Here is a 71,922-nt window from a genome sequence, read left to right as displayed (position 1 = left end):
GGTGACTATTATTCTAAAGCAAAACTGTTTGGTGAAAAGCCAGTTTGTCAAGCTGCTAACTCACTAAAGGCCATTTCAGCAAAAATCAATTCACTGTGATCAACTGTTACATTACTGAGGGGGTTTTTGTTTTATTTTTTTAGCTTTTCCTCGGTGTCACAGCAGTCGCATCACCATGAATCTCTAAGTCCAGCTCAGTTGACTGTGAATCTCAAGTGTGTTTCCAGTTTCAGATACAGTGGGGAGACAGTGAGCCTTACTTCAGTGATACTTATTTTCTTCTCTATGTTTGAGGACTTATGTCCTATCCCAGTTCTTTCCCCTACAATTGCTTCTGTTTTCCCAGGCAAAACACGTGGTTAAGACCGTTATCTCTCAGCATTCGCTTGGTCAACTGGTTAGGTGATCATGCAGGTAATTGGCTTTTGGCAACTGGGTCATCCAGTGAAGTGCCCACTAATTAAACAGTCATCTAGGGAATTGAAGAGCACCAACTTCAATTCTGTCTCATCTTGAAGGTGATGTGTGCATGGGAGCTACCACCAAGAATAATTTAGAGAGTCCATGACATGCTCTGACCTGCACATTGATCATTCCCACACTGCTTACATTAATTTTTAGTCATTCTCATATCAACTTTATAATTTTTTTCAATATCCTCATAGTACCTATACTATTATTTATTTAATATTTATTTAAATGGACTCACTTTTTAATTTAATTCATTTAAAGAAACATTTTATACTATCTTACAGAGCATATATTTTTATAAATTCACTCATTTGACATGCCTTTATTTTAAATTTTTAAGTACACATAAAAATACATAACTCTGTGAATAAAAAATATTCATCTCTGAACTACCCAAGTTCATCTCACATATCATTATAGATATGTAATGGGGTTCAGGACAGGCCACCCCAAAATATGCCACAGTGCATATTGATTATTTCGAATTAAAGTAACTTAAAAAATAGCCAGTGAGAAAAGAACACTCTGACCCTCATCTGTTTCTCCTGAAAGTAGGAAATAAATCTCTCATACACTCCAGGAGATAAAGAGACATCCTTATGCCAGAGATAGGGAATTCAGGGCTGAGAAGACTATGTAAACAAACTCTGCTTAGGATCTTCACTAATTACATGTCCAAGCCTAAGTTTCTTTGTCTTATCAATTCCTCACACATTTATGGGGGGTTTTTTGGTCTAAAAAAAATAGAAAAGCTGCCTGTTTTGGCCACTTTTTAGTACCATATCTCTGAGACCTCCCTACATACAAAATTAAATTTTTTTTTTCTCCTGCTAATCTGTTTAGTGTGACTTTAATTCTTAAACCAGCCAGAAGAACCTGGAAAGGTAGCAGGAAAATTTCTTTCCTTCCCAACACATGAATACATACTTTGGAAAAAGTTTATATCTATATTTATAAAAGCCTAAGCTACCATTATGACTAGTTGACCGAATGACCATTTGACCAGTCACTATGATGTGTACTGACCACCAGGGGGCAAATGCTCAACGCAGGAGCTGGCCTCTGGTGCGCTCCCACAGCCAACCTTCTGCCGCTGGCCAACCTCCTGTGGCCCCTCCCCCCCAGCTGGCCGTCCCTGATCGGGACTGGGCAAGATGGCCCTGATTGGCCCCAATCACTGGCCAGGCTGAGGGACCCCACCTGTGCACGAATTCATGCACAGGGCCTCTAGTAAAGGAATAAAGAACATGATAACCTTGCATCCTGCTTAGCAGCTGCCTTCTCCACAGCAATATTCCACAGGACCAGTGGTTCTCAACCACTGCGCCCTGGCTCCACCCCAGGCCAAGTGATTAAGTATCCCCCAGTGGAGTGGGACCCAGGCATGACATTTTATTTGTTTGTTTATTTATTTTCTTTATTTTTATTGATTTCAGAGAGAGATAGAAACATCAATGATGAGAGAGAATCATTGATTGGCTGCCTCCTGCATGCCCCCTCCTGGGGATTGAGCCCACAACCTGGGCATGTGCCCTTGGACCGGAATTGAACCTGGGACCCTTTAGTAGGCAGGCGGACACTCTATCTACTGAGCCAAAACGACTGGCGTGGGGCATGACATTTTATAAAAGCTTCGAGTTGATTCTAAGTGCAGTCAGGATTGAGAACCATTGCACTGGCCCATATTCTCCTCGTTAATCCCATAAGCCAGTGGTTGGCAAACTCATTAGTCAACAGAGCCAAATATCAGCAGTACAACGATTGAAATTTCTTTTGGGAGCCAAATTTTTTAAACTTAAACTATATAGGTAGGTACATTGTTATTAACTTAATTAGGGTACTCCTAAACTGGCCTTTGCTAAAAACGTCCTCGATCTGATTGAGGTATGTTCACTGAGGTCGACCCTTTCCAACTCTCCCATCCACACTCGTCTTGTATACTTGTTTCGTCTATCTCAGTGGTCGGCAAACTCTTTAGTCAACAGAGCTAAATATCAACAGTACTTCTTCAAAATAGACTCGCCCAGGCCGAAAACCGACTTCTGCGCATGGGCCGTGAAGTTTCAATCGCACTGTATGTGCGCGCCCGCACGTGGAATTTTGTGGAAGAGCCACACTCAAGGGGCCAAAGAGCCACATGTGGCTCGCGAGCCGCAGTTTGCCGACTACTGCCATAAGGGAAGGAGTGGAGAGGAGTTCGTTCCACGCCACATCCCCTAACACTAGAACAATAGTTGCCCTGAGGCAGTCTTGAGTTACTATTCTAAAAAGGGTAGCTCGTACTGCCACTTGGGAAGCAAAAAGATCATTTTTAATTTTTTTGCAGTAGAGTAAACCACTAAGTCCAAGACTAAGAGACAATCCTTGAAGACTGTGTCCTGAATGATGAGATTAGGAATTCCCTTGAATTGTATCCTCTGGCTTTTGTTGTTCTGTTTTGTTTTTTCACATTACCTCTTAGCTACTCTTTGTTCTTGTGGTCCAAGCAGTATTTCTGAGACCTAATTTATCTCTGCTTCTGATTCCTTCCTTGTCCTTGAGTGGAGTCACTCAACTTTTAGCTGCCTCACTCTCCTCACTCTTAAAATAAAAATAAGAAGAATAAAATTCCTGAGCCAGTTAACAGGACTGCTAGCCTTCTATGCTGGAGCTATGTCCTACAAAAGTTCTGACGAATAATAATGGCTTGTTTTAAAAATGTCTTCAGTTATGATACATGTTTCTATGAAAGATTAAATAAGTAGCATTAATCATTTTAAACTTTCTCTTCCTTCCCTCCCAGGCTAAGCATACATGAGCAAATACAATATGAGCTTTCATTGTGTTGGCAAGGATATTTATAAATGAGTGTGTGTGTGTGTGTGTGTGTGTGTGTTTACACAAGCAATTTAAAAATAACCCAAGTGAACTAAGTAAAGTAAGAGTATGGCATGCTAACCAGGAATATTAGGAAGCAAAGGCCCTTCAATATCTGAATTAGCTCTGGCACAGTTTCAGGAAAGAACCGGCTCACATCTCTTGCATAAGACTTACGTAAGAGATTAGATGTGGTGCCTGAACTATTCCAGCAAGGGAAAAAGAAAAGTATGCTACATTGTCCTTACTTGCTTAGCTCTCCCAGTTTTAATGAATTATTTGCTTATAGAACTAAACCATCTCTAACTCTTTAAAAAATAAAAAGCTTAGTTTTTCTAGTGTTTGTCACACAAGAATAGGTGGATGTAAACCAAGAAAACAAAGCTATGGTACAGGCAGTAAGTAACTTAGAAACTGGGTAAAGATTTAAATAGATTCAGATATAAACAATAACAAAAGTAGCAGTTTTACTATTAAACTTAAAATGCCAAGGCCACATTTCACACATAGCTATTACATATCATTAAAGAAATAATTAGGTTTTCCCACATAACATAAATTAGCTCCTCAAAATTTTGAACTAAAAATTTATTGTCATAATCATTATACTCTGAAAAGGATTAGATCAAACCTGATTCCCAGATACTTTGACCAAAATAGAAATGAAAGTCAGACATAGGCTTCTCTGTAGTATAAGGTTTTGCTTGGTTCTCCTTTCTAACAAATATATATATATTCTCATGGAGCTGTGTGGTGTAGAGAAAAGAACTTGTCAGACCAGCCAGTTTAGGAATAGATGCACGTATCATCACTTACTTGTATGACCCAAGAAAATTGTTTAATTACTCTGAGCTTACTTTCCCAATTATAAAATGAGAATAAGATCTACCTCTTAGTGTTGTTGGGAGGATTTATTCTTTTTTTAAAAGTATATTTTTATTGATTTCAGAGAGGAAGGGAGAAGGAAAGAGAGCTAGAAACATTAATGACTAGAGGCTCGGTGCACAAAAATTCAGACACTCAGGGGGTCCCTCAGCCCAGCCTGTGCCCTCTTGCAGTTCGGGACCCCTCGGTGGATGCCCACCTGCTGGCTTAGGCCCGCTCCCTGGGGGATCAGGCCTAAGCTGACAGTCAGACATCCCTCTGGCAACCTAGGAGTCTTCGGGGGGACTCCGGGCGGGGGGGGGGGGGTATCCACCTGATGGCTTAGGCCCGCTCCCCTGAGCTCCCCTTCCCTCTGTGAGTACATTACCATTGGCCCACATACCTTACCCTATGCATCTCTTCCATTTGGCTGTTCCTGAGTTTTATCTTTTCATAATAAACAAGTAGTCTAGTAAGTAAACTGTTTTTCTGAGAGCTACTCTGGCAAATTAACCAAACCCAAGGAAGGAGTCATGGACACCTCTGATTTATAGCCAGTTAGCCCAAAGCATAGGTGACAACCTGGACTTGCAATTGGTGTCTTAAGTGGGCAGAGTGGGGGGACAGTCTTGTAGGCCTGAGGCCTTAACCTGTGGAACCTGCCACTAACTCCAGGTAGATAATATCAAAACTCAATTGCAGGACACCCAGCTAATAAAGCAGAACTGTAGTGTGGGGAGCCCCTCCCCACACTTGGTGACCAGAGTACAGAAGTGTAGAGTAAACATAGAGAGCAGAAGAGAAATACAGGAGTGCCTTTCCTAGACAGCTTACTATGTAACTGGCATGTTCTCAGCACTATACTTAGGAAACAAATTCATTTAATCCTCATAGTAATCCCATGAGGTAGGTATTATTATTACCCTTCCTTTCTTGATGAGCAAACCTAGCCCAAGTCACCCATCTTCTAAGTGGGTAACAGGATTATGTGAGGCTGTGTGACTTTAGAGCCTGCAAGTGGATGAGATAAATGAATACACTAGCACTTAGCAAACCACAGGGTTCATATGACATTCTCCTGCATGGTCATTACACCTACTTCTCCTCTTTCCAGAGAATAAATTTTGCAATGAGGTAATATATGTTCCATGAATCTGTAGTGCCCCTACTGAGCCAGGATGCCCTTTAGATGGCATTAGCACTCAGTTTGAGCTGCGTTTTTGAAACCCCAGCTGGGCCCTGACACTGAGCCTTACTACAGGCCTCACCGGGTCCCTGGGCCTGGCTTCAATGAGAAGATGGAGGTGCTAGGGCGTGGTTCGTCCATACACTGTATTTTGAAAAGCTCCAAGTAGAAGGAATTGAAAGCAGATTTAGTGATCTATTAAACACTGGAATAATGGAAACAAGCCTAAAATATCTGCATAGAGAAAACTTGGGCTTCGTCGTCGTTATCGGAGAAATGAAAGTCTGCACATGTGTTTGGCTTATGTACATGAAAACATCAAGTCATGATTGTTTTAAGATGAGGCACAGTCAGAGTCATAAAATGTCTTTAGAAACATTATGTAATGAGATGGATAATGTGCGCAAACTAACCACAGTGCCTATATATGGAGCAAACATGAGGTAATCTGCAATGGTTTTATTATATTCTGTTTTAGAGCCTATAAACTTTTCAGAACTTATGGTTGGAATGAGAAATGGGCCTTTCCCCAAGTATTCCTAGATGGGAGGTAGGTTTAAGGTAAACTGTACTGATTTCACTATCTTGCCCAAAATCTCAAATAAAAAGCTGCAGCCCTGGCTGGGTGGCTCAACTGGTTAGTGCATCATTCCATTATGTCAAGGTTGTGGGATTGCTCGCTGGTCAGGGCACACACAAGAATCAACCAATGCATGCATAAAGGAGTGAAACAACAAATCGATGTCTGTCTGTCTGTCTCTCTCTCCCTCTCCCCCTAAAATCAACTAAAAATAAAATAAAATAAAATGTAAAGCTGCTCAGGGCACCTGAAGTGTGATTGAGGATTGCCAGGGCAGCTGCCCAGCCTCCTGTGGTTCTCATGGCACTGGCTGCCCTGCACCCTTTTCTGGTGAGAAACACAATTTCAGGCTTCCATTGTTTCATGCATCAGCTACTTTGGTGGAACTGACTCACTTGGTCCTTATAAGCAGTTACCATGGCCATGTACCTTCCACATAAAAATTTGCCCAAGGATAGTGAACCATGTACAGTTCACAACTATTATCACCAAAACTATTATAGCTCTGCTTGAAGATTAGCAAAATCAATGTCACACAGCCCCATTGGGAAGTAGTTCTACCACCTTTCATTTCTTTAGATCCGAATGGCTTGAAAGTGACATTTATTATGCCTTCACTGCTCAGTTCAGTCTGGGTATATGAAGTATTTTTATATTTATCTCAGTATTAACTCTCTTCCAAAATGCCCAAACAAACAAATCAATTGATAATGCATTCCCCAACTTAACTGGGTCACACAAAACAGTCTGATATCCAAATAGACTGAAAGCCAAAGGCATGTGCCCACAAGTATATGGAGGCAACCCACTCCTCTCGGGTTCTTCCTGGGATCCAGTAGGCCACAAGTGGATGGCTGATGTGTAGCAGGAGGGACAGCAACAGTGTCAACCAGAATATTAAATATTAACAAAGGTCATTTCCTATCATGCTTTTATTTTATTTTTATTTTTATTTTTTTATTTTTTTATTTTTTAAATATATTTTATTGATTTTTTACAGAGAGGAAGGGAGAGAGATAGAGAGTTAGAAACATCGATGAGAGAGAAACATCAATTAGTTGCCTCCTGCACATCTCCTACTGGGGATATGCCCGCAACCCAGGTACATGCCCTTGACCGGAATCGAACCTGGGACCTTTCAGTCCGCAGGCCGACGCTCTATCCACTGAGCCAAACCGGTTTCGGCTATTTTATTTTTAAAATATAGTTTTGTAGTTATAAAATATATGTTTTATTTCAGAGAGGAAGGAAGAGGGAAAGATAGAAACATCAATCATGTGAGAGAGAAAAAAAATAATGAGAGAGAATAATTGATCAGGTGCTTCCTGCATGCCCCTCAATGGGGATCAAGCCCACAACCCAGGCATGTGCCCTGACCGGGAATTGAACCTCAACATCCTGGTTCATAGGTTGATGCTCAACCACTAAGCCATCGTGCTTCTACATGAAACAGAAATAGAAGTTCTCCAGTGAATATCCTCATGCACCCCTAGAGTGGTATGTACCCCCAATTTGGACACTAGCACTCCCTTAAAACATAATTAAAGAGTTAGAGTTAGAGAATGCTAGCCCAGTTGGTATGGCTCAGTGGTTGAGTGTTGACCTATGAACCAGGAGGTCACGGTGCAATTCCCAGTCAGGGCACATGCCCAGGTTGTAGGCTCGGTCCCCAGTAGGGGGTATGCAGGAAACAGCCGATCAATGATGTTTTCTCATCGTTGATGTTTCTATCTCTGTCTCCCCCTCCCTTCCTTTCTCTGAAGTCAATTAAAAATAATTTTTTTAAATGTTGTAGAATGCTAAAACTAGAGCTCCTTCAACCCCATCATTTAAGGATTGATGAGTATAAAGCAAGGGTCCTTGAACGTTTTTCAGAGTTGTTTTTCTCTGCCTTCCCACAAGCTCACCCTGGAAGTTACAATTTAATGCAAGATTGCTTTTCAGCTACTGCTCTCCTCCTGCACCGTTTGGTAGCTTTGCTGCACACGATTACAGAGCTGACTTATTCCATCTGAGAGTCTTGGCGTGCCCATGATGGATGGACCAATTCTAGTGTATAATAGGAATACATTTCAGTTTGCCAAATGCTGTCACTGAAGTGGACCTCCAGTCCCCAGGGAGCAGTGGGATGTGTGGCCACAAAAACAATGTCATTGTAGGTCAGATCTGTTTTTATACACAAAGACCAGTCATCTCATGTCATATGTAGATATGATCTGATGGTGATATTTAGATATGATGAAGATAATTTAAAATACATTTTGCAATGAGAATAGAAACATTCAAAATCACTGTCATGTTTATGCAAAAATTATTATTATTATTATTATTACTGTAAGAGCTTTTCATTGTATGGCTTTAAAAACAGTGGACATTTTCTCTGAAGATGAGCTATGAGAGATTTGTTGATCTGAGGACTGCACTAGAGTTATGCCAGAATTGATGAGTGGCGATCGTTCCTAACTGAAGAGAAGACCAGAACAACGATCCACGAATACAGGACATGATCGAATGTTAACTATTTCCTCAGATGTTTCTTGAGACAGATGTATATCAATAAGAATAGAGAATAAGGAGAAATTTGATTTATCCTGTTATATGGATAATGGCAACTCTAAGATGTTCAATCCTATGTGCAGCTGCATGTTGTATTTCTGGTTTCAGACTATCAATCTGATAGTTTTAAAAGTATAATTGTGGACTCGTGGGCTATTTATTCATTGGCTTACAATTACAATCATTGTTTTGAGCTTCAGAGAGTCTAAAATTTGGCCATTTGAAGGCCCTTCAAATTGTGCCCTTTTTAACTTGTTTTACTTTTTATTTTGAAATCATTTCAAACTTACAGAAAAGTTGCAACAATAACACAAAGAACGTTCTCATTCTGTGACCCAGTCATTAACATTTTACAGCATTCTCTCTCTCTCTCTCTCTCTCTCTCTCTGTGCTGTTTTTTTTCTGGAGCCATTTGAGTGAATCATAGTCATGATGCCCCATTAACTATAAACACTTGAGTGTGCATTTCCCAGAAACAAGGCCCTCTCTTACGTAACCAAAGGACGGCCACCCAATCCAGAAATCAACAACAATACGGTATTGCCACGATCCCCGAAATGTTTGTCAGCTCCTCACTCAGAAAGAAATGTAGTGCCCAGGTCTTGGCGGGGGAAAGGCAGTTTATAATGTTATAAAATGCAACCCAAAACTAAAATATCTGTTTGCTATGTAGAGCTTGCAATTCCAGTAACTATCTCTAGAACTGGAACATTATTTCACTGAATATCCTTGGGTGATGTATGGCCTTGTGGAGAAAGATAATTGAGAGAAATCGGCCATAAATCCAGTTCATTATTTTTGTCTTTCTCTGGCAAAATACATTCTTTTTCTATATAAGGACATAAGCATCTACACATAGGTACTCTCAAGGGCAAGAGTTAAAAAGAAGACCCCTGAGCATATGTAGGGCTTTGCTGACTTTAAAATCGCTTTACCTGTACTTACTGGTCTTTGAGGGGCAGACTCAGTTAGAACTTACAAGTTCTCAGATATTAGAAGTGAGCTCCGGGTCTTGGTCTGTGCGTAGCACAGCTGACTTCCCAAGACACTGGAAGCCTGGGGGTTAGAGGTCTTCAAAAAGTCTGGCGCTCTCAGGGATTTATGAAAATATAAATGTTGGTAAAATATAAATATTGGGGCTTGCTTTTCTCCTTTTCATGTTAATGGCATTTTTAAAAATATATATTTTATTGATTTTTTTACAGAGAGGAAGGGAGAGGGACAGAGATCAGAAACATCGATGAGAGAGAAACATCAATCAGCTGCCTCCTGCACACCCCCTACTGGGGATGCGCCCGCAACCAAGGTACATGCCCTTGACTGGAATCGAACCCGGGACCCTTCAGCCGGCAGGCCGATGCTCTATCCATTGAGCCAAACCAGTTAGGGCAATGGCATTTTTATTATTTTGTTTTCTACTTCCCAAATGCTACTAAAAAAAGGGGAGGGGGGGTTTATTTTCCGATATAAATACACACACACACACACACACTTTTATTGATTTCAGAGAGAAAGAGAGAGGGAGAGAGAGATAGAAACATCAATGATCAGAATCATGGAACGGGTGCCTCCTGCACGCCCCCTACTGGGGCTATTTTCTCTTTATCTGAGGTGTAAGATAAGCCAAACTGCTTTTCCTTTTACAAATACTTACAACTATTTTTTGGAACACACATACACACAAAGCAAACAATACCTTTAATATAGAGTACAAATATTTTCTCAACCTATATTTATATACATATTACCTTGCCATATAGTTTATTCACACTCCAGGATTGAGAAAGCCAGTTGAAGTCTGTTTACAAAGCCTTGTTAATCCCCTCCATGCCCCCCTCCCTCCCCCCCACACACACTGGAAATCCTATTCTTCGTAAGAGGAAACAGGGTCCCATGCAAACAGTCTATATAAGCCCAAACCAATGATCTCGAGTCATTGCTAGAGTGAAGTGACAGCTCACATCTCATGAAATGTATTTGTTTTGATAGGAGGCCCTTGGGTCATATCTGTTTACAATCCTTCATTAGATGGAGAAGAGGGTGACACACAAGCAATATGACCCAGGCAACCCAGAGGAGAGTCACTCTTTCCCACATGCATGAACATGTCCCAGCCGTGTGGGCTTGCACGTAGACTAGCTTGCCCTTCTCCACTTCCAGACTAACCAATGATTATTTTTACTTATTTATGGCAGCCTATCTCCAAAAAGAATTCGAGGCAGCTTGCAAAATTGATTAATAGCCATTAGCTAAACAGACTTCAGGGCCAAAGTCGGGTTTCCTCTGGAAGAAAGTTTCACCACACTAAACATAACAGTTGATCAATGCCAGGAGTCAGCTAAAAATTGCATGGGAACACTCATGCATGCTCACTATGTATTTTCTGTGCTCTGGAAATACAAATGCACTTCAAAAACTGCATAATATAGGTTACAGCGACCCAGACCACTAGCAATGATGGAAATGTTGTTGGCAGCTTCAAAAATAAGGGACATCTATGTAACAAACTATACAGAGCTTGTCTTTCAATAAGAGTGGCTCTTTGTTTACATAGGAAATACTTAAATTTGGTCCAGCTACAAACAAAATTTTCCTATGGAAAAACGGTGAGATTTTCTGATTTATTTATTTATTTATTTATTTATTTATTTATTTATTTATTTATTTTTGCCAACCTGAAGAACTACTATGCCAGGAAGAATTTTGTTTTTGAACATGTACACAAAGAGGCAAGGGTTCCCCCAAATAAGATCTAGAACTCTGGAATATTTTATTTCCCAATTTGGAATCTTTGATTACAGAGGCCCTGAGCTGTTTTGGATTTTTTTTCTTTTTCTGTTTTGTTCTGTTTTGGATTTTTCAAAAGAGCATACTATAAAATATTAGAGGCCCTATGCAGGAAATTCATGCAAGAGTAGGCCTTCACAGCCGCAGCTGCCTCGGCCCTCGAAGCCCCAGCTTTGTCTGGAAGGTCGACCGGAAGGTCGTCCAGACGGTTGTTCCACTGTTTGGCTGTTCAGTCAGTTTGCATATTATGCTTTTATTATTATAGACTAGAGGCCCAGTGCATGAAAATTCATGAACTTGATGGAGGGGATCCCTCAGCTCGGCCTGCCTTCCTCAGTCTGGGAGCTCTCAGGGGTGGAGGCAACCCAGCACTCAGGGTAAGGCAACACCCCCATCACACCTCTGCTGCTGCCACTGCCAGTAGCGCAAGCCTCAGCTGGCCCTGGTTACCTGAGCCTCAGGTGGCCCTGGGCGGCTGGGCAGCCGCCATCTGAGGCTTGCCTGTGCCTTGGGCCGGCTCTGGGTGGCTGGGGGGCTGAGGGGACTGGGAGACTCCAAAGGCAGTCATGTGGAGTCCTGTCACACACAGGCCAATTAGCACATTCCCTCCTTATTGGCTGTGGGCACCGCCATCTTTGCAACAGCGTGAGGGTCAATTAGCATATTTCCTCTTTATTAGATAGGATATCCCAAATCTGGATATCCCAGTCCAGTCCCCATTATTTCTTGTTTAGACTATTGTGGTAACCTTCCAATTGGTCTCTAATCCAAGCCCACTGAACTAAGGTCTATTCTCCACAAGGCAGCCTCTGAAAATGGAAAACAGATGATAAACTCCTCTCCTCAAACCCTTCAAAGGCTTCTCATCTTACTCAGGGATGTGATTTCATTATATCCCATGACCTCCTGCTCTTACCTGCTGCTCTGATCCCATCTCTTGATCCTCCCCTTTGCTCACTCTGTCCCATTTTTTAGTCTCTCTACTATACTTCCAACATACTGAGCCCACTCCTACCTCAGGTCCTTTGGACTTCTTTCTACATGGAATATTTTTACCCCCAGTTATCTTTGCCGTATCTGCTTCAAAACTGCCGGAGTTGCTCAGTTTTGCATGTCAACCTATGATCCAGGAGGTCACTATTCGATTCTCGGTCAGGGCACATGCCTGAGTTGCAGGCTCAATCCCTAGTGGGGGGCATGCAAGAGGCCGCCAATCAATGATTTTCTCTCATCACTGATGTTTCTATCTCTCTCCCTCTCCCTTCCTCTCTGAAATCAATATATATATCCTTCAGCACTGTACTCAAATGTTACCTTACCAAAGATAACTTTCTCTAACTGGTCACCTTATATGAACTAGCATACTGTTCTCTCTGTCAACCTTCATCCTTGCCTTATTTTTCTCCTAATACCTTATGTGACATTACATATACATATATATTAATTTGTTTACTCTCTCCCCAGCTGGAATGTAATCTCCATACAGGCAGGACTATGTCTCTAAGCTTTCATAGTCCCAGCATCTGAACATTGCCAGGAAAAGTGCTCACTGTGAAAGGCCGCCGCCCACCTCTCCGGGCAGTGTGGGGAGAGGAGTCTGGCCGCTGGGATCCCTCCGCGCCCGCCTCCCGGAGCGGGTCCAAGTGTCTGGACCGGCTGCATGGTGGCGGGTGGCGGGCCGAGGGGTGGGGCCTGGCGGCGACCGACCGCGGGGGAGGTCATGGGAGCGGAAGGCCTCACCGCCTCGCTCTTTCTTCCCTTCCCCGTGGTCGGCTCCCCGCTTGCCCGTGCTGGGGCCGGGGGTCCATGCGGCCCTCGGGGCCCGGTCAGGGGGACCGGGACCTGCGTGGGCCGACCACCGGGCCCCATGGGGGGGGCATTGGCTCCCCGGCCCACAGCGGGAGCCCGGCACGGGCTGCTCCCCGGACCGGGCCCAGTGCAGCAGCGGCGGCAGCGGAGTGGGGCGCGTGCCCTGGCTTGGGGAGGCCGCCATGCTGCAGTGCTCCGGCCCCATGGGCCGGGCCTGCTCCAAGTGGATGCCGCTCCTCCAGAGCTGGGCCACTCCACCGGCCGCACCCCATTTGCTGGGCCTGTGCCGCCCAGACACGCTGGAGTCCCAGTCTGCCCGCAGGCCAGCTGCGGGTGCTGTGCGGGAGGGCCATCCTGCCTTGTGGCGAGTTCGAGTGGCAGCAGCAGGAGCCGGGCAGGGACTGGGCCCTCCATCTTGCCTTGGGTCCTCCATTTTGGGATAGTGCCATGTGCTTCCTCACGGGAAGAAGCCGCTGCTAGCCACACCCAGGATTTCTCTGGACTAACCAATAATAATCAAGGGAAGTGCACGCCATCACTATGACCACATCCTGTACCGACTTTCGCCTGGCCAATTGGCGAGGCCCACAGTCCCCTCTCCTGCCCTCACTCCACCCCCCCTTTAAAACTCCCTGTCCCATCAGGCCTCTCTCTCTCTCTCTCTCTCTCTCTCTCTCTCTCTCTCTCTCTCGGCCACTGGAGCTTACCGTTGCATCGGTGAGTGTGGCAGGGGAGCCAAACCTAGGTTTGAAAATAAATGACTCTTTGCTTTTGCATCGGACTGACTGGCTCCCTGGAGGTCTTGGGAACTTTGAAATCTGGGCACAACAACTGTTGAATGAACAACTTCTACCCACAAGCTGAGACATAACTTTCATTTGCTTTTGACTAAAATTACAACTGAGTGCAATAATACTGATAAGATTATACAGATCAAAAGTTCTGATTGGAAGCCATTTATATGAGTGCATCATTACCTTTTTTTCCCCATCATCATCCCCCAAGGAGTTCTTATAGACATTTTTTTTCCTAATCCCACCCACCATGAAATTTAAAACCATAGATATATTGTATGTGTTTTACATACTGTATACGTCTGTGTGTGTGTGTGTGTGTGTGTGTGTGTCGCGAGCGATTTATAGCCAGCGGGTCAAAAGTTCAGGTGACTAAGCCCTTAACCTGTGGAGTCTAACACCATTTCTGAGTATTTAGTCAGAAGTGAATTATAGAACATCCAGCTGGTGTTCATGTTAGCACAAAGAAAAGGTCAGATCACTAATAACCCTGCTACACATTTTCCCTACAGTTTCCAGGGTTTCCCTCCCTCCCTCCATCCCTCTCTTTCTTGTTTATTTTGCATAGCTTATCGTGAAAACACCACTCGGATCACGGTTGCTCAATGTTTTTGAGATGATCACTAAAATCTATTAGGATAGAAAGGCCTTTCTTTTTCTTTGCTGTAGCCTTCCACAATTTATGAGAAGTACCTGGTAATTAAACCCCAAGATTGTTAGCTCCTCTGATTCAAACAGCCCCTCTGATCTGTGAAGCAAAAATAAAAATAAAAAAGGCCACAGGCTAACCTGACAAGCTCAGGGAAGGCCTGTATGGCAGTCTTGCAAACGTAAAGACCTAAAGTAACACAAAGGATGGTCTGAAATTAAAACTTTAACTAAAAGCAGTTATGGTGGGTAGTCATGTCCTCGTCTGGTATTTTCCCTGACAAGGTCAATTTTTACCTTAACTGAGCCTATTCTAATGTCCTCTTGCATCTAAGATAACATACCTATGAAATGTCAGGGTAATTTGTAACTTCCCTTTTTCCCCACCCCTGGGGCACAACCAATCCCTTCATTGTTATTGTTATCATGTTAATTGTTGATTGTTAACTATCCTGCACCCACCTGAGTAATGTATCTGCCATTTTACTTTTTATCCAATCCCAGAGGTTCTCCCTTTGCTTTTTCCCGCCTCCCTAATCCATCACCAATGGATTTCATGTAACCCACTTACATCTCCTCCTTTCAGTTAAGGTATAAAACAAGGTGAAAAACCACCATTCTTGGGAGCATTATCCCAATCTGTTGAGATTCTGCTTCCTGGAAATTGTTGACAGTTTGGTTCAAATAAACTCACAAAAGTTCTTTACAGGTTTGAATTTTTTACGTTAACAGTTCAAACTGCAAGACAAGGCAAGTGACTCTCAACACAGTGCCCTAGCATCCTGGATCTGTCTCTTTCGTGGAGGAACAGACCCAGGGACGCCCCTTCGGGTTTCCTACCACCTTCAGAACCACCTCAGCCACCCTCAGCCTCTGAGACCAGCCAACACCGTTTTGTGTTTTGTTTTTTAACCTTAACTTCCTGTTGCTGAACAGCCATGAGCTCCCAAATTCGTCAGAATTATTCCATCAATGTGGAGGCTGCAGTCACCCTTCTGGCCAACCTGCCTCTGCGGGCCTCCACACCTACCTCTCTCTGGGCTTCTATTTCGACCTGATGAACTGGCTTGTGAGGATGTGGCACTTCTTCCTCGAGTTGGCGGAGAAGAAGCTGAGGGTGCTGAGTATCTCCTAAGATGCAAAACCAGCGCGGTGGCCACATTCTCTTCCAGGATGTGCTGAAGCCCCCCCCAGGACGAGTGGGCAAAACTCAGGGCGCCATGGAGGCCGCCCTGGCCTTGGAGTGGAGCCTGACTCAGGCCCTTTGGGAGCTGCAGGCCCTGCTTCTACCCGTGCAGACCCTGGTCTCTGGGACTTCCTGCAGAACCACTTCCGGGGTGAGCAGGTGAAACTCATCAAGGAGATGGGCGACACCTGACTCACCTCCGCAGGCTGCCGGCCCAGGCTGAGCTGGGCGAGTCTCTCTTCAAAAGGCTCACCTCAGCCCAGCTGTGGCTCAGTGGTTGAGCTTCCACTTATGAACCAGGAGGTTACGGTTCGATTCCTGGTCAGGGCACATGCCCGGGTTGTAGGCTCGATCCCCAGTATGAGGAGACAGCCGATCAGTGATATTCTCTCTCTCTCTCTCTCTCTCTCTCTCTCTCTCTCTCTCTCTCTCTCCCCATCTCTGAAATCAATAAAATATATTTTAAAAAAAGAAAGGCTCATCTCAACCATGACTAGCAGCCTGTGGAGCCAGAGGCCTTGGAGAGGAACCCAAGCCTCTCCTTTGGGGGCCCCGCTGCATTGCCCTGGTGTCTGGCTTTTGCCTGAGCTTCTCCCCAAAACTACTAGCCGTTCTTTTAACCACTCCGAAGCCCTCTTTCTTTTTTGTTAATCCTCACTCGAGGGTATTTTTCCATTGATTTTTTTTTTTCGACAGTGGAAGGGAGGGAGAGAGACAGAGAGAGAAACATTGATGAACACATCAACCCGCACATGGCCCTACCAGGGCCAGGGATCAAGTCTGCAATTGAGGTACAAGGTCTGTGCCTTTGACCGCAGTGGAATCTGGGACCCTTCAGTCTGCAGGCCAACACTGTATCCACAGAGCAGACCCAGCGTGGGCCTCCCTGTGGTTCTAATTACTCTGGGGAAATCAGCGCCAGAGAGTTTCTAGTTAGTAGCAGGGCTCTACTCCATCCCTTTCATGCCCAAGCGCCCCTTTCGAACTCTTTGAAACTTTCGCTCTAAGACTGTTTTACAGGCTTGTGACGTTGCTGATAAAGACACCTCCCTACGACATCTGCCTGGACTGCCTCCTAAAAAGCAAACAAACTTTTCAAAGACATCACCCCTGATGTCTGCTCAATTTCTGCCCCAAATCCTCTCTTCCTTGTCACCTAGCAACAGCTGCCAAGGCTTTAAAAGGGGGAGCCGAATTTTGTTTCTTGCCTCCGTATTGATTAGCAACGCACTGACCCTTGCCCTTCAGGGAAGTAAAATAAACTTCCTCTCTGCGTCCTTTCTTTTAGTTGTGAATTCTTTCACAGCCCAAGTCACCGGCCAAAACCCTAACAAGATCTATGAGACTTCACATGAGAAATCTCAAGAAACTACAGTGGGGCCTTGACTTATGAGTGTCCCGACTAACGAGTTTTTCGAGATACAAGCCGTCTCTCGGCCGATTTTTTGCTTTGAGTTGAGAGCTAAAATTCAGGTTACGAGCCAGCTTCAGATACCCGACCGCTAGTTGGCACAGTAAACGTCACAGTGAATGCCACATCAGCCCAGCATCACGTGTCTCACTCTTCACTTTAAGATTTGACATACGAGTAATTTGAGTTACGAGCTTCGTCACGGAATGAATTAAACTCGTAAGTCAAGGCCCCACTGTATAGCTTTTTGCCCTTAAAGACACCTAATGGGGAAGCCTTCCCTGCTCTGGCACTCTTGCTCAAATATGGCCTGAGGCTTCTAGGGAAAAAGAAAACGGCTTTCCCTCCAACGTAGGACGTAGGACCTGACACACCAGAATGAGCCTTCCTGACAATGAAGGACCAGCTATGCTTTTAATAACTGATCGGTGCTACATTCTCATAATTGATCAGTGATGCTTTCAACAAAAGATCACAAAGAGGGAAATGTCATATATATATATATATATATATATATATATATATATATATATATATATATATATATTTATATATCCACTTTGAAATGGAGTCGGAGTTGCCGTCTCAGAGGGACTGCCTGGCACATCTTATGCCTCAAATCTTTGGAATTTTAAAACAAAGTAACCTTTGGACTGGGCCTAAAGCAACATTTAGTCCCAAAGAACTGTTTCTAAGGAAAAAGCACAAAGCAGATATTATGAAAATGCAAAGCATAGTTTAGAATTAGCGACACTATGTTAACTTATCTGAACCAATAAAAATGCCTTCCTTCTACTGATGTAATTGTTCCCTTTCCCGTCCTCAAAAATACCTTTTGCCCTTGTCTCCTAATCGGAACACTGGGTTTCCGCCAGAATCAGCACTTTCCAAATAGCTATTCCTTTTTAGCTCCAATAAATGCTTGTTGCCTTGCACTTTGGCTTTTTTATTTTTAGGTTGTCAATTTAAACTATCTTTAGCCTCTAAGATACAGTAAGATCTTTTATGAATGAATGCTCTTTTAGATGTTGAATTTCCTTCTAATATGGACTCTCAGAGGAATGTGTCACTACATGATTACAAGTAGCTGGAAGTGTTTCACTCTAAGGCAGTGGTTCTAAACCTTCCTAATGTCATGACCCTTTAATACAGTTCCTCATGTTGTGGTGACCCCCAATTTCATTGTTACAAATTGAACATAATTAAAGCATAGTGATTAATCACAAAAACAATATGTAATTATATGTGTGTTTCCCGATGGTCTTAGGCAACCCCTGTGAAAGGGTCGTTCGACCCCCAAAGTGGTTGTGACCCACAGGTTGAGAACCGCTGCTCTAAGGCAAGAAACTACCCAAGAAATGACTTGTATCTGGGAGGAGACATTTATGTTAGACTAGGGTCCCAGTGCACGAAATCGTGCACCTTTTTTTTTTTTTTTCATTTTTGTAAAGATTTTTACTAAGACAGAATAATCAAGCCTAATCAATTTCCAGTACACTGTACATATGGCCAGAATGATCTCTCATAAAAGATCTCTTTTTTTTTTTTGATTAGTTAAATCTTTATTGTTCAGATTATTACATTTGTTCCTCTTTTTTCCCCCCATAACTCCCTGCCACCCAGTTCCCACCCCACCCTCCTCCCTCACTCCTGACCCACTGTCCTCATCCATAGGTGCACGATTTTTGTCCAGTCTCTTCCCACATCCCCCACACCCCTTTCCCCCCCCAAGAATAGTCAGTCCATTCCCTTTCTATGCCCCTGATTCTATTATAATCACCAGTTCATTCTGTTCATCAGATTATTCACTTGATTTTCAGATTCACTTGTTGATAGATGTGTATTTGTTGTTCATAATTTGTATCTTTACCTTTTTCTTCTTCTTCCTCTTCTTAAAGGATACCTTTCAGCATTTCATATAATACTGGTTTGGTGGTGATGAACTCCTTTAGCTTTTCCTTATCTGTGAAGCTCTTTATCTGACCTTCAATTCTGAATGATAGCTTTGCTGGATAAAGTAATCTTGGTTGTAGATTCCTGGCATTCATCACTTTGAATATTTCTTGCCACTCCCTTCTGGCCTGCAAAGTTTCTGTTGAGAAATCAGCTGACAGTCGTATGGGTACTCCCTTGTAGGTAACTGACTTTCTTTCTCTTGCTGCTTTTAAGATTCTCTCTTTGTCTTTTGCTCTTGGCATTTTAATTATGATGTGTCTTGGTGTGGTCCTCTTTGGATTCCTTTTGTTTGGGGTTCTCTGTGCTTCCTGGACTTGTAAGTCTCTTTCTTTCACCAGGTAGGGGAAGTTGTCTGTCATTATTTCTTCAAGTAGGTTTTCAATATCTTGCTCTCTCTCTTCTTCTGGCACCCCTATAATTCGGATGTTGGAATGCTTGAAGCTGTCCCAGAGGCTCCTTACACTATCTTCGTATTTTTGGATTCTTTTTTCATTTTGCTTTTCCGGTTGGGTGTTTTTTGCTTCTTCGTATTTCAAATCTTTGACTTGATTCTTGCGATCCTCTGGTCTGCTGTTCGAACTCTGTATAATATTCTTTATTTCAGTCAGTGTATGCTTAATTTCTAGTTGGTCCTTTATCACAACCTCGAGGGTCTCATTAGATTTCTTATAGGTCTCATTAAGTTTATCAGCAGTTTCTAGAAAATTCTTGAAAAACCTTAAAAGTGTGGTTTTGAACTCTATATCCAGTAGTTTGCTTTCCTCCATTTCTGTCATTTGTGTCCTTTTTCTTTTTCTCCACATTTTTTATGCTTCCCTGTGTTGATAAAGTGGTTTTCTGTGCTCAGTGTCCACTAGGTCTTAGTGGACCTCCCCAATTACCTGAGGAGGACACTCTTGGTGCACCCCCTTGTTGTCTTTGTGCACAGTCTTGTTGTAGTTAAGCCTTGACTGTTGTTGGTATCACTGGGAGGAATTGACCTCCAAGCCAATTGTCTGTGAGGATCAGCTGTGTCTGCAGTGGGAGAACTTCTGTGCTGGAGACACCCCTCCAGGGAAAGATTTGCTTCAATGGGACTTTGGTGCTCACTGAGTCTGCCTCCTGAGTGTGTCTTTTATGGTTTCACAGAGCTGCAAACTGGATGGTCCCACTCTGACCTCTGGGTACACTGGCTCCTGGATCTCTAGGTAGGTGCTAATCTAGCCTCTGCCTTAGGCTATCCAGCAAAAGCCTCCCTGCAGGGCTTGGGAGGGGCAGGTCCCATGGGATCAACAGGGCGGGGCTAGAAGTTATGGCTGCTCTCAGAGGCTCTGCTTCTCAATGTCCTGGTAATTGCTGCAAGCCCCTCTGAGAGAAAGATGCCTCGAGTTCTGACCGATGCCAGACAGTCCCGCTTCTCCCATCTGAGTCTGGGTCCCCAGAGACTCACCCGGAACTGGAGCTCAGAGCCTGAGACTCCCTCCCAATTGAAAAGGACAACCGTGCCCTCAGCTGCCAGCCCGCTCCGCATGCACCTCCGCACCTTACTATTTTACTTCCACACTGCGCCTCCTCTGAGTCTCAGTATGCTTTTCTCTTTCCTTCTAGTTGTGGAATTTCCACTCAGCCAGCCTTCCTGTGGTTCTGGATGATGTCCGTTCCATCTTTTAGTTGTATTTTTGAAGTGGTTGCTCGAGGCAGCAAACTCTGGTGTTTACCTATGCCGCCATCTTGGTTTCTCCAAATCGTGCACCTTGAAAGGAACTGTGGGCTGCAAGGCTGCAGTGGGCACAAGGTCAGGTCTCGGCCCATCTTCCGTGCCCCCGCCCGGCCCCTCCCACCATGACCCCCCCAAATCCCCTGTCTGACAACCCACTGATGGTGGGAAGTGATTGGGGCCGGTGCCAGCAGAGGGTGTGAGTGGTGGCTGCTGCCCTGATTGCCCCTCAGGAGCAGGGGGAGGTGGAGAAGCCCTCAGGGGTGATCGAGCTGGCAGCTGCTGCTTCCACCCACTGTTAAGAACCTTGACTCTTGGTTTGAATTTAGGCTCCACCTCTAATTACCTGCACAACTTTGAATAAGGTAGTACATTTCCTCATTAGTAAAATGTGGATAGTAGTATCAATCTCAAAAATTTATTAAGTGAATTAAAGGAGATAATGTACTTGTGCATGGCACATGGTAGCTAATAAATGTCAGCTAGTTTGATAATCGAGCTAATAAATGGCAGCTGGTTTGATAATAGAACACCTAGTTGCACTTGATGATATGCCAACCAGGATTTATGGCCTTCAGGACAGCTCTCTGAAGGTACCGCCACACCCACCACCAGAGGCAGCCACTCAACCACAGTGTTGCTTCAGTGGGTCAAAGGCCTCTTCCCTGTGACTTGCTGGCCTCATTTTCCAGGTCTCCCTTTACAGAACAAGATTTTACACAGCCTGCCTGCACCTTTATTGCCCACCTCCTGGTGCTGGGAGGAGGAAATCATTCCTGGGGAGACGTTGTGTAGGGTCCCTGTGCCCCTGTTTGCCATGGGCAGTTGGGTGAGAACAGTGACTTGATGATACCTCCCCTCTCCTCCCTGCTTTCCCGCTTCCATCTTTCTTCCGGAGCCATAATGTCTGATGTCCTGCATGAACTTTGGGAGCTTAGCTCTTATCTTTGGTCCAGGAAACACAGATGTTAGTCAGGCTCCTAACCCACACATACATAAATTTGTGGAAGGCCTTGTTTCTTATATTTACCTCGTTTGCTTCCTGAGAAATGATGTTCCCCCCTTCTCCCAATATTGACTAATTTCGGGGCTTGCTGTGGCCATGATCAGCTGTGGCCATCTCAGATACTGTGCAACTAGCCAACCACTTATATTTTTATGGCCAGTCTATCACAAGTGTAACTGGGCAATCAATGGGTCCGTGCTGCCTGTCACTACTTGAGCCAATTAAGCAGAGACAGGGTTGAATCATATATGAGTGTTTATTCCAATACTGCTGGCAGTATGGGAGCAGCAGGTCATCCACAAAAATCTTCTCTGCAACCCCCATAAGCCAACTGCTTATACCCACATGGGGTAGGACAAAGATTCCATGGGGAAGTAGGATTACAGGCATGGGGAATTAGGAGGCTGGGGTGAGGCTCCATTGTTTGGGCAACAAGGTTGTTACTCTTTCCATGATGGTAGGAAGTTCTTGAATGGAATGGTTCCAAGGTTGATTCCCAGGTCCTGGGGGTGTACAACTCCCAGCCAGGTCAGAATGTCCTTTCTTTAACCAACACAAGACAATCATGGTTAACAGAGCATGATGAATATTTCCCATAACCATAGCTAGTCCCCAATATTCTATTTTTGCCCCTAACACAAGGAGAGGTTATGATAAAAAGAAAATATGCAAGTAGATAGTGTTTTCTGACCATCTTGGTATTGGTGAAAAACTACCTAATTTCTAATCTACACTAATAAAAGAGAAAAATGGTAATTGGCATACGACGCTACCCTTTTCATTGGCTAATCAGGGCTATATGCAAATTAACTGCCAACTAAGATTGGCAGTTAACTGCCAACAAGATGGCGGTTAATTTGCATATGTAGGCACAATGCAGGGAGGCGAAAGGGAAAGCAGGAAGAAGCCCCCTGCCACTGACAGTGATCGGAAACCCAGGGGGGAGCTAAGAGCTGGGGGGCAGGGCATGATTGGAGAATCAGGTGCCTTTGCCGCCCTGACCAGTGATAGCAGGAAGTAGGAGTGGAGCCAGCGATGGGAGCTGGGCACAGTCGAAGCTGGCAGTCCCAGGAGCTAGGGGTCCTTTGCCTGGGCCTAACGCGGAGCCCATGATTGCGGGGCCGCTGCAGCTGCGGGTCCCCGCTGCCCGGGCCGGACGCCTCAGCCAGAGGCGTCCTGCAGGGGCAGGGGCGGGGCCCGCGCGATCATGGCGCCCCCCGCTGCCACTGCAGGTCCCCACTGCCCGGGCCGGACGCCTAGGCCAGAGGTGTTAGGCCTGGGCAGGGGCGGAGCCTGCAACCGTGGGGAGCTGGGGGTCCCCTGCCCAGGCCTGATGCCTGGGCCAGAGGCATCAGGCCTGGGTGGGGGGCGGAGCCGGGGATTGGGGGGATATGATGGTCCCCTTGCCCATGCCTGAAGCCTGGGTCAGAGGCATCAGGCTTGGGCGGGGGGTGGAGCAAGCAATCAGAGGGAGATGGGGGTCCCCTGCCCAGGCATGATTCCTGGGCCAGAGGCCTCAGGCCTGGGCGGGGGTCAGAGCCAGTGATCAGGGGGAGATGGGGGTCCCCTGCCCAAGCCTAACACCTCTGGCGGAGGTGTCAGGCCTGGGCAAGGGGCCGATCAGGCGATCGGAGGGTGATGGGGGTCTACGCCTCTGGCCGAGGCATCAGGCCTGGGCAAGGGGCAGAGCCAGCAATAGGAGGGGTCTGGGGGTCCCCTGCCCAGGCCTGATGCCTGGGCCAGAGGCATCAGGCCTGGGCTGGGGGCAGAACTAGTGATGGGGGGAAATGAGGGTCCCCTGCCCAGGCCTGACGCCTCTGTCAGAGGCGTCAGGCCTGGGCAAGGGGCCGATCCTGCGATTGGAGGGTGATGGGGGTCAACGCCTGAGGGCTCCCAGTATGTGAGATGGGGCAGGCTTGGCTGAGGGACACTCCCCCCCACCCCCCACACACACACCCAGTGCATGAATTTCGTGCACCGGGCCCCTAGTGTCTTATAAAATCACACAAGCTTATTTTATTCAAACACATAGAAATTTATTTTATTTTAACAACTATTCTATTTCGGTGGATAAAACATGTTTTAACCACCTCCTATGCATCCCACTGACCAGGGAAGGATTCCTGCACTAAAGTTATGGGGATGGCACCCATGACAGATGAGATTCCCAGCAGTTAGTCACATACACTCACAACCCAGGGGAGGACAGTGCACGCCATGCAGGGCCACACAGGAATAGAGTGAACAAACATAGGCTGTGGGAGGCAGTCTTGGTAGTATCAGGAGAGTGAAGGGACATGTAGTTTCCCCGAAGGATGTGATTGGCTTGTTGGAGTAATTCCACGGCTGGCAGGGAACTGAAACTCCCTCCTCCAGGATAAGCAGGAACTGCCTGTGGTTTCCTTGATAAGGAGGGCTGTTTGGCTACAGACCTTATCCATAGGTGCAGGGTGGGGAGGGGCAATGCCATTAGGACATTCAGGGCCCTCCACTTGTCAAGGCACCAAATAATATTGGACCTTAATTTTAAAAAAAATATACTCCTTTGTGGTGGGGCTGAGGCTGGTGTTTCCATGGGGGAGGAGTTGTGTCCTAGTCCCCTGGAACTTTCTTCTTTTCTTCTCCCCTAGTGCTGGCAGGCTAAGGAGAAGGATAATGATCTTAGGGTTGACTTGTCCCCCCCAGCCCTATGATACTGGGTATGATTTCTGGTGGGAATTCTGTCCTTTTCCCGTCTCTCCTGGACTTCAGCCTTGGGTTGGGACATGCAGTAGCTTCTGTCACATTCACTGTGTACCTTCACTCTGCAAGGCTGAGCGAGAGTCCTATACCTATACCCGTTTCCACAGCAGGCTGGCTGGCTCTGCTCTCGCTATCACTACACACACAGTGCCCTCTGGGGAGGCAGCAGCAGCTCCTGCTGGGAGTATGCACCTGAGGCCAGCACTGGCTCCAACAGTGGGAAGACCTCTGAGGACACCAGAGAAGTACCTGCCATGGACCTGCTGGCTGTGTTCCTGCTGGCCCCTGAGGGCCACTCCTGCCGGTGCTGTATTTATGTGCCAAGTCTGTAGATTCGGTCGCCTCCGTGTCCACAGCACCTGCTGTTGTGCTGGTTATTGCCACTGCTGCCCCTTTATCAGGCACTGCAGGTATGTTCGGGGAGTGTGTTTCCATGAACACAGTTCGTACAGGAGGCGTGATCACATCCTCTGGGGAAACTAGATGTCACTTCACTCTCCTGATACTACAAAGACTGCCTCCCACAGCCCGTTTGCTCACTCTGTTCCCGTGTGGCCCTGCATGGCCTCTCCCTCAACATAATGCAAAGAGGTGCCCCAAACACCTCAGGGACCATGAGGAGGCTCTTAAAAAAAATATATATATATATCTCTCTCTCTATATATATATGTATATATATATATATATATATATATTAGAGAGGGAGAGAGATAGAAACATCAATGGTGAGAGAGAATCATTGATTGGCTGCCTTCTGCACACCCCCTACTAGGGATCAATCCCGCAACTGGGACATGTGCCCTGACCGGGAATCGAACTGTGACCTCCTGGTTCATAGGTCGACGCTCAATCTCTGAGCCACGCCAGCTGGGTCATGAGGAGGCTCTTAGATGCTGACTTGATGGTGATCCCCTTCTCCCTGTAGCTCCATGGCAACTGGGCTGTGCCTCAAACACAGGAATGTCTTTTGAGTGCTCATCTGGGATGGCCTGGGTACAGCTGTAAGCTTCCACCAGTGGTCCGGGAGCAGAGAGAGGAGGAGGAAAGGGGTGTAAAGAAGATTTTCCATGAGTAAAATGATCTCTTCCATCTGAAGGGGACACAGCTTTTCCGGTGGCAAGTTTTAGGTGGGACTATTGTTTCCCATGACTGTGGATGCCTATCTTTACAAACCAAGAGAAGCTGCCTGGTTAGCTCCAAGGTCTCTGTAGGCCTGCGGCCCTTCCTGGTGTCTCGGCCACAGCATGCAGCTGTTTGGGCCATGAGCATAGTATCAAGTATGGCGAGGCAGGAGCTGGTGGATACAAGGCGCAAGGTCACCATGGGCACACGATGTATATACATCAGCCACTTCCCTTTTGCTGATCTAGATAAAGTCATTCTCCGTGCCCTCTTGAATATAGCACACTTCCCTGTGCTGGCAGTGGCAAGAATGGCACCAGGTGTTAGACCAGTGGGGTCAGACTGGACCTGGGTTCACTAACCTTCATACTTGAGTTCTGGCTAGGAAGGAATTCAGAATCGAGACTCAAGCCATAAGAGAACATTTATTTGGAAAAATCACAGAGGTAAAATAACGTGGGCTTAGGAAATAAGTTATAGAGGTAAAGGAAGGGCTCTTGTAGCTTAGAAGTGAGGAAGGAAAAGGTGATGCCACTGAGGGGGTAGGGAGAGGGAGGGGGAAGGGAGGGGGGGGAGGGGGGAGCTCCAGGGAAGGAAAGCAGGCTTGGCTGGGTCCTCCTCCTAAGGGTTTTAAGGGCGGAGATTTTAGGGGAGGTCCCAGGGAAAGATCTCAATAAAATACTCACCCGTTTTCCAGGTGTATCCTTTCAGGATGGTGGTCTCCGCTGAGTGATTGGCCAGCGCCAGGGCAGGGGGTATTATTCAAAGCAATTGGTCCTGAGGTCAGCCTTGGTGTCGCTTACCTGGTTTTGCTGCTCTTCTGAGCCTGATACTGAAATACCAGGGAAGCCCAGATGTTACCTCTAGGGAGGAAAGGTCAGGGGGGCCAAACTGCAGGACCAGCAACGTGCTGGGGGAGAAAAGGTAACCCTAGCGGCCAGGTCCCACCTGTCCTTGTTCGTTGCTAGGCACCTGGGGCTTTCCCCCTGGTGACCTTCCGTACCTGGCGCATGTCCTTGCTCTGCCTACCACACCTGGACAGCTCTTGCTGGGCTCCCCAGGGAGGTCAACATGCTCCCCTCACCCCGCTTGCCCCTGGGAATAAGGTAACATAGATTGTGTAATAAGGTAACAGATTCGCGGCTCATGGCTGCCTTTTATGTCAGCTCTGGGAGGCTGCTCCACACCTGGCTCATCCACCTCGTCTGCCTCCCCAGGCCTCGCTGGCAGGTGGCTGAGCTTCCATCTTCGCAGCTTCCCCCGCGGCCCCCCCCCCCCCCCCCACCTCCTTCCAGTTCGCTCTAAAGTACTGGGGCAGAGACAGCTAGGAAGGGATCCGGCACCGATTACCCACCACTCAGCCCTGTGCAGCCCGCTGGGGACGAGCTTGGGGTGTGGATCCCGACTGCGCCCACAAGGCGGTCCATAGCACCCCCCCCCCGCACCCCCGCCCTCCACCTGGCTGAGATCCTCAGGTGCCTGCCTTCCCCTGAGCCTCCACCTAAGACACTTTTAACCCTCTACTGCCCATGGTGACCTAGCGCATCACTCCGCCCTTTGGCCCTGTCACCGACAGCCACCCACTCAGGGTAAGGACACCATTCAACTCGGCCCTCCCAACACCGCGACCCCACCCAGAGGAGCAGGATGTAGCGGAGGGGGGCGGGGTGGGGGTGATGGCTAGACACTGAAACCACGGGGAATGGCCCACCCAGGGGGTGGGGGTGGGGTGGGGTGGGGTGGGAAGCAGCGGGGGGTTAATTACAAAATTAAAGATTTCACTATGGGCCCTAACTGCTTGATTTTCCACTACAAAGTTAGCAAAAGGCAGGGATGTGTTTGTTCAGGAATTACAGCCTCTGTGAGCCGGAAGGGACTGTAGAAATTATATATTACAACCCCTTCATCATACAGAGCTGGCGATACTTGGCCCAGGAGTACAGAGAATCCAGGGGCTACCTCTGGGTACGACAGTTTGGGGCCTCATTGTAAGCAACCTCGTGTCCTTCAACTCACTCCATCCTGGCTGTGGCAACCTTTTCTTATGCATATAAGTGGCTCTACTTTTTCAGATAGACACAAAACAAGTCTGATTTACCCTACTAACAATTTCAAAATATTCTTTGAAGCAAGTTGTTTATGTAAACTGATACAGATAAAAGCTTAGTAAACTCAGCGATTGCTGTCTACATCAGAGCTATCTTGTTTTATTTGGAGCCAGATAACTTGGCTGCAGCAAGTTGGGGGGGGGGGGAGGGGAATGGGGCTGTTAAGTTACTTAAAATGCTTCTTCTGCTCAGAAAGGTTCGATCTAAATTTGGAGAAGCACTTTCTATGGGACAGGACTTCATTTCTTCAGGCCTGAGTTGATGTAATTGAGGAAAACGAGATGGTGGTACCTGGATTAAAAAATCTTCCATGGCCAAAGTTGCCCTGGGATAAATGGACACGTGGGAAGCTTTGGTTCCCTCGACACCGCATAAGAAGTACTAGTATTGTCACCTAAGAAAGGAGTCAGAGGCTCAGGTCCTGAATTTTCACAAAGACCAAGGTAGGAATCAGATTAAGTTAGTTTCCAGAATCCCGGAGATTCGTGTGAGCTAGTGAGCCAGCATTGAGAAGGGTCATCATAAACTGACACATGTATGTACTCCAGTATATCCCCAGGCTTCACATTCACTGAGAGTTCTTGTTGTCATCTCTCATTATAAGGCATTTCATTCAAAGTTCTTATGTGTTTGCAATTTGGTTTCACAGGAAGTTGGTTACCGGCGAGATGAGGAGACCTCGGTTCCTGTCTTCTTTTTTTAAAATATATATTTTTATTGATTTCAGAGAGGAAGGGAGAGGGAGAGAGAGAGATAGAAACATCAATGATGAGAATCATTGATTGGCTGTCTCCTGCACGCCTCCTACTGGGGATTGAGCCAAAAACCTGGGCATGTGTCCTTGACCAGAATCGAACCCGGGACCCTACAATCCGTAGGCCCAAAGCTCTATCCACTGAGGCAAACCGGCAAGGGCTGTTCTTGTCTTCCTGAGGGAAAGAGTTCAATCAAGAGACAAAGTGTAAAAAAGCAAGCAAGAATTTATTGACCGCAGCAAAAACATACTTAGTTCAGTGAGACAAGGACAGATGAATCCTGTCCCATAGCACGCACTTTCTCCCCTGGTTGCAAGTCTCATGGGGTCCCTTAAAGGCAGGGGGTAGGTGCCTGCGTGGGAAGGAGAGGGGGAAGGGAATGGCACGTCGTGCTCCCTGCGACCTTCATTTTCCAGGGTTTTAAAGGCTGGGAATTTATCTCCCCTCAATAGGGGCAGATTGATAGAATATTTATCAGCTTTATGCTGATATGCCAAAATGAGATTTATTCTCTCCATGTGTCTGTCCTTGGGTGTGGTTGGCAAATGGCACTAACTGGATTTCTGTTATCTGTCTCCCTGAGTTTGGTTATTTAAGCTATTTACCCCCTGAATGGGGAGGAGACTGCAAACCATTTACTCGTAAGTGTCCTTGGTTTAGGGAAGATAGGATTTACTAGGTGGCTGCAAGCTGTTGTTTAACTATCTCTAGTCTTAGTTTCCCTGTTCCGTTTGCCTAGGAATTTCCCTTGCCCCTTACTATGCTATAAGAAGCTGATGACATTAATTAAGTATGGGAACTAGCTTACTGGGTTAGACTCCTGGGCCATCCAACTCTGTGTTCTCTTATTGACAGAAATATCAAAGGCTGGGTGATGGGAAAGCATTGTTTTACTTGACTAAGTTCACTAGAGTTTGACTTTCCTTAGTAGTATTTTAGTGTCCATCCTTTTTATACTTGGTTAAAATGATGGGAAACTCAAAAAGTTAAAACATTTTAGCCCTGACCGGTTTGGTTCAGGGGGTAGAGTGTCAGCCCTCAGACGGAAGGGCCCCAGGTCCGATTCTGGTCAAGGGCATGTACCTCAGTTGCAGGCTCAATCCCCCGGCCCTGGTGCAGGAGGCAACCAATTGACGTATCTCTCTCACATCGATGTTTCTCTCTCTGTCTCTCCCCCTCCCTTCCAGTCTCTCTGAAAATCAATGGGAAAATATCCTCAGGTGAGGATTAACAAACAAACTAACTAACAAAGAAAAAACACAAAAACAAAACAAAAAAATGTTAAAAATTTTACCTTTAGACATATAGTTAATAGGCGTGGTAATTAATGCATGTAGAAAGCTATTGTTCCGGGCACTGGAGTGTATCACTGGACTTGCCCCAACTTCAGATTCACAAGCAATTTGACCTTTGTGCCCCAGGGACTGCAAGGGACCAAGGCAATCTCTGAGCCATTGTGCTCCAGGGAGAGAAGGACCGCATCCCAGGATGCAGATGAACACTCCCGGGTGAGCAGAGGAGGGGATGCTCAGAAAATCACCAGGCTGCAGCTTTCATCTGATTAACCTTTTCCCCTGAATTTCAAACCCCTTACCTACTTTCTTCTGAATCCCAAACCCTTTACCTATACTTTTCTTCTCATTATAAAAAGGGTCTGCTTGAGATGAGATGTAAGGTGTTCTTTTTTAGGGCACATTAACCTGATTGATCTGCTGATAACAGAATGAAGGGTGTAATGATAAAAACAGAGGCCCGTTTGAAGGCTAATGTGGTAATCCAGGTGAAAATGCTACTGGTGGCTTGGACCAGGGTGGTGCAGGGGAGAAGTGAGATGGGGTGAGATTCTGGATATATTCTGAGGTAGAACCAAAAGCATTTTCTGGCCTCACATATGTGAAGTGTGAAAGAAAGAGAGGAGTTGAGGATGACTCGAAGATTTTTTTACTCATATAGGCATCCCACCAAATCTTTTCAAATCTTCAAAGACTTTCTGATATTCTCAGGAGTTTAGTAAGCATTTCTATATGACAATTGTAATAATCATGTAGATTCTATCCAATTATCTATACTAATAAAAGGGTAATATGATAACTAGACGGGGTCAACTGGCCATCTTCCCGACGTCCGACTTCCTTCGGGACAAAGCCATGGTGGTGGGGGCTGAGGCAGAGGCAGTTAGGGATGATCAGCTGGCAGGGGAGGGCACGAATTCCGTGCATAGGGCCACTAGTTGCTTTATAATTTTCTTTTTTTAAATCCTCACCCTAGGATATTTTTTCCATTGATTTTTTATTTTTATGTTTTCCTCCATTGATTTTTAGAGAGAGTGGAAGGGAGAGGGAGAGCCAGAGAGAAACATCAATGTGAGAGAGACACATTGATTGGTTGCCTCCTGCACTCACCCCTACCAGTTTGGAGATCAATTCTGGCCCAAACCGGTTTGGCTCAGTGGATAGAGCGTCGTTCTACAGACTCAAGGGTCCCAGGTTCAATTCCGGTCAAGGGCATGTACCTTGGTTGCAGGCACATCCCCAGTAGGGAGTGTGCAGGAGGCAGCTGATCGATGTTTCTCTCTCATTGATGTTTCTAACTCTCTATCCCTCTCCGTAAAAAATCAATACAATATATTTTTTAAAAAAAATTCTGGAACCAAGGTACATGCCCTTGACCAGAATTGAACCCGAGACACTTCATTCCACAGGCTGAAGCTCTAACCACTGAGGAAACTGGCTAGGGCTGCTTTATAATTTTCAAAATATGAAAACTTTATTTGCTATGTTAAACAGTTATATTTCTTTTGTCTTGGTTTATATATACAGATGTACATACATGTATATTTTGCTAAATATAACTTTATATCTATTGCCAATTGCAAAATTACTTCTCTTACCTAAAGAATGTCAAAACCGGTTGTATTATTTTTTGAGGAGAGATGCTGGTGGCTTGGGCCAGGGTGATGATGGGTATGGAGAAAACAATGAGAAGGGGTCAGATTCTAGGGATATTCTGAAGGCAGAAAAACCTGAAGGATTTTCTAGTTGACCAGATGGGCAGTATGAGAGAAAGAGGGGAGAGATGAAGAAGATAAACTGTCCTAGTGTGTTAATGGTGATATATTTTTGTCACTAACAAGAATGAAGAATATCAGGTGATACCATTAATGTGTGTGACTCATTCAACAATTATCTAGTGTCTTCTCAGTGCCCTAGGTGCTAGAGACAGATCAGTGAACAAGATGGGAAGAAATCCCAGCTCTCAAGGAGCTTACATTATAGAGGGCAGAAAATGTATACACACACACACACACAAAGTCTGGTGGCAATAAGTGCTAAGGGTCGGGGCACAGGGAGGAGGATAGAGAATGCCAGGGCAATGCATATATAGTCAGTTCTCAGAATCCTTTATTCTGTGGGATTTATTCCTATGTCCATTTCTTTTTAGCAGCCTGATACTGAGAAATGCACTTATTTTTTTTCCATTTGACTACCAATAAAATACAATAGGGGTTCCATACTTAGTGTTTCTGGATTCTTCAGAGTATTAGAAAAGAAGAACTAAGCATGGTGCCCTGGGTAAGGGGAGTGCCCTTGAGCATTTTGACGGCGTTCCCCACAGGAATAACAGAGAATGTTTGAATAGTGAGTAGTAAACTGTACTTGGTTACATACACAATAGCCATTGCAGGCATTAGGGTTTAGACACCTACTCAGCATCACCTCTGTTTAACCTACTCAGGTTGTCCTCATTAGGGCTTTTCACTTAGAGCACCATTATAGCAATCATATACTGTATTTTTAGCATCTTATATAAACTTCCCCACAAATGCCCAAGTTATATAACACCCCCCCCCCCCCCCAAGGCTTTCTTCCAGCTTCTCACAGATTTACAGTGGGGGCAAGGAGGTGTGTGTGTGTGTGTGTGTGTGTGTGTGTGTGTGTTGGGGGAATCCCTGTCCAGTAACTGAACACGTTCATGTCTGAGAGATGGGTGCCCTCTCGTCTGGACAGGGCTGGATGTACACCAACACAGTGTGCTTCCTGATACCCTCCTCTTCTCTTCCCAGCCTTCACCTTCTGCTGTTACAGTCTCATCAGGGATCATGTTGCTGTGCTCCCGAGTCTGGGAGACTCTCTGCCTCCTCTCATTGTGTTCATACAAACCCCTAGGGCTTGGCTCCAGAGGCAGAGCACCTGAGAGTTCCAGTTCCCTCTTTTTTGCTCAGGTGACTTCCCCGCAGGTATAGAGGCAGAGACACATCAATCCCAAGTCCCTGGATTCCCTCTCCAGCAGGACTTCTATTATTAACCCAGCAGCCTCTCTGGGCTCCGTGTTCTCAGGTATAATATAAAGGAGGGGTGTGAGAGGTGGTCCCTAAAGCCCCTTCCATCTGCGCATGATGTATAGATATGCTACTGGATATGGACTGATTATATCACACTTGGGATCTTACTGTTTTCTGTGCAGACTAGAATTTTACCAAATTGAATCAGGAAGAGGACATTAATTATGCTTGGCTCTTTAAAGCTTAAATTCAGTCTTTAAATACACGTCTTCAGCTAGTCGGTGCTCAGGGAGAGCACTGTGCTACGTTACTCTTTCGTGGGAGTTTAACTCAGGAGAAGTCTCCTTCTGGCGTGGCAGTGGGGAGGGCAGGGCTACGCAGGCTGTGATGGTGATAAGCATTTTCCAAATTAGGAAACAGATATGCTTTTCTTCTTACTCTCTTACATAACTGATCTATTTTAGAAGACAACACTAAAATTAAAACTGCAATGAAATACAAATCCCATGATTTTACTACTTTGTGAGAAAAGAACAAGTCAGTCACGCTCAGAGGAAAACAGGGGAGAAAGAGCCCTCCCCCCCCCTCCTCCTGCCCTGGGGGCTGTTTCACAGGCTTCTCCCTTCTCCATGGCAGCCTGCTGGGTGACTCAGAGACCAAAGTCCGAATTTTAGAAAATGAACCGAGAGAGACTCCTTTTCCTCTCCTCTGAATTTAAACAGCAGTCGCATCGCAGTGCGTGTCCTCTTTGGCGGCACAGAATGACAGGAGAGTGAACTGCCATCGAACCAGTGATTGTTTTGCCCCAGACTTCCGGATTCAGGAGGGAAACTGCAGCACACACAGGCCACAGAGGCAGTACAGCCTCTTACATAAATAAGTTACATAAATGAGAACCAGTTATGTAAATGTATAAACCAGCAAACATGATTTATAACCATTCACAAGCACCAAGGAGAGCCCGGCAAGATTCCTCCTCTCGTCCCATTTCCCCCCTCTCCCATGATCATGATTTGTATTTGATACAATTTTATTTCACACCAGAATCAGATGTGATTGTCACATTTACTAGGGAAAGACACCCCAAAGGACACATTATTTTTTTTGAACCGTACCTTGGGAAATTCCTCAATAAAACCTGATGTGAACTATATTTTGATAAGATATGCATGTTCATCAGTTTATACTTCTGGTGTAATTTGCCATGAACACGCGGAGTATTTCCTGTTGCACATTTGGCAAGTTGCTGTTAAGGACAATAATGATGACAAAAGTCAATGTTTTTGTGCCTATGGAGACTTGTTGTGCCAGTTACGATTTCAAGTCTCAAAGGGGTATGCGGGCATCTGACTAAAGTCAGTCTTTCCCTTCTTGAAGCAAGGGGGTCATTTAGGGGGTTAGAATTAGACTCAAGCTTATGTTCATGAATTAATCCCACTACTCCCCACCTGAAATGAGGAGGAGTTGCTCCGGTGTCTTAGCTGTAATTTGCTTCGTGTGATGTGAGTCACAAACTTGTTTGCCTCTGCACCCTGTGGGAACCAGAGCCTCAGTTGTTCCTAGTTAGCTTTCCCGGTTCCTTTCGGGGAAATAGAGCTATACCCTCTCTGAAGTAAACACATATAACTCAGAGCAGTTTTGAGCACCAACAGCCTGTTCTGTATAGAGAGGGATGTGAAGCGTTAGCCAGTTTCAGACATAACACGCTCAGGCTAACATTCCATCTTAAGTAGCTTCTTTTGAAAATCTCATGAAAAATATTTCTAAGATCTAACATAGGAACATAATAGTGAAACCAGAGTTAGGTGATCTTAAGAACTTCCGTATAACATTAGCTGTGTGATTTTAAGCAAATAACTATTCCTCTCTGGGCCATTATTTCTAACCATTTGAAAAAGTTCTAAGTCACTTTCAGCATTAACAATCTAGTACCCTTTAATTAAGTCTATAAATATTTCAACCTAGAGCTTTAAACTCGCTGCCAGCAAGTTAAGAAAAATAACCCATTGCACAAAAATATATATTTATTTATATCTATTTTATCTATCAGCAAAACTGCAGACCCTGCTTGGGTTGCAGTGATATGGTGACAGCCATGTGGAAAGCATTGATTCTGGTGCTCTCTCTTTAAAACCCCCCAAATATAGCCTTTAGCCAGCTCTGAGCAGTTAATGAGAAGCGGAGAGTACGGCTGACACCTCGGGAACCTGTGGGCTTCCTACCTGGCAGCGGGGGGTTCATTTTAAAGGGGAAAGGCAGCCATAACTGGCACCAGGGGAAATTGCCTTGGCCTCTGGAAGGAGTCACCCCAGGAACGTGGCTGGGTCACGAAGTCATCGGACTGCCTTTGTGCAGTCCTAGGCCCTCTGCCTCTACGTGTCCATCTGTCACTTGGGCATAAACTAGTGACAATGCAGCCTTGCACCCGACAACCGGGACACGACACTGGGAGGCCCCGCGGGCCAAAGAGGGAACGGGTCCTTACTCGGGTGGGCGGGTACGTCCGGGGAGGGATGGCGATTTGGGGCGCAGTCCCTCCCACAGGGCCGGCCACCCGGCCGACGGGCGCTCCGGAAGCCGAAGCAGGAATTCGGAGATCGGCCCGGGCGGGCGAGGGGCGCCCGGCGGGGAGGCGAGGGGGATGGAGACCCGGGCTCCCTGGAGCTTTGTTCAGTGACAAGCCAGGCCCCTCTTTCGGGAAAAGCCAATGAGATCCCGGCTGGGGCATCATCTGACCTCGCGCGCTCCGCCAGGAGGGGCTCCGCCAGGGGCGGGGCCAGCCGGTCGGCCCCGGGGGACCCGGCCCCGGGCGGTGCGGGGGAGTCCCGCGCGCACTGGCCGCGCCGGCCCCGCCCGCGCCCGCAGGCCCCGCCCCTGGGGCTTCCCGGGCGCGCGCCGCCCGCCGGGTCCGCGCGCCACGCCCCCCTGCTCGCCGGCCGCGTGCGGAGCCGCGCGCCCCGCAGGCTCCGGGACGGTGGCGGCAGTTGGCGGCGGCGGCGGCGCAGCCCTCCGCGGGCCATGTCTTTCCCGGCCGTGGCGAGGAGCTCCTCGAGAGGGAACCGGGAGATGGCGCCCCGGCCGCGGAGCCGGGGCCGGTTCTGGGAAGGGGGCGGCGGCAGCGGGGACCGGCTGGAGCGCGCGGCCGCCGAGTCGGAGCGCTGGGAGCTGCTGCTCCGCCGGGGCGAGCTGCTGGCCCTGGGCGGCCACCTGAAGGGAGCGCTGGAGGCGTACGCGGCGGCGCTGCGGCGCGGGGCCCCGGTCCGGCCCGAGTGCCTGGGCACCCTGGTGGACTGCCTGGTGCTCAACTACCGGCTCCGCCACGGGCTGGGCTGGAGCGCCGCGCGGGCGGCGGACGCGGGCGCGGGCGGGCTGCTGAGCTGCCTGGGCTGCCGGGGCTTCCTGAGCGAGCCGGTGACCGTGCCCTGCGGCCACAGTTACTGCCGCCGCTGCCTGCGGAGGGAGCTGCGCGCCCGCTGCCGCCTCTGCCGGGACCGGCTGCCGCCCGCCGCCGCCGCCGCCGCCGCGGATGCTGAGGGCACCCCCCCGCGGCCGCCGCCTCTGGCCGCCGCCATCGCCGCCTCGGGCTTCCGAACCAGCGTCGTCCTCAACCACCTGGCGGAGAAGTGGTTCCCGAGCCAGCAGGAGCGAGCGCGGGCGGCCGGCCGGCTCGGGGAGCTGCTGCACCAGGGGCGCCACCGGGAGGCCCTGGCCGCCGCCGGCGAGGCGCTGCGAGCAGGTGACGGCGCGGGGAGGCACGGGCCCGGCCGACCCCACCCTCCTTCCCCGACGGGCTGGCTCCCGGGACCTCGTCTGCGCCCCCGGGAGACGCCTCGGCTTCCGCGAGGCCTCCCGACTCCCCGGTGGCGGGTCTCGTGGTCCCCGCGGGTGTGGGAGGGGGCGGCGCCCCGAGGTGCTTTGGTCACAATGGGGATCGCCCTCGGAGCCGACTGTGACGCGGCGTGGGGAGGGGCGCACGGGCGCGGGGTTCCCTTGGCCGCGGCCCGGCGCTGGGGCGTGCGCGTCCCGGGAGAGGCGGGGGCGGGGGCCGGGGCCAGGCCGCCGGGATCGGGGTGGGGAGTGGGGCGGCCGGGCGGCCCTTCTCTTCCTGCCGCCGCGCTCTTTCCGGGAATTGGCCGCTCGGCCCCGCGGGACCCGTCGCGGGGAGACGGCGGCCGGGGCGGGGAGAGGATCCCCAGCGGAGGCCGGGCGGGCAGCGTTTACCTTGGTCTCCCACAAAAGTCACCGGGGCAATTGGAAGCCGCGGGAGGGCAGAATTGCATAAGCTGGGGGGTGGCGTTGTGTAACGGGTGACGTCCGGTGGGCGTGGCGGAGCCCGGCGCCCGCACCGACTTCGGGGGTCCGCGGGCTCCGCGGGCTCCGCGCGGGTGTCCGAGCGCCCAGGGGTGTTGCGGTGTGACCCGAAAATGCCTGCGGGATGGGTTTCTGGCGGCGGTTTCCACCTGCTTTTTTCAGATCATACTCATTCCTCGAACACTTCGGAGCACACCTAGTTCAGGGTCAAGATAGAGAGGTAGTTTCCTGGAGTTCTTTGTCAGGCTCCTGTTCGCTTTTCTGCTCTTGATCGGCTGTGGGGAACGGCCTTCGGGGCTTTTGTCTGTTTCTTCTCTGAGAAGCAGCTCCGGCCTCCCAAGTTAGGTTAGCACTTTTCTTATGGTGATTTTAGGCTGCGGGAGGGGACATTGCCTGACTGATCCGGGTGCGATATAGAGTTGTTCTGTCAATCGCTGGTTCTCTACCAGGGAGATCTTACACGCGCCCTCCTCCCCCCCCCCGCCCCCCATTATCTGGAGACATTTTTAGTTGCCACCCCTTATGGGATTAGTGTTGATACATCTAGCTGGGGATGCTGCTAAACACCCTACCACGCACAGGACAGCCGCCCACACAATAATCAGGCCCCAAATGTCAAGCGTGTCATTGTTAAACCTCGTGTTAAATAAGCCTATTTCTAGCTTAGCATCTGTATTTGCATGAAATAATACGCGGGGGGACAATCCCTAAGGAAATAGATGTCTAAAATAGAAACTGATGTTAGGTAATAGGCAAATTCATAAACCACCGTTTAAAGTATTTTGTTATGGTTCTTTTACCCAAGTGCTTTGTCATTTGGAACTAGTAGCAATATCTGAAGTTATTTAATACCTTTGGAGTTCAAAGCACAAACCTGGTACATTTTCATATACTAGTACTTTCACTGTTTTACTTTTTTTTTTATTTTTATGCGGAGTAGGCAGTTATAAAATAGAACAGAATGGCAGATCCAGAGCAAAAGAACTGTTTGGTATTCAAAATTCTGATAGGGACAACTCCACCTCTGGATGATTAGTGTATGAGAGGGGAAGTACACACCATCCAGGCCACATCCTGATGTTAAAAACAGGCAGAAGCTAGGGCAGTGAAATGCCTTGTCCACAGTCCGCAAACAGCTGACTGGGTGTAGAGGCAACAATACTATATCCTCCAGTTCTAAATGTGGGACCAGGGTTCATCTTAGATTGTAGCTTATCTAATGAAAATGTTTAATATACATTTCTAAGGAGTTTTTGTCACTAGTATAAAATAGTGGATGAAACTTATTGTCAGTTCTATCCAGTATTATGATTTCATGATTGGACCTCTTCTATGAGGTGTTTCATAAGAATTTAGGCCCTAATCCATGGAAGAACAGTGAGACCTTTACTAATTAAGGTCTAGCTTAATGTTCTGTGACCAGTAATCTTTTAATTAAGGGTAGTAATCTTTTAATTAACCTTGAATTGAGGGCATTTAAAAAAGTTTTATTGATTTTAGAGAAAGAGAAAGGAGAGAGAAACATCGATTTGTTGTTCCGCTTATTTATGCATTCATTGGTTGATTCTTGTATGTGCCTTGACGGGAGATTTGAACCTGCAACTTGGTGATTAGCAGTGGTTCTCAACCTGTGGGTCACTACCCCTTTGGGGGTTGAATGACCCTTTCACAGGGGTCTCCTAAGACCATTGGAAAACATATATATAATTACATATTGTTTTTGTGATTAATCACTATGCTTTAATTATGTTCAATTTGTAACAATGAAATTGGGGGTCACCACAACATGAGGAACTGTATTAAAGGGTCTCGGCGTTAGGAAGGTTGAGAACCACTGGTGTATAGGGATGATGCTCTAGTAAACTAAACGACCCAGCCATGGCCTAGGGTAATTTTTTCTTTAACCGAAATAGACTCTGAAAGATCTACTCTTTCTTTTTTTCCAATTTGCATAGATTGCACATGGGAATTTTGCCTGTTCAACTACTTAATCCTACTTTTTTGTGACTAGAACCCAAGTTTCCTGACTTTCACTTTACTAGCCTATTTTCCCCTCATTTTTAGGTCTTTCAAAGAGCATCAATTCCTTACTTGAAAATATGTCTGAATGAGACTAAGGAGAATAACCTTTTTTATCCTTTGAATTTTTAGTGGTAAAATATGTGTTTAACAGTTTGTGCGCATAAGTGAAAATATTTAGAGTTATAAATCTATTTGTATAGTTAGGCTTAACTTTTCTGAGAGTTGATTAGTTAGCTAGATATGCATTTGGAATGTATTTATATAATTGTACTATAGTCACTAATGATACGGTCATTGTTGACAATGAAAAAGAGCCACTATAATTCCTTAATGTAATTCTTATAATGAAATAAGTAACTACTATTAAATAGAAAAAAATAATCTAGTCTACAGTTAGCCCACACATTGAAATTTATCTGTCAACAAGAAAGGAAAGCTTGAAAACCTTTGCCAAAATCTGAAGTTTCCCATTGAGATTACATAAGTTTCTGTTGAATTGAAATATATTTAGATAACAATCCATTGATCTTTTGATATTAACTCTCAGATGTTTCATAACTTCTGTCTTTTTAGTATTCAAGGCTATTATATAAAAAGTCTTGTCTGCATTGAATCTTTATACTTGAGTATATTGAAATGATGCCATTTTGATATGCTTGTCTTCCTTTTAATTTTAATGAATTTTTATAGGCTTGCCTCCTCCCTTTGTATTATAATTTATGGTTTGAATTGTTTAAGTAATAATAATAGTAAAGGGCAGAACACTTTATTTTAAAATACTTGGAGAAGGAAATTTTTGTCTTTAGTATAGTTTCTGTTTATATAGTCCTTGACTATTAAAGTGTTTTTAGATTCTTTCCAGTATCTGATCTTCACAAAGAATCTTGTAGAGTACTATTGTCCTCAGAAGGAAATTATGGCACCTCAAGCCAGAGATTCAGTGTGGGCTGGTGGTTAAAGTTGTGCATGCTGGGAGTTGACTGTCTTGGTGTGAATTCCAGGCAGCCCTCCACTTACTCTCTGACCTTGGGCCTGTGGTCTAAACACCCTGTTTTGATTCCCTTATCTGAAAAGTGAGAATAGTATCCACCTCATAGATCAGCGGTTCTCAACCTGTGGGTCGAGACCCTTTTGGGGGTCAAACGACCCTTTCACAGGGGTCGCCTAAGACCATCCTGCATATCAGATATTTACATTACGATTCATAACAGTAGCAGCATTACAGTTATGAAGTAGCAACGAAAATAATTTTATGGTTGGGTCACAACATGAGGAACTGTATTTGAAGGGTCGTGGCATTAGGAAGGTTGAGAACCCCTGTCATAGGTAGATACCAATAACAACCACCACCTAGGTCTGTTGTGAGAATTGAGTCAAAACCTGAAAAGCACTTTGAATGATGCTTGACAGAGTAAATACCCAGAAAACAATTAAAATACAGTATTTTCACAAATGTAAAAGTTGTGCTACAGCTACCCAATGATTTAACTAAAATTGAAATCTAAATCTTGTGATGCCAAGTCTTGTTCTTTTCTGTATCACATTAAGATTACCAGAGTGAGGGTTAAATCCTGATTCTGGCTTGCATATATGTTAATTAGTGGTAACATTTTAGCCTACATCAATAAAATATAGATACTGCAAGGCTTTAGGTAACAAAGATTAGACAAATTATCTGAATACATTTAAAGAACATGTAAAGGGTTTTAATATCTTAATCAAGGAGGTTAATGTGAGGAGATTTGAGTTTTTGTTTTTTGGTGTGTGTTTTTTGTTAATCCTCACCCAAGGGTATTTTTTTCTTTCTCCAATGCTTTTCTGAGAGAGTAGAAGGGTGGAGGGAAGGTTGGAGGGGAGGAAAAGAAGGGAGAGAAACCTTGATGTGAGAGAGCACATAAATTGGTTGCCTCCTGCACCGGCCAGGCCCGGAGATTGAACCTGCAACCCAGGTACGTGCCCTTGACGGAATCAAACCCGAGACCCTTCAGGGCTTGGGCCGATGCTCTAACCACTGAGAACACCGGGCAGTGCAAGATTTGAATTTAATTAGTAAACTTACATATGTTATAATGTTACAAAGGGCTTGGAACATTGTATCAAGAGCTAATCTTTTTCTATCAACTTTTGAAAATATTTTGTAATATTAACAATCACTATTATTTATTGAGCACTTGTGTGCTAGACTGTGTCTTAACTGTTTGTTATTTTAATCCTCACCCGAGGATATTTTTCCGTTGATTTTTAGAGAGAGTGGAAGAGAGAGGGAAAGACAGAGAAATATTGATGTGAGAGAAACACATTGATTGGTTGCCTCCTGCAGGAGCGTGACCAGGGCCTGGGCCCTGGAGGAGCCTGCAACCGAGGTATGTGCCCTTGACCGGAATTGAACCCAGGACTCTTCGGTCCGCAGGCCAAACCGGCTAGGGTGACAGTGTCTTAACTGTTTACATGCATTATCTTGTTTAGTCCTCACAGCAGGCTTAAGTTGGAGGTATCACCAGCGTTCTATAGGTGAGGAGACTGAGGTTCTGAGAGTTAGGTAAACTTCCAGAATGTTTCTGAACACAGACCTTCTGAATCCCCTGGTTATAATCTTAATATGCCAAACTGCTATTCTTGGACTTCATTAATCAGTCACACTAATAACTTGTCAATTGATGTCTTCTGGTTTAACTGTGATAACCAAGTACTCCATATTGAACTTGATAAAGTAAAAGAAGCAAAGAAGTTTGGTATTTTGGTTTGCCATTAAACTTTGTGAAATAGCTCAATAAGTCAAAGAAAAATGAGACAAAGAATGAGAAAAAGGATATGAACGAGGAATTTTTACACTTACACATGCAGTCTAAGGATGTGTAAATATGTAGTTTTAAAGGTCAAACTCACTGAAGAAAGAAATGCATGTTAAAATAATGCTGTTTTTCATTTGTATTTTTCTAGGAAACAAAAAACACAGTTTGTGGAAGTGTAACCTAAGTAAAGTTTTTATAAAAGGGCTAGAATATATTGAAAATTCTGTATAGCTACATAACTTTTCTACATAGTCACTCAGCTTTATAAAAACAACTAAGGAAATAAGCAGATATATAAAAAGGTATATAGATAGGTGTTTATGCTACTACTTTTTATATTAGCAAAAATTGGAAGTAAAAAATTGAAGAGCAGGGAATTTTTAAGATTGTATATATAGTAGACTACTTTGCAACCATTAAAAATCATGTTGCCTTAATTACATTGACCAAAAAGCAAGCTTTAAACAGTATATGTGGTATATTTTATAAAACTACATAAAAATGTAATCTATAAACACAGAAAAAATACAGGTTCAATCTATGCCAATACTGGTTATTTGTGGTGGGAAAAATATTTTTAATTCTAAATTTTCTATATTTTTCAAATTTTATAAGTAAACAATAACATACTTTGGAAAAAAAGTTTGTTTCTTGAAAATGAGCTAAGGAAACAACATATTAGTAACCACACATATTCCTCTGATTGGAAAAAGATAGGGAATCATGACAGGAGAGCTCTGTCCTCAGCCCACGAACGCCTTGAGCAGCCTAAGACTAGTTTCCTCAGGTGAATAGCAGAATTTCAGTTCAGTTTTTTTATTTGCCTAACAATTAACAATATTACTGGGTCTGGATCAGGAGAAGAGAAAATGAGAGGACAAAATTGTGGGCCGATTTTAATGAATTTCTCCTATTTTTGTAAGCATTTAGGAAAGCCAGGACTTGAGGATACAAAGTCAGGAAATGATGGAGAAAGCACAAAAATAGATTTTAAAATTAATGCTATGCACGTACGGTGAAGGAACGCAGTCGTAATAGAACACTTGCTGGTGCTGTAGTGTGCCCTGGGCTAAGTATCAGTATGTATTAGATGCTTCAGCGGGTCAGAGGCCTCAGCAAGTGCATTTGGCTCTTTTTTTAGAATTAAGAAGAGGTGGCCCTGATCTCAAAAATTATTGAATTTGAACTCAGCTGATACTTTTCTCCCTAATAGATTCACCCAATATAATCATCTAATATTTGAAGTTCTCAATAAAACATTACCTATGTAGAATTGGGGAGCAAGAGCTGTAATATCTGGCCCCCTTGTCATCTCTTAGTCTCATAATCTGAGTGTTTTGTGTTGAGGGAAGAGGGGACAGTCTTTTTGCTTTGGTCAGAGTGGAGCAATTTGATAGGTTGACTGGATTTTCTCAAAGACAGATCTTCTCAGTCACTTCCTCCAGTGCTGTCCTGGTGACAGCTGAGCAGTGAAGGCATTGACGAACGGGTGTGATATTCACTACTTCTGAATGTGCATTAAGTATGAGGCGATGGGGACTCGCTGTACAAGAAAAAAAAAAGGACATTTTTAAAAAATCCCAGTAAGGGATCCAGGAGTGGAACGGGCTGCTTGTTGCCACAGTGAAGTCCCTCTCTGGTGCTGAGTGGAGGCGGCCTCAAGGATGCCGCTGGAAGCACCCCAGCTGTGGGCGGAAAGCCGTACCGGCGCAGTTTTCCTTCCAGCTCCGGGGTTTGATGCTGGTGTATTTACACCTCTCTGGGACTGTTCTGGCGCACCCTGTTCTCCACTTTCTGAACTCCAGCTGGGCTTGTCAAATCAGGATTACATGACGCTGTTTCACAATAAAGTCCATTTTTTCTAATTTGATAATAAGCTCTTCAAAGACAGGGATAAAGTACAATCTTTTGAACACTTACAGGGGCTAGCTTTGTGCTAGAACTTTTCATCCTTGATTAATCACAGTGAGCTATCCTTTTGTGTGCTTTTGTTCAGAGTGATTTCCAATTACATTGCTGTAAGAAAAAAAAAAAAAGACAAGATGCCCTAGATGTCTTTTATTTAGGAAGTAAGAAATATTTTCATGAAATATAAGTTTTGTTCTTTAAAGTTTTTCATTGGTATACATGTGAGGGAACAGTATCATTCCACTTCTCGAGCACCAGCAATTGAAAAGGCCTAATTGTTCAGTCGAGAGTTTTCTGTAATAAATGAGTAAACCATGGAGCTATGAGGAGTTTTCTGGTAGTTTATTTAAAAAATATGTTTTGCCCTAGCTGGTTTGGCTCAGTGAATAGAGCGTCGGCCTGCAGACTGAAGGGTTCCGGGTTCGATTCCGGTCAAGGCCACATGCCTGGGTTGCAGGTTCCAGCCCCAGTAAGGGGCATGTAGGAGGCAGCTGATCAGTGATTCTCTCTCATCATTGATACTTCTCTTTCTCTCTCCCTTCCTCTCTGAAGTCAATACTGGTAAAAATATATTTTAAAAAGTGTTTTTATTGTCTTCAGAGAGGAAGGGAAAGTGAGAGAAACATCAGTGATGAGAGAATCATTGATCGCTGCCTCCTGCATGTCCCACACTGGGGATCGAGCCCGCAACCCTGGCATGTGCCCTGACTGGGAATCGAACCCCTTCCTGGCTCATAGGATGACACTCAACCACTGAGCCACGCTGGCTGGGCTAGACTTCTGTCATAATCTATATACCGGTAGTCATTGATTATTGTATTGGGTGAACCAGCTAAGTGTCTGAAATTCTGATTGCCATTGGATACTAATTTGGTTTCTCCTACAGAGACATAAAGGACAGTGAAATTTAAAAAAAAGTTTTTTTTCACTCAGGAATATTTTAAATTAAATCTATTTTGGGATGGCTCAACACCGTTCTTGCTAAGGCAGGGATTAAAATTTTGATCTCGTAATCATCACCCATTTTCCCCAAATAGGGACTGTTATATACCTCATGAGATAGAGCCTTGGTCACTCTTTGTTACTATGGAAATTCCATGTGCAGTAGTGACACATACAGTTGTTTATAAATAAGGATTTAGAAACTAGGGTATAAAATAATTACAACTTACCATAAAAAGGCAAATCTTCTAAACATCCAAGACGTCTTTTAAATCTGTATAGAATGCCCTATTTTTTAAAAAAACCAACACATTTCTTTTCTTAGAGGTGATTATTCATATTATAAAAATATTTCCAGTGTTCTTAAGAACCGTAATTTCCTCCACTCAAATAGTCTACTTACAGTGATTTCATCAAACTTCTAGATAAAATTCAACATGTGAGTAGGTTGCACCTGTACTGTGCTGGGCTCACAGCCTTTGGTTCGGTGGTTATCGACTGGCATCACTCGAGCAGTTATTAAATCTAGTATGATGCATTTTGTGGATTGTACAATAATCTTTTAAAAGCAATCAACCTTTATAAAATATTTATTTCAGAGCCCAGCAACTTGACTCTAAAAATCTACCGCGCTGAATCCTATGCTGGTCTCGGAGAGTTCAAAGCAGCCATAGAGGACCTGAATGCAGTGCTCTTTCAGCTGCCAGGTTGGCCCGAGGTAAAATGACTGTTTTACATACATTTTAAAGTCTCAACTGTAAGGAACATGCATTCAGTTATGGTTATAAATTTTAACAGGATGGTGTGGTTGACTCTAAGTAAAAATATAGAAAGTTCTCAAAATCTAAGATCAATACTTGGGATAACTATCATCTGATAGTTTTTTAAATTGTAAGAAATCTGTTTCCTAGCTAAAGAACAACTGAATTCAAGACACAGAAGAAAAGAGACTCGAGTATGCAGAATTTCCTCAAAGAGAGACAACTGGCCATATTGTGAAGATGGATACAAACTGGCCATTGGTGCCTGGGGTTTACTAATGGAAAGAGAAGAGGCCCTCGAGGCTGGAGAATGGATTGGGGCATTATGATGGGAACCAGATGATTAGGGGGCCACGGAGCTGGCCTTGCCATTTTTTAAAAAGACTTGTGCATGTATACAACCCGTTTACTGGTTGTCCTTTTTATCAAGTTGCCAAGGCACATCAGTCCGTCTCCCACATATGTTCTTTAAGCTAGAAGTTACTCTTGTGACTTTTTCCTCCATTCAAAACTGTGCCTTAGAAGACAGTATAGCAAGGATGCTCCAAAAATTATAAATTAATAACAGAAATTAAGCAGAATCCCATGTTGGCATGATGGGTTAGTACAAGGCACGTATATATTAAGAATAAGAGGGAAAATGATCTGTATGGACAACTTTAAAACTTAGAAAAAAGAAAGAACCCTTGGACTTAGCACTGGAGTGATACAATTAGAAATGTGATTTGAAGTCATTTTCTCAGCCTCAGTTCCTCTGTAACTGCCTCTCCAGGGCAGTGTGACTGTACCTCTAAATGCTCTGAGCTCCTCAGACTCATTCAGAGTTCAAAATGAGCATTTCCAAGCACACCTTTACTTGATATTGATTTTTAAAAAACAACACAACTCTACAAATAAAAGTTGTGTGTTGTGCTTTATTGAAGGTCTACTTCAGGAAGGGAAAAGTCCTCCATGATGCTGGCTTTTTAGGTGACGCCTTACAGCTATTCCTGCAGTGCTTAGCCCTTGATGAAGACTTTGCACCGGCAAAGCTGGAAGTGGAAAAGGTAATTGGTTCACCAACTTTAATAGTTTAAGGCAGGGCTAAGACACAGTTCTTTTGAAAAACCCTAATTAGAAAACTGGGATAAGAACATAGGGAATCTGTAAGTCAGATTTAGTAGCAATTGGACAGGTGGTTTTCAGGTTCATATACGTAGTGAATTGGGTTCTTATTGAAATCAGAATATTTCATTCATAGATATTTAAATGCATTAGTTTTACTTAGTTAAATTTAGATGTTCCCTAATAGCCTGTTTAATCCGAGCCAGACGAGTTATCCTTAATTAAACATTGTTGTCATGATGTTTCTGCTCAGGAATTTTTATTGGCCTGCCTTTTGCCTTTCATTTCAGGTCTAAACTTTGCTTACTCTCTACGGGTGCCAGGAGTATTGCCCTAGTCAAATTGTTTCCCCGATTTTCCCCAGCAGTCCATATTCCACTTTGAAAGTTTGTTCTGTACTGTGCTAGTAGGTGTTAATTAAAAGAAAAAGGGAAGAGGTTCTCTGATCACATGATTTTAGGAAACATTGGGTTAAACCAAGTTAAAGAGGCTTCTTCAAAACTCAGAGGTTTCGCTATACTAGCATGGCGGTGGCATTCAGCTGTTGTCGGACTTACAGAGCATTTGGAAAGACTAGAGCAGGGGTCCTCAAACTACGGCCCGCGGGCCACATGCGGCCCGCCGAAAACATTTATCCGGCCCACCAGGTGTTTTTGCCGCCACTGTGTGCATAGGAATTTGTGCATAGTTTTTTTTTAAACTATAGTCCGGCCCTCCAACAGTCTGAGGGACAGTGAACTGGCCCCCTGTTTAAAAAGTTTGAGGACCCCTGGACTAGAGTCATTGAAAATTTGGGGGCGGGGGGAAATCAACCTTAATACAATTTCAATGCCTAGTCGTGATTCTTTCCTCAATGTCCTCAAAACATGCTACATTATTTAATCCCTTTGCTGTGTTTCTTAGAGAATGGCTTTTTGTCAGAATCTTGGGTGCATGGTAAACATAAAGATTCCTGGGCCCCACCACACACCTTTGGAGTTAGAGTCTCTGCAACTGGGACATAGTTTAAGAAGCACCTCGGCAGAGTCTTATGTTTACTGTTGTGTGTTTTCTGACAAATCTGTATTTGTTAGCCTTTCCTCCTGGTGAGAGTGCAGTAAGGGCTTATAATTTGTATTTTCCATGCTATTAGATATCCTTATATATCTGTAAATATTTCTTTGTTGGTTAATAAGGTCAGGTGAAGGCAAAATAACAGATGCTTTGAAATATTTGTTTTCCCCCAATAAGCTTCTTGTAAAATTGTGGTATAATTTACATATATTGAAATGCATGGATTTTATAGTTCCATGAGTTTTGAGAAGTTATAAACTCATGTAACAGCACCCCAATCAAAATATAGATATCTTCATCACCCTTGAAAATTACTTTGTCTTCTTTCCAGTAGATTCCCAGAGGCAACGACTGTTCAGATTTCTATCACCATAAGAGTAGTTTTGCCTGTTCTAGAACTTCATATACACGGACTCATATAGTACTCTTTTGTGTCTGACTTTTTCCCCTCCAACATAGTATTTTTGAAATACATCCAGTAATTTAACAGTTTTTATTGTTCACCAGGTATTCCATTATATGAACATACCACAATTTGTGGTGTTCACAGTTAATAGTGATTTTCATTTGGATTATTTCCAGTCACTGCTATGAACATTCTTGTACCAGTCATTTTGTGGACATTTATTTTACATCTCGTTGGTAACCAACTAGAAGTGGAGTGGCTGGGTTCTAGGGTAGTTGTGTGTTTACTACGTGTTTTGTTTTTTTTTTAGAAATATATTTTTATTTTTTAATATATTTTATTGATTTTTTACAGAGAGGAAGGGAGAGAGATAGTTAGAAACATCGATGAGCGAGAAACATCGATCAGCTGCCTCCTGCACATCTCCTACTGGGGATGTGCCCGCAACCCAGGTACATGCCCCTGACCGGAATCGAACCCAGGACCTTTCAGTCCCCAGGCCAACACTCTATCCACTGAGCCAAACCAGTTTCAGCTACTACGTGTTTTTAAATCAAGGGAAATGTGAAATATACAGATTTTTAAATGTTTATTAAATGGGGTATTGCTTGAGCACCTACCAGATATGCACACTTTTATTTACATTGTATATATTTCCTCTTATTTACATTGTAATGATCATAAAAAAAATCTGATTTTTGTGTATTTGAGAGCTAGTATAGCTAAAAATATTCAAACCTCTAAATTTAGACTTTAAGAAATGCTCTACTGAACATATAAATACAGCTTATTTGACAAATAAAAAAAAATGAATCCCTCTCATTTCCTTGAGCCTGGTTCTTCCCCTGTCTTGACCTACTCTGCTTCTTTGAGTTTTACATGTATTCCTGATAGAAATGCCCAGATATTTTGATCCTGCAGCTGTAACTCTCAGTTGTTATGGGGCAGCTGCTGTTTAGTGCTCTCAACCAAAAGCTGGCATGGTGACTGCCCAAGCAGGTTAGTTCAGCAAGAAGCTAAATTCAGTGTAAATAGATGGAATTTTAGAGTTCTGTAGTTAGAGGTCCAAGTTCTTTAGTTCACATAAACTCTCCAAGCCCAGCCTTAAAATATACGTCAGGGGTGAACTGTGAACTTTATGACAGGATGGGATTTGCTGATCTTCAGAGGTAAATACTTTCTACGTAAGAGCTCCTCTTTTTACAGTCCTCACATTAAAAAGCCAGCCGTCACCTTGGGCCCCTCCTCAGGTATCCAGTTGAACCACACCCATGTCTTCCTTTTGAGCCTTTTCTTTTTTTTCTTTCATTCTTTTTTTTTAAAACATATTTTATTGATTTTTTACAGAGAGGAAGGGAGAGAGATAGAGAGTTAGAAACATCGATGAGAGAGAAACATCGATCAGCTGCCTCCTGCACACTCCCCACTGGGGATGTGCCCGCAACCCAGGTACATGCCCTTGACCGGAATCGAACCTGGGACCTTTCAGTCCGCAAGCCGACGCTCTATCCACTGAGCCAAACCGGTTTCGGCTTGAGCCTTTTCTTTGAGATGATTCTTTCCGCATTGAGGCACACTTTGGTTTTGCAAGGCTTCTAAAAATATTTGAAAGTTCTGCTTATTACTTAGTCTATTCTTTTGCTGCTCATTAAAAAATAATGTCCGCTACAAATTTTCTCAAAATTCTTAAATATTAGGTAACTTTATATTAAACTATCCTTAACCAAATATTTTATATTTGTATTACTTTTTAATATTTCTCTTACAGATTTTATTTGATTTATTATCACCTGAAAACTTAAAAGAAGGCCTGAAGGATTCTTCCTGGAGTTCATTGCCATGTACTAAGAACAAACCTTTTGGTTTTCCATCAGTAATGGAAGAGTTTCACTCTGCCAGTGAGCTCAGCCCAGAGCAGGTAAAGAGTGAGAAAAGATCACCATGGGTTTAGTGTATCTGCTTCTTTACAAGTTAAGATCTGCACTTCCCTCCTTTCAGTACTAGAATCTGTTTAGGTACTTTTAAGCTACTTGATGTTGTCTTAGTACATTTTTTGTCTATAAACGTTTATTTCACACTAAAAACTTTTATGTGAAAAGACTTGTTCATTAATCACAATTTTTGATCACCTGAATGTTAGAAATGTTTTAGTCTCTTGGAAAGTGGGGAACATTGTATTTATTTTAGTTTCCTCAGAGTAGGAACAATGATCTATATATATAAAAGGCTAAGTGCACAACCATACACACATCCAACCATCCGACCAACCAACCGTCCGGTACATAGGACGTGCACTGGCAGCTGAAAAATAAACATTGACTTGTGAATGTCTGATACATATAAAGCTCTTGCTGGCACCAATCGCACGCGTGTATTTCAATCTGTCATTGTTGATCATGAATTTGGTTGACACTTTTATTATAGAGAAAGGGCGAATAGCAATATTAAAATATTTCTTCTAATTAATTTCCTTTCAATGTACACGAATCCGTGCACCAGGCCACTAGTATTAGCATAACTGCTTAAGCCTCATTATAATACTGGTTGGCTGGATGTCTAGGGTTATATAAGTTCTGGCAAAAATAATTTGCTTGTCAGGGCTTTAGAATTAAAAGTTGGTGCTGTCGGCCTGGCCAGGGTGTGGCTCAGTGGTGGAACATTGACCCATGAACCAGGCAGGAGTCATGGTTCGATTCCCAGTCAGGGCACATGCCTGGGTCATGGGCTCGATTTCCAGTTCGGGGTATGCAGAAGGCAGCTGACCAATGATTTCTCTCTCATCATTGATGTTTTCCATCTCTCTCTCTCCCTCTTCCTTCCTCTTTCTGAAGTCAGTAAAGAAAAACATATTTTAAAAAGTTGGTGCTGTTAAATGAACAGTAAAGTGGACATTATAAATTATTGAAATTTCATTTCGGTTTGATTCTTGGTGAGATCAGTAAGGATAGTGAAGAAATACAGATACTCTTGTTATTGTGTTTTTGTAGAATGAAGAAATACCTGAGACCCCGGCAGAACCTGTCAAAGGAAGCTTAAACCGTGCTCGGTCAGCACAGGCTATCAATTCCACAGAAATGTCCACCAGAGAGGATTGCTTAAAACGCGTGTCCTCAGAACCTTTGCTCTCTGTTCAAGAAAAAGGTGCTCTCCTGAAAAGAAAGCTGTCTCTCTTAGAACAGGACGTGATTGTCAATGAAGATGGAAGAAATAAGCTTAAAAAGCAAGGAGGTAAACATTTCACTGCACGCATAAGAAGCATTTATTTATTTAGAATAACCTTTAAACTTTCCCACCAAAATAACCCTGTCGTTTCTTCGTTTAAATAGAAATGCCCAATGAGGCCTGTACTTTTTCATTAACTTGTGGTGACATCCCAGAGGGATTAATAGACGCCTCAGACTTTGAGTGTTCTCTCTGCATGAGGTATGTAAAATATTTTTACAAGATGAATATTTTATATTAACATAAATAAAATACAGGGTAGATAAAGATAACCTACTCTATAATAATAGATAATGTAAGTGAACTAAATGTGCTAATTTTACTCCTAGCTGGACCTTTCATACTTTGGACAAATAACTTTAATATATGAACCTCTGGTTTCCTTATTTAGAAAGTGGGGTCAGTGTTTGCATAGCCTCTCTCTCAGTGTTATAAGAATCAAATGACTTAAATATAAAAAGTACCTGGAAAATTGTGACGTTCTATAAAGGCTGTACGTATTATTGTTAGAACTTAGAAATATCCATGATTTTATATTTGGGTAAGGATTCTAATTCTGTACTGTATGTGTCTGGCTCGTTAAAGAACCATTAGATAAGGATTTTCATTATGTGGAATGCTTAGAATTCTAAAAGACTGGTGGTTTGGAAAGAACATTTTCCACTTACAGGAGTTGTGTGGCATCAAAGGAACAGGGCCTGAAGAGTCAGGAGACCTGGAACTGGCCCCATGAGGCTGGTGGTAACTGGCTGTATTCCCAAGCAAGTCTCTAATCAGAGCCTAGGTTTCTTTCTTTATGAGGTGGGGGGGATTAGACCAGACAGTTTCTGAAGTACCTATATATCTAATAATACTTCCAGGAAATTCAGATGTGTTTCAGGAAATAATCATACTGTAAGTAAAGTTAGTTTTCCCATATTATCTGAGTATTGCCTTTGGTATTAAGCCTAATATTTCTTTAGGATTTAACTGTAATATTTATTGGATTATTCCTTTTAATGAATTTTATAGAGTATGCCTTTTATAAGCTTATTAAGAAAACTAATTTCAAAGAGAGAAGAAAATAAGAATCTATAGGAAGGCTATTTAGTGATTATGAATGATATATCTTACATAAGTCTTGGAAATCTGGTGTGTATTTTACATTTGCTATGCATCTCAGTTTGGCCTGGCCACATTTCAAGTGGTCAGCGCCACGGGGCGAGTGGTTGTATTGTTAGTGCAGCTCTGGGTGCCTGGCAGGGCACCTCTGTTGGTAGAGAATGTTTAAAAAGTTCTTCAGGAACATTTTGTGTAACTGCATTAATCACTGCCCCCTTCCTCCTCTTCTAGCCATCAGACTCTCCTTCCTCCTTCTCTAAATAGGGATTAGTGTTATGGTTCTATTAATAGTTTGTCCATTTTTTCTAATAAACAGTTTAATGTGAAAACTAATATGTACTTCATGCATTTTGGTTGATTTCAGGTTGTTTTTCGAGCCAGTAACAACCCCTTGTGGACACTCATTCTGTAAGAATTGTCTTGAGCGTTGTTTAGATCATACACCATATTGTCCCCTTTGCAAAGAAAGCTTAAAAGAGGTAAACATTTTATCTGTTTATTGGTCTCAAGTTTGGCAACATGGTTTTATTTCTGATCAGTCATAGAAACAGTGACTATGATGTTCAGAACGAATTACATTATATATGCTGAGTGACTGCAAAGGATGATGCCTCAGGACCACATGTTAGTGTTGGAGAAGGCGAGGTTAGAGAGGGCAGGGAAAGCAGAGAGGTCCTGGAGACCAAGCCCCCGGTACTTAATGTTTTTAGCAAAGAGGGTGTATGGTCAAGTACCAGGTCAGGAATTGTTCAGTATTACTGATGACAATATTGAGGAAACCCCCAATACTGGGCTGGATTTCTGGCCGCCTTCAGTCCATTAACATCTGCAACAGCTCTGTTCTGTAGACTTTGTGCATTGATGGAGATGCTCTCTTTCTGTGCTATCCAACATGTCACTACCAGCCACGTGTGAATACTAAGCACTTGAAATGTGACGGAGGAATTGTATTTTTAACTCATGTGCATTTAATCAGGCACATGTGACTGGTGGCCACCATGTTGGACAGGACAGCTCTAGAAGGAGGAGGCTGGGAAGGAGGGGAGGCACAGCTTCCCCAGCGCTTCTTGTAGAGTCAGTGGTCAGCGCCAGTAGCCTGTGTGAGGAAAGCAGCAGATCCCAGGTGGGAGGACAACACCTGCTCAGTCGTGCAAGGCAGCTGGAGACCTCTAAGTGAGGCCAAAGCCTTGGAATTCTGCACTCCAGCTGTGCTGGTAGCATTGATCAGGGGAGAGCGATCCCGTCTCTGGTGGTCGGCAGGGTTGTTTAAAGAAAAAGTGTCTTCCAGACATGAATAAGAAAGTGATAAAACATTTTGCTATTGAACTTACATAGCTATTTCCTATATACAAAATATAGCCCTATGTAGGTATCATAATATTATATGTGCATTATGTTTGATATGTGTCTTATAGAACAAGCTGATATGTAAAAAACAAAACCATGTACAGAACTTTCACAAAGTCAAGAAACAAGATAAACTTATTCTTAAAGAATTTGTTAATTGCATGTTCAACTAAATACTGTTTTCAGGTGAAGTACTCTAAATATAAGCATATTTATATTTCCCAGAGTTTTTAGTACTCTTTAATATATTTTTATTTTATATTTTTACTAATTTTAGAGTAAGAGAGAGAGAGGAGAGAGAGAGAGAGAGAGAGAGAGAGAGAGAGAGAGAGAGATCGATTGGTTGCCTCCTGCATGTGCCCCAACCTGGGATTGAACCTGCAACCTAAGTATGTGCCCTGACTGGGAATTGAACCTGCCATCTCTCTGTGTATGGGACAATGCTCCTACCAACTGAGCCACATTGGCCAGGGCTCTAATATATATATTATGCTTTATTTTAGATTAATAATTAGGTATGTAGCTTTAAATTCAGATACCTCACCCTAAAAAAATGACGTTTGAAAGAAAATAAACATATTTAAAAATATAACTAGCATACTATTTAAAATAACTTTATTTTGTGTCCTGACTTTGAAAATACCTTGTATAACATAATTTGCATAAGCTAAATATATATTTTAAAGAATTAAATTCAGCTCCATAGTTTTGCATCTTTCCTACTTGTGATTTTATTTTGCTCATTTTTTCATTTGAATACATTTTATAGCAGTATAATAATATAATGCCTTGACATTTCCCTATTGTTGGATTTGTAAATTGCTTTGTTTTCTCTTTTTTTTATGTCTTTGACTCTGTCCTTAGGGTAAATTATTAGCTTAAACATCTTATTTTTAAAAGACTCTTAAAACCAAGTGCCAAATTTTGTAGGTCCCTAGAAATGTACAAATTTAGATTCCTATAAGGGATGTAAGAGAGGCCATATTTTCCCAAATTTAATACATGAACATTAAATTTTAAAACATTTTTAATAGTTTAATAGAAAAATGGTAATAACATTGCCTTTATTAATGCCTATAATTTGATTAATTTTACAGTAAACTCATCAGTTAACTGTATCTACATTATCTGCTCAAGAGTACCACTCTTCAGTGGTTCTCAAAGTGTGTTCCCCTGACCAGCAGCATCCGATCACCTAGACCCCACTCCAGAGCCACTAAATCAGAAACTCTGGTGGGGCACAGCAGTCTGCATTTTAACAAGCCCTGATTCATGCTAAGATTTGAGAACCACTACTATCCCTCTCCTAAATTCTCATATTTTCTATTCTATTAAAAAAAAATATGTATATATCCTATCTAATAAAAGAGAAACATGGTAATTGGTGTACAACCGCTACCCTTCCCATTGGCTAATCAGGGAAACATGCAAATTAACTGCCAGCCAAGATGGCGGCCGGCAGCCAGGCAGCTGGAAGCGAACATGAGGCTTGCTTGCTTCACTGACGGAGGACTCCAATGTTCCCGGCCTGCCGCTGCAAGCCTCTGAGCTGCAATTCTAAGCAACTATGTAACAAATATAGAAGCTAAACAAAACCCCAGAAACCTGCTTTAGTCCGTCAGGCTTCAGCCAGCAGGATCGTAACATTGTAAGCAAAGGCCAGAAACCTACTTTCAGCAGCGGAGGCCTAAGAGCTGGAGCCAAGCCTCAAAGCTAAAGCTGGCCCAGAATTAAAAAAAAAAAAAAAATGAAAGGAGTGGTTGGGAGCTTCAGTCACCCCCAGCCTGAAAACAGCCCTCAGCCCCTCACCCAGACTGGCCAGGCACCCCAGTGGGGACCCCCACCCTGAAGGGTGTGTGACCAGCTGCAAACAGCCATCATCCCCTCACAGGCTGGCCAGGCACCCCAGTGGGGACCCCCACTCTGATCCAGGACACCCTTCAGGGCAAACCAGCCAGCACCCACCTGTGCACCAGGCCTCTACCCTATATAGTAAAAGGGCAATATGCCTCCCAGCACCAGGATCAGCGGAGCCACGAGGCCTCCCGGCACCGGGATCAGCGTGACAGGGGGCAGCGCCCAAACCCCCTGATCGCCCTGCGGCTCTGTGTGTGATAGGGGGCGGGGCCACAACCTCCCTATCCACCCTACTCTGTTCGTGACAGGGAAAGGCGCCCCAACCCCCTGATCAGCCTGCTCTGTGCCTGATGCGGGGAACTCCCCAACCCCCTGATTGCCCTGCGGCTCTGTGTGTGACAGGATGCAGCGCCCCAACCGCCCCCCCCCCACGGGCCCTGCTCTGTGTGTGACGGGGTAGAGCCATAACCTCCCCATCGGCCCTGCCCTGAGTGTGACAGTGGCGGAGCCCCAACCCCCTGATCGGCCCTGCTCTGTGGGTGATGGAGGGCGGTGCCCCAACCCCCTGATTGGCCCTGCTCTGTGCATGACAGGTTACGGAGCTCCAACCCCCCTGATGGGCCCTGCTCTGTGAGTGACAGGGGGCAGTGCCACAACCCCCTGATTGGCCCTGCTCTGTGTGCGACGGGGTGGCGCCGCAACCTCCCCATCGACCCTGCCTTGAGTGTGACGGGACGGTGCCCCAACCCCCCAATCGGCCCTACCCTGAGCATGACTGAGGGTGGCATCACAGCCTCCCGATCGCCCTGCTCTGTGCATGACGGGGTGGCGCCCCAACTCCCCAATCGGCCCTGCTCTGAGCCCGACCAGGGCCTGCACCTAAGGATTGGGCCTGCCCTCTGCCACCTGGGAGCAGGCCTAAGCCAGCAGGTCGTTATCTCCCAAGGGGTCCCAGACTGCGAGAGGGCACAGGCTGGGCTGAGGTACCCCCCTGCCCCCCTGAGTGCACAAATTTTTGTGCACCGGGCCTCTAGTCAACACTAATAAAAGAGAAAAATGGTAATTGGCGTACGAGCTACCCTTTTCATTGGCTAATCAGGGCTATATGCAAATTAACTGCCAACAAGATGGCGGTTAATTTGCATATGTAGGCACAATGCAGGGAGGCAAAAGGGAAAGCAGGAAGAAGCCCCCTGCCACTGACAGTGATTGGAAACCCAGCGGGGAGCTAAGAGCTAGGGGGCAGCCATGATCGGAGAATCAGGTGCCTTTTCCGCCCTGGCCAGTGATAGCAGGAAGTAGGGGTGGAGCCAGCGATGGGAGCTGGTCACGGTCGAAGCTGGCAGTCCCGGGAGCTAGGGGTCCCTTGCCTGGGCCTAAAGCGAAGCCCACGATCGTGGGGCCGCTGCAGCTGTGGGTCCCCGCTGCCCGGGCCGAACGCCTCAGCCAGAGGCGTCAGGCCTGGGCAAGGGGCCGATCCTGCGATTGGAGGGTGATGGGGGTCAACGCCTGAGGGCTCCCAGTATGTGAGAGGGGGCAGGCTGGGCTGAGGGACACTACCCCCCACACACACCCAGTGCACGAATTTCGTGCACCGGGCCCCTAGTACACTAATAAAAGGAAAAGATGCAAATTGACCATATCTCTGTGACACCCACCAGCCAATCAGGAGTGAGTATGCAAATTAACCCAACAAAGATGGCAGTTAATTTGCATACACAGGCACCCAGCGGCCAGGGGCAGGGCAGGATGCTTGCATTGTCTCCATAGTGATGACACAGGCGTTCCACACCGCCCCAGCCACTCTGGGCCTGAGCGAAGGCAGAAAGGCAGCTCTGGGCCCAAGCGAAGGCAGAAAGGCAGCTCTGGCTGGAGCGAAGGCAGTGCCGGCAGCCAGGGAAAGGAAGGCCCATTCTTGCACGAATCTTCGTTCATCGGGCCTCTAGTGTGTATGTATATATATGTGTGTGTGTGTGTGTGTGTGTGTGTGTGTGTGTGTATATATTTATTAATGATTTCAGAGAGAAAGGGAGAGGGAGAGAGGGAAACATCAATGATGAGAGAGAATCATTGATCAGCTGCCTTCTGCACACCCCATACTAGGGATTGAGCCCACAACTGGGCATGTACCCTGACCGGAAATCGAACTGTGATTTCCTGGTTCATAGGTTGACATTCAAGCACTGAGCCACGCCAGCTGGGCACTACTCTATTTTTCATTGGATAACGACAAAACCTTTATTTATGCTGGATCTACAGATTAAAGGATGACCTCTCTTTATCTTACCTCCTTGTGGTCTCCTAAGAGTTTTTCCTCACTACTTTTATTAAATAAACTAGAGGCCCGGTGCACAAAAATTTGTGCACTCATGGGGGGGGGGTCCCCTCAGCCCGGCCTGTGCCCTCTTGCAGTCTGGGACCCTTTGGGGGATCACCACCTGTTGGCTTTAGGGCTGCTCCCCGGGGGATTTGGCCTAAGCTGGCAATCAGACATCTCTCTGGCTGCCCAGGAGCCCTCGGGGGATGTCCACTTGCCAGCGGGGAGCAGGCCTAAGCTGCAGTCAGACATCCTTAGTGCTGTTGAGGAGGCGGGAGAGGCTCCCGCCACCACCGCTGTACTGGCAGCTGTCAGCCTGGCTTGTGGCTGAGCAGAGCTCCTCCTGTGGGAGCGCACTGACCACCAGGGGGCAGCTCCTGCATTGAGCGTCTGCCCTCTGGTGGTCAGTGTGTGTCATAGTGACCAGTCATTCCCAGTCGTTCTGCTGTTAGGGTCAGTTTGCATATAACCCTTTTATTATATAGGATAGAGGCCTGGTGCATAGGTGGGGGCCAGCTGGTTTGCCCTGAAGGGTGTCCCGGATCAGGGTGGGGGTTCCTCTGGCGTGCCTGGCCAGCCTGGGTGAGGGGCTGATGGGTGTTTGCAGGCTGGTCACACCCCATTCAGGGTGGGGGTCCCCACTGGGGTGCCTGGCCAGCCTGGGTGAGGGGATGATGGTTGTTTGCAGGCTGGTCAAGCCCCCCCTCCCCCAGTGGGGACCCTCACCCCATGGAGGTTTGGCCAGCCTGGGTGAGGGGCTGATGGCTGTTTTCAGGCTAGTCACACCCCCTTTAGGGTATGGGGTCCCCAGTGGGTTGCCTGGCCAGTCTGGGTGAGGGGCTGAGGGCCGTTTTCAGGCTGGCCAAGCCCCCGAGCAACGGAAGCTACCAGCCTCTCCTTTTTTTCTTTTTCTTTTTTTTTATTCTGAGATTTATTTACCTTCTATAATTAAAACTTTGTTGCCTCCAGTGGAGCTCAGAGCCGGCCAGGATGGGCAGGAATCTTGGCTTCCTCCATCATTGGAGCAACCAAGCCTCCTGCTCGCTCCAGCTTTGTGGCCACGGCCAGCTGAAAGCAGGTATCTGGGGTTTATTTATCTTCTATAATTGAAACTTTGTTGCCTTCAGTGGAGCTCAGAGCCGGCCGTGGCAGGCGGGAAGCTGGCTTCCTCCATCACTGGAGCAACCAAGTCTCTTGCTCGCTCCAGCTCTGTGGCTGCCAGCTGCCATCTTGGTTGGGTTAATTTGCATATAGTCGCTCTGATCGGCGGGGGGCGTGGCTTAAGGTGTAGCGAAGGTACGGTCAGTTTGCATGTTTGTCTTTTATTAGATTAGATTTGTACTGGGCATTTGCTTTGCGCAAAGTTCTGTGCGTACACTCTGACCTGGTCCCTTCCCCTGTGCAGTGTTTAGCTCAGTTTCAGAGACGTGATGTATTCCTGTCCATGTTATATAGTGTAGGGTGTGGTAACTGCCTTTTATATGGTTCTTGGGAGACAGAAAAATAATTAGAAAGACTTTATAAAAAAGGTAAAATTGGAGCCAGACCATAAAAGATAGATGGGCTTTTCACAGGCAAGAGTATAAGAGATAGCTTCTAGCAGTTGGAACAATGACACCAAATCCATGAGGGGCGGATTCTCAGAGTCTGAAGGGAGTGGTAAAATGTCCCCTTTATACAGACAGGGGTCATCTGGGAAAAGCAACCTCTTGGCCAGGGTCTGAGTATAGTAAGGTGACAGGGAAAGGAGAATCTGAAAGAAAAAATTTGCTGTAAACTCTGCTACTGAAATAGGGAACAAAAAAGGGTGTATGTGTAGTTTTTGCGTTTTAAAAATAAGGCAAATGCACCATTTTCTTTATTCCTTACCTTATTTTTGTTTTTCAGTCAAAATGCTAGTTTCAGGTACCCATGAGCTGCCAGGTGGAGATTGGCCCTCTGTGTGGGTGATGCAGGGGCAGGGCTGACAGCTGCTAAAGGATCTGTGATCAGAGCAAGACACGGTCCTTACATAGGGTGTGGCTCAAGCTGCCACCATGCAGCTTTATGCTCTTGAGTGAAGCCTCAGACAGGTGGCCTGTTTAGCATCATCCATTGTAAGGTTCCCCTCACTAATTCGGTTAATTCAGATAGACTGTATAAATATGTAATAAGGGCTTGACTGTATCAGCTAAATTGTTTTTGCCTGTTTTATACTGTAGGAAAAAAGAATTGGAATGTAAAATAATATTGTCTTTTAGTATCTAGCAGATAGGAGGTACTGTGTCACACAGCTGTTGGAAGAATTAATAGTGAAGTATCTGCCTGATGAGCTGTCTGAGAGAAAAAAAATATATGATGAAGAAACTGCTGAACTCTCACAGTAAGTTTCTTCTCATAAAAACACAATCAAATTACAAACTACTACCCTTGGAAATAGGAGAAGCCTTCTCGTGGCAAGCTGGATCCCGCCTGTAGTTCAACCCATAGAGTCAAAGGCGCATTTCACACAGATACTGGTCAGCTTCCCCTGTCCTAAACAGGATTTTTTAAAAGTTCATTTGGTAACTTCCAGATGTTCTACTGGAAATTATTGACTCATTTAAGCAGCATTTTAGGTGGGGGAGGGGTTTCTCACAGTGACATCAGGCAGTGGAATCTGGAATGGAGAGGTGGAGCTAGTAACAGTGGTTGCTGGGAACAGCAACCCTCGGGTATCAAGGCAGTGTAGGAGGAAGGCAGGAGACAAATGGCCAGGATTGGCAGGGGATTTAGCCAATTAGAGGTTTGGAAGGTGGGGCGTTGAGTCTTGAAATTGGAAAAGGGTAGGGAGGTGACTTAGGGGCCAGATTCTCAATTAATGAAAATATTGACTTGAGGCAGAATCGAGTCAGTAACAGGAAAGTGAAAGCCCTGGGGGTAGCTTTGAGATCTGGTGGGAGAGACCATTATTGAGGACTTCATGGCCGACTGGGGATGGGAGGCTGGTCCTAGTCTTGTTGCTCTTAACCTTTATTTCTTGTGCTTTTCTTCACCTACGTCTTTCCCTCTTTGACCAGTCATTGGAGTCTCTACATTTTTTCATAGGTTTTTAATTTCTTAACTCTTTTCCTTTCATTTTCTTTTTTTAAAATTCTGTCTTTTAAAGAAAAAAAATATATATTTATTGATTTCAGAGAGGAAGGGAGCGGAAGAGAAAGATAGAAACATCAATGATGAGAGAGTCATTGATCTGCTGCCTCCTACACATGCCCTAATGGGGATCAAGCCTGCAACCCAGGCTCGTGTCCTTGACTGGAATCAAACCTGGGACCCTTCAGTCCACAGGCCGACGTTCTATTCACTGAGTCAAACCAGCTAGGGCATGGACTCTTCTTTTTTTAGTATGTGCCCTCCAAATGTCTTCATTGGGCCCGTGGCCGTCAATAAGAGACTTCCTATCTTTATGGAAATCGATATGATTGTCTTCTCGTGGAACTGATAGTTTATTGTGTGGTTCTATGGTAGAAAATATTCTGAAGTGCAGATTATGAAGCTTTTTGATCAACACTGCAAGAAGCTGCCTATAGGAAAGGTGCAGATATACTTTAAAATCTTAAAACGGTGCCACACCCGACCCCCGACAGAGCAGTGCAGTTGGTGAATGACCAGCAGTAGTAACAGGAGGGGAGCTGAGGTGAGGGAGGGAAGCTTGAGGGCACCTGCTGCTCACTGAGGAGGCTGTTGTCCTTGAGGAACGGGTCCTCCTCTGGACTTACAAGTTTTGCTGATTAATGGGTCTGTTGGGTTTTTTCCAAGTTCTCAGGTTCATAAGGAGAGTGTACAATGATGGTAAAACACAGTTTTAAAAGTAGAGTAACTAGCACTTGTACATTAAACATGTTTTTATTAAATATTAATTTTTGTAACATGATCTTTTTGAAGAAAAATTAGAAAATATAAGTGAGCAGGGGGAAAAAAGCCATAATGGGCAACCCAAAGGGAGCTTCCTTTGGCATTTTGGCATATATCCTTTTATGTTTTAATATATATAAATACATTTTAAACATAGATGGGGTCATTTTATTCATATAATTCCATAACCTCTTTTTTCATTTAAATGTATACCATGTGATGGCTATGTCATGATTTATTTTATTATCTTTTTGCTTCTAAGTTGTGGCTGCTGTACAGAGTGCTACACTGACCATGCTCAGTACTTGTGGGGAAAAGTGAGCCTGTTGGTTCAAAGGATGTGGACATTTAAAAAAGCTGTTGATGTGTATTGATTGCCACATGCTCTTTCAGCGTGGCTGGCCTGTTCCAGTCTGCCCCCTGCACTGCCAGCTTCCCCAGCCCTGTCAAAGCTGGGCGCTGCCTGCATCCTCTCATTTTCTGCAAATCTGGCAATGGAAAATGTATCTTTTTAATTACCTGGAAAAATGTTTTTGAATTACCTATTTTGATAGTTTGAAAATATTTTTAATGCCTAAGAATTTTTAATGATTTGCATTTTGTCTTTTCTGGGAATTCTTTTTTTTTTTTTTTTTTTTTTTTACTGTTATCTAAGAGTGACTAAGGGTGTTTTATGGAGAAAAGATATTAACTCTGTCATGGTACAGATATTTTAGACAGATTTTAAATATAGAATAGAATTCTAGTCCATTACTTTTTGATTCATAAAGAAACTTAGCTCTCTATATGATAACCTGGCAGCTCGAATGCAGATTGACTTGCTTGACTTGTGTGCATAAGAGGATCACAAACATTGTTTTAGTGCTAATGTATCCACGTGAGTGTACTGATTCTTGTTCTTGCCAAGAATAAAAGTTACATTATTTGGGTCTGCTTTCTTTTTTTATATATATATATGAATTTATTACTGTTGCAAACTTTACTCATTTTGGTTATAAATTCTGACATATAATAATGACACTCTTCTCTTCTTCAGCTTGACCAAGAATGTCCCCATATTTGTTTGCACTATAGCCTACCCCACTGTGCCTTGCCCTCTTCATGTATTTGAGCCAAGATATAGATTGATGATTCGAAGAAGCATACAAACTGGAACGAAACAGTTTGGGATGTGTGTCAGTGACAAGCAGAATGGGTATGCTTTTTGTGTACTTTGAAATATTTGTATTTACCTTGGAACTTTCCTTGAATATTGTTGAGAACGTGTGTGCTTGTCGCTTGAACTTTGATGTTAATTAGAATTTTTCTTTTAGTTTTGCAGATTATGGTTGTATGTTACAAATTAGAAATGTACATTTCTTACCTGATGGAAGGTCTGTGGTGGATACTGTTGGAGGAAAGCGGTTTAAGGTTTTAAAAAGAGGAATGAAAGATGGATATTGTACTGCAGACATTGAATATCTGGAAGATGTTAAGGTATTACACAGTGTTGTTTTCCAGTACACCTTGGTGTACTCTGTCCTGGGCATGGTACAGGCATCCGGGCAGATAAAACAGTTCTTCCTCTCAGAGACCCTCACCAATACTTATGCAAATTAGTTTTGACTTACCTTTTTCTTATCTTGTTCTTAATCATTGTGAGTTCCCAGAGAACCTGGGAGACCAGACCTAGATACTCTTTGTTTCTCCAGGCTCAGCAGCCAGCAGAGCACCCAGAATGTGTGTGTGTGTGTGTGTGTGTGTGTGTATTGGCAAGACAGGCACTTAACAGGGTTGAATGTTAACCTTTTTAATTTTTATTTTATTTTTTTGCTTAAAGTATTACAAAGGGTATTACATATGTGTCCTTCCCCCCCCCCCCCCGCCCTTGACAATCCCCTGGCCTCCCCTACCCCCCAGTGTCTTATGTCCATTGGTTATGCTTATATGCATGCATACAAGTCCTTTGGTTGATCTCTTACCCCCCTCCCTCCTGCCCCCCAACCCTCCCCGGCCTTCCTGCTGCAGTTTGACAATCTGTTTGAGGCAGCTCTGTGTTGACCTTTTTTAAGTGTACAGTTTAGTGGCATTAAATGTATTCTCATCGTTGTGCAAAAGTAGATGCCTTTTAAATTTATTTTGTGTTTCATTTCGCATCTCTAAAAAATAAAAAGCATGTTTGTTTGTTTTTTGTCTCTTTTGTGCTATAGACTCACCTTTTATAGCTCAGGATGTTTTTAGAGTTCTTTTGTTGTTTTTCTCTTGCGTCATCCTTGAGTGTGAAAGGCTGAGTCAAGCCTGGTATTTGCTGAGATGTGTTCATGTGTATGGTCTAGAGCGCTCCCTGACAGGCAGTGAGTGGGAGAGAAGTGTGCATTAAGGCAGTCAGTGTGAGGTGGGTGAGTTAATGCTCCATCTTCCACCTGCATTCTTGAGACCATTCGATCGCAGGCTGCAAGGCTGAGCATTTAATTGGTGCTGCCATGATCCAGCAGTCTGCAGGGTGTCCGGAGGGATGATGGAGGTGACCACAGCCTTGGGCCTTTACAGCAGGAGATGTTCATCACTGCATAAATTATTCTCTACCTTTTTATATGCTAAGTGATTTTCTAAAATTTTTTGTTTGTTTTTTGACCCCGTTCTGTGGTGGAAAATCCTGTTCCGCTTTCTATCCCTGTCATCTGCACCTTAATCCCCTTCCCTGTCTTTCCTTTTATTGTAGTAGCTGAACTCCTGCTCTTTTCATTCCACTGTTTTCAAAAACCACTGATCCATAAAGACAAAGAACTCCCTCACAATCTTACCCCTCCTCCTGATTGGGGCTGTTAGGAGGGTCCTACAGTACTGTATTCTGTGAGGCAGAAATATTTGATACGTATTGTATAAGAATAATGCTCTTATGATCCAGCACTGAAATAGGTGGTCCCTATTTTTCGATTTTTTCCCACGTCTGTGGGGTTGGTGATAATAGACACAGAGGTCTTACTAACTGTTGTATTTCTAGGTGGAGAATGAAGATGAGTTAGAGAGTCTCAGGCAGCTTCATAATTTGGTCTACTCTCAAGCCTGCAGCTGGTTTCAGAATTTAAGAGACAGATTTCGAAGCCAAATTCTTCAGCACTTTGGCTCAATGCCCAGGAGGGAGGAAAACCTTCAGGTAAGATGGCTTTGATGTTGTTTCCAAAAGTCTAACTTTTAAAAATAAACCCAAGTGAGTAGATTTTTAAGGTTTTGCTGTTGTTGTCCGGTTTACATCGCATCTCCTTTGTCCCCGTCTTTGGAATCATGCCTGTATTCCCTAGCACAGTGGTACCCGCTGCATTTGACGTGGGAGGGGTGTGTAGGTGTCGCTGCAATGCCCGTAGGAGTGAGGGCCAGGAAAGGTCGAACCCTTAACTGAGGAGCCCTTTTCAGAAGGAGAAATAAGACATCCAAAATGGGACGTGGTACCATCGGGTAAATTGTGACAACTGCACCTCGAGCCAGTCAGCCGTCGTTCTGGGACAGTTGAGAGATGTAGTGTATCATTTTCTGTACTTTGAAAATTTTTTTCTCACCACCTTTTATTCCCAACTTTCAGCCTGGCAATCAAATTCATTTCTGTCTCTTCATGTTTAATGCTACTCTCCTTGGAAACTGCTGTCCTTATGGCCTAGCTCAGGTACTTAGGGTTTGCTTTTAAGCTTAATCTAATTAATGTGTAGCAGGCACTCTGAGCAAGCGATCTGTGCAGCAGGCACTGTGAGAGGCAAGAAAGGAGGGACCCCAGCCTGGGAAGTCTGAGCTTAGATGCATCAAAGCACTGACTTTTAGGCACAAGTGTTTTGAATTGCATAGAAGAAAGTTTGTGGTCAGAAGGTGATAGATTTCATAAAGGAATGACTATAAATAAATACGAAGATGGAGAGAAAACAGATTCCGCTGTGACGCAGACTGCCTCTCAGGTCAGTGCTCTGAGGTCAGTGCAAGTCTCTCTGAATCCCAGCTGAGTCCTTCACCTGAACTCGAAATTTCAGCATTAGACCATCTTGTAATTGAGCACTTACTCTGTCTAGCATGTTTGTTTTATCCTGCCTACCTAAATCTGATTAAATTTAATAGAAAAGCTTTTGATAAGCACAAAATTAATAAAGTTTAAGTGTTAACAAACCCAACTTGTAGAAAAATTCAGCATTGCTTTCCCATGGCCTTTACCACCCTCCCCCATTATTACCCTATCCTCCGCCATTGCCGTCTGTTAGTCTGTATGAGGCAGGATTCAGTGAGGAAAAGAAGAGCCCCTCAGTCTGCTCCTGGAATGAAGGGCTTTTTAAGGATGTAGATCTAACGCCCCAGCTTGGAGAAGATCGGGGCCTGCTCCGCTGTTGCTCAGTGTCAGCTGTAGCCGCGGAGCAGGTGGTTTTCAGGAGTTCTCTGGAAGCTTCTGTAAATCTCACATCTGCCCACACTTGGCAACAATCTCCAGAGGGTAGTGACTTCCTCTTTTCCAACTTACACGTCTCACTCAGGAGTGCCTCTCATTGGCCAGTCTAACCTGGAACCATATGGGGAAGGGGGTTCTGGGGAATGTAGTTTTCTGATGTCTCTGATAATGCAGAAGGAGGTGGTCATGGTGCTGAGTAGAGCACAGACAGTACATAAATATCGAAATCTAGTTTGAGTCTAAGAGTGCATTGAGACCAACACTGATACAGCTCCTTTTGTCATTCTGAACTTTCAGGTCCTATAAGAAGCAGTTCAATTGTAGTAAAGGTGGCTTAACAATTCTTTTGTATAAGTTCCTGTTCTTTCAATAGCCAGTAGTCAGCCCTTATAACATCAGGGGGACTTCTAGCTTTCCCAGGAGTCCACAATTCTTTGAAGATATTTCAGAATACCAACTAACTTTAAAAAAAAGTGTTTTAGCCCTAGTGGTTTGGCTCAGTGGATAGAGTGTTGGCCTGTGGGCTGAAGGGTCCCGGGTTCAATTCTGGTCAAGGGCATAGGCCTGAGTTGCGGGCTCCATCCCCAGTAGGAGGCGTGCAAGAGGCGTGCAAGAGGCGGCCGATCAATGATTCTCTCCCATCATTGATGTTTCAATCTCTCTCTCTTCCTTCCTCTCCGAAATCAATAAAAACATATTTTTTAAAAAGTTTTAAATATGCATGTTAAGAAAGCATTTCTCAAGTAGGGACGGTTTTGCCCCCGTGGGACATTTGGGAATATCTGGAGACAACTTCATGTCACAACTAGGGAGGTGCCGCTGACAGAGGCAGGGTGCTGCTCAGCAGGCCGTGATGCCCAGGACGGTTCCCATGACAATCAATCATCTGGGCCCCAATGCCAGTCGCCTGAGCATGAGGAAACCCTGCTCTAAGCAGTTCCTGCAGAGGAAAGAGTGTGGGCTGTGGAATCAGGTCTGGGTTTGGATGTTGGCTCTGCCACGTGTGAGCTGAGAGAGCTTGGACAAGTTATATTGCACTTCTGAGCTCCAGTTTCCCATTTTTTATGGGTATAGTAATAGCCTTCCTTGCATGATTGTTTAAAGGATTTGAGATGGGACTTGATAGGGAGAAATGCTCAGTCAAGACTAGCTTGTTGGTGGTTTGTTACTGCTGTTATCACATGGACACTTGTTTAATTAATCCTATAAAATGTTGCTTATTTTTTAGGCGACTCCTAATGGACCTGCCTGGTGTTGGTGGCTTCTTGCAGTTCTCCCTGTGGATCCCCGATACCAGCTGTCAGTTTTGTCAATGAAGTCTTTGAAGGAACGGTTGACAAAGATACAGCATATCCTGACCTATTTTTCTAGAGACCAATCTAAGTAACTAACTGCTTGGATCTTCCTTTAAAGTTACCCTAACCTGGCTCTGTTGATGGCCAGGTTGTCTGCTGCCTTTGCACCTCCAGTGCTGGTTTGAAAAATGTATGGAAACTCTTGTTTTTTTTATTTTATTTTATTTCCTCAACCTCCAGAATCATGTGGTTCTGCAAATGAATACCCTCAACTAGGATTTAGACCACTAAGAACTTGCACAGGAAGACACACAGCAAATGTGTGTTAAACCTCTACATTGTGATGAAGTTGCACTATGTACCGTATTCTGAAATGAAATGAGAACTGTGTATGTGTGTGGAGTGTGTGTGCGCGAGCGTGTGGGTAGTATGTGTGCATTTTCTCTGGCTTTAAGATTTTAAAAGAAAAAAAAAAGCCATAGAGAGCAGAGCTTGCCGAGGGTCATTTACTGCCCAAGTTTACAACAGTAGCGATACGAGTTTTTGCGAATTGCATTTGCCTCCAATTTCTCTGTCCGAATGCTTCTGTTTGCACAGGTGTGTAAACTGTGGTATCGCGTATCGCCCTGCTGGAGATCCTGCTCTTGCTGAACTGTCTTGACCATTGACTATGATACTTTCCTATTTATGTAAATACGTGCACCCCGGTGGCCGACAGGGGTGCAGAACCTAGAGCCAGTTTTCAGGAACAATTGCAAACCTGACATGGTACTGTGCATCTATTCACAAAACACTCAAAACTGTGAAAATATGGTTTACATTTACTTGTACATAAAGGCAAATGGAGAACTAACTCAATTCAGTATCAGTGAGTTTGTACCTTTTAGGGGGCTTTTCTCATTAACTGCCCATCTATGTGATTTATAGTTTGACATGATGTGTTTAAGGACCTGAGGGACGAGAAGGAGCTTAATGTAGAACTAAGCTTTTACAGTCTGTTTTGTTTTCTAATTCTGGTCGCGGTGCAAATGTTAGTTATGCCTTACTCATCTGACAGTTAGAGCGCCATGCTGTGACGTGATTTATACTCATGCTGCCCTAGACACTTTTGTAATTATTTGTTGCAAACTTAGGACTGTCCCTATTAACTTTCTTTTATGTAAGTAATTTGTAAAAATTTCGGAAAAACTTGCTTTTGCTTATTTAATTTTGAATAAAAGCTAAATTCATAACAATTTTTTCTTAATTTTAGGTCATTGTAAAAAACAGTCAGTGGGGGAATCAAACTACAGAGTGAAGGCACCGTTGGGTTTTGCTCACTGTTTGTGCCGTGAGACATTAACACGAGCTTTCAAAGTGCTTTTCTTGGTCAGATTTTCACCAAACAATGCAGTGACTTAAGGAGGCTTAAGGCCCTAGAACAGTGATGGCGAACCTTTTGAGCTTGGTGTGTCAGCATTTTGAAAAACCCTAACTTAACTCTGGTGCTGTGTCACATATAGAAATTTTTTGATATTTGCAACCATAGTAAAACAAAGACTTATATTTCTGATATTTATTTTATATATTTAAATGCCATTTAACAAAGAAAAATCAACCAAAAAAATGAGTTCGCGTGTCAGAGGTGACATAGGTTCGCCATCACTGCCCTAGAACCATCCTCTAAAGCACTATTTTTCAACCTTTAAAAAATCCACGTCTCTTTAGGATGAGGATAAATACATATTACCCATTAGGGGCTTCTCTTGGTTAAATGGACTTGACCATTTCGGCCCCCACTTTCCCAGCTAAGATTTTCCAAACATCTTTTAATATTGAATGTTGATATAAAAAATATGCTCAGAAATGACTGCCTTGAGGACCACCCGCTGCCCCTCAATTATGCTGATTGAGAATGTTCATTAGTTCTGCAGAAAATATTGTCTAAAGAATGGGCGATTTCCCAAAAGCACCTTCTCAATAGTTTCTGAAGTGTTAGGTTACACTTCTTTGTAATAAACTATTAAATGCTGTTAAATGGTGTCTGGGTAGTAGAAGTGCAGAGTTTACCTGTATAGTTCAAATATGTATCAGGTGGCAGTACAAGTTAATGGTTTTGAATCTACATCTGTAACGTGTGCCTGAAGTGCACACGTGTGAGCACACACCAACACAAATGGGCATTAAGTTGTCTCTATACACATGTACTAATAGGAATTCCATGGGTTTTATTTATCATCTGACCTTAATTTTGTGATAGATAAATTCTGATAGTTGCTGTCTAAAGATTTAAACAAAAAATATCCTTACAGCCATGGTTCAGTGGTTGAGCATTGACCAGTGAACCAGGAGGTCACAGTTCGATTCCGGTCAGAGTACGTGTCCAGGTTGTGGGCTCGATCCCCAGCATGGGGCATGCAAGAGGCAGGCAATCAATGATTATCTCTCAATATTAATGTTTCTATCTCTCCTTCTCCCTTCCTCTCTGAAATCAATAAATACATTTTTGAAAGCATCCTTACAGAAAGAGCTAAGGAATCTGACACTTTCCCTCCTTATCATGGTAAGTGACTAAGTTCTATGATGAGTTTGACTTTTCAAGCCAAAGTAGCTAGTTGCTGCCCTTGTCTCCTTTGCACCTGTCTTTACACCAGTTCTTCCTGCTCTCCAAGATCCAGCGGGAACTCTGAACTCCATAGCATTTTCCTTCTCTGCTCCTGGCACTCACAGGATAACTGAATTAAATACAAACCCCTCTCCCAAATGCTAGGGCCAGTGTCCAGCATTTAGACAGATTTGAGCTCTAAGACATGTGCTGACCACTGAGCAGAATTGAAATAAATGCCAGTTAAGAAGGGAAATTGGGTGAGGAGGATTATACTGCAAATACCTTTGCCTTCCCTTCCTCCCCAAATAGAAAAAGGGACAGTAATGAAGTCTGATGGCATTGTGAAACCGAAAGTCTGTCCGTTGGCCAGTGCTGTGAGGAACTCCTGAGATACGGAAACAGCTGATACAGGAGACCAAAGGAGAACATAGCTTCACAGAAACTCAGTATGCTTAGGTTTGAGAAGGTGCAGTTCCAAAATGATCAGTGAATTCAATACTTTTCACATAGTCCCTGACACCATAGAAGCATTCAATGAGTGAATCATAAAAAGCAAGTAGATGAGCTACGCAGAATGAATTAAAGAATAAATGAGGTGGAGAGTCGAGTGGGGGCGCTTTCCTGAACACAGTGCAGAAATCAATGCAGTCAAAATAGAAGGGAAAAACTGAGGCATGGAAGACAAAGTTTTAACGTCCATGTAATAGAAGTTTAAAAAAGGAAGAGAAGTAACAATTCTCCCAGGGCTCAAGGACTAAAAATAATCTTTATTAGGGGCTAACTTCCTCTATCGAAAGGGAAACAATAAGGCACACTTACCCAGGTGGACCAACGACAAACAGCAATAACTCAGTTGACTGGCATTGTTCTGCAATGAGGTTACTGGCTGGATCACATGATTTTTCTTCCTAAGACCTAAGCCAATGTCTAAATGCCAACATTTAAATAGTGTTTAATATACAGGGTGTCACCCCAAAATGTATACACACGATTAATTATAAAGACAGTGTTTATTAAAATACACTTAATTTTCAAATTTGAGCTATCAGCTGTTAAAGTGTGTATACACTTTTGGGTGACACTATATATGTTTTTAAATAGAGGAGACATTTATGACCCAGCTTACTAGTAGTTATATGAGCTCTCTTGCATACCTGTCTCCAAATAGCTTTTGGTTGGTCACCAACATAAATGTATCCTTAAGCTTTTTGTCACAACTTAAGGTAGTGAAAAGAATATAGATTTAATTTCAAAATGTGGTAAGCACCACATTTAATTCTCAGAAAATCCCATAAAGTAGGTATTTTTGTCTAGATGAGGAAACTGAAACACTATGTAGTTAAGTCATTTATGGGTTGAACTGTGTCCCCCTCCCCCCGCCGAACATGTTGAAGTTTAAACTGTTGGAACCTCAGACTGTGACTTTATTTGGGAATAGGGTCCAGTGTGCAGATGTAATTAAGAGAGGACATACTGGAGTAAAGTGAGTCCTTAGTCCAATATGACTGATGTTTTTCCAAGAAGAGGAGGAGACACACAGCAGAATGCTATGTGAAGCACAAAGACTCCAAAGACAGCCCATGTGGCCATGGAGGCAGAGATTTGAGTGATATGTCCACACGCCAACGAATGCCTGAAGGTATCAGAAGCTGGAAGAGGTGAGAGAGAACCCTTCCCTAAAGGTTTTGGAGGGGGTATGACCTTGGTGACATCCTGATTTGGGGCTTGTCTCCAGAACTGTGAGAGAATGCATGTTGTAGACTGTTTAAAGCCACCCCGTTTGAAGGGGGGCAGCCTGGGAAAACCA

The 71,922-nt window shown here is 44.5% G+C and overlaps 1 protein-coding gene across 4 annotated transcripts; it reads left to right on the top strand.

Annotated features, from left to right (window-relative positions):
• The first annotated feature begins 35,725 nt into the window (after positions 1 to 35,725).
• On the top strand, positions 35,726 to 68,763 carry LONRF1 (LON peptidase N-terminal domain and ring finger 1). 4 transcript variants are annotated; one of them, XM_059685528.1, is made up of 12 exons: positions 35,729 to 36,551; positions 45,390 to 45,508; positions 46,475 to 46,597; positions 49,883 to 50,032; positions 51,102 to 51,342; positions 51,441 to 51,537; positions 52,802 to 52,916; positions 60,199 to 60,320; positions 62,868 to 63,026; positions 63,145 to 63,307; positions 64,815 to 64,967; positions 67,462 to 68,763. In XM_059685528.1, exons 1-12 carry the CDS (start codon positions 35,834 to 35,836, stop codon positions 67,618 to 67,620), a joined length of 2,319 nt encoding a protein of 772 aa, XP_059541511.1. In that variant the 5' UTR covers positions 35,729 to 35,833; the 3' UTR covers positions 67,621 to 68,763. The 4 variants fall into 4 exon arrangements, with proteins under 4 accessions (XP_059541514.1, XP_059541515.1, XP_059541513.1 ...); XM_059685530.1 differs by lacking the exon at positions 46,475 to 46,597 and having other exon boundaries at positions 35,728 to 36,551; XM_059685531.1 differs by lacking the exons at positions 52,802 to 52,916; positions 60,199 to 60,320 and having other exon boundaries at positions 35,726 to 36,551.
• The last annotated feature ends 3,159 nt before the right edge of the window (positions 68,764 to 71,922 follow it).

Source organism: Myotis daubentonii, chromosome 2 (assembly GCF_963259705.1).
Source record: "Myotis daubentonii chromosome 2, mMyoDau2.1, whole genome shotgun sequence".
Lineage (NCBI taxonomy): Eukaryota > Metazoa > Chordata > Mammalia > Chiroptera > Vespertilionidae > Myotis > Myotis daubentonii.
The sequence above is the reverse complement of the archived record's forward strand: the minus strand, read 5'-3'. Positions and strand labels throughout refer to the sequence as shown.

Excerpts from the sequence above, each read along its gene's own strand:
- LONRF1 (XM_059685528.1), top strand. The coding sequence starts at position 35,834 with ATGTCTTTCCCGGCCGTGGCGAGGAGCTCCTCGAGAGGGAACCGGGAG. Across the intron at positions 51,343-51,440 it reads TAAGCTTAAAAAGCAAGGAG|AAATGCCCAATGAGGCCTGT; the intron begins GTAAACATTTCA and ends TCGTTTAAATAG. Across the intron at positions 63,027-63,144 it reads GTCAGTGACAAGCAGAATGG|TTTTGCAGATTATGGTTGTA; the intron begins GTATGCTTTTTG and ends TTTTTCTTTTAG.